The sequence below is a fragment of the Chlorocebus sabaeus genome, chromosome 17, assembly GCF_047675955.1.
Source record: "Chlorocebus sabaeus isolate Y175 chromosome 17, mChlSab1.0.hap1, whole genome shotgun sequence".
Classification (NCBI taxonomy): domain Eukaryota; kingdom Metazoa; phylum Chordata; class Mammalia; order Primates; family Cercopithecidae; genus Chlorocebus; species Chlorocebus sabaeus.
Genome location: NC_132920.1, coordinates 30662604 through 30734135, shown reverse-complemented (window position 1 = coordinate 30734135; position 71532 = coordinate 30662604). Strand labels below are relative to the sequence as shown.

At 45.3% G+C, this 71532-nt stretch overlaps 1 protein-coding gene and 1 pseudogene across 1 annotated transcript; both read right to left on the bottom strand.

Annotated features, from left to right (window-relative positions):
• Nucleotides 1–21468: 21468 nt before the first annotated feature.
• Nucleotides 21469–24887, bottom strand: LOC103221808 (uncharacterized; annotated as a pseudogene).
• A 23119-nt stretch (nucleotides 24888–48006) lies between these two features.
• Nucleotides 48007–66199, bottom strand: MUC22 (mucin 22). Its single transcript, XM_073006202.1, has 5 exons — nucleotides 66130–66199; nucleotides 55007–57099; nucleotides 52969–54925; nucleotides 50481–50866; nucleotides 48007–48270 (listed from the first exon to the last, which is right to left on the bottom strand). The coding sequence occupies exons 1-5, from the start codon at nucleotides 66197–66199 to the stop codon at nucleotides 48007–48009; spliced, it is 4770 nt and encodes a 1589-aa protein (XP_072862303.1).
• Nucleotides 66200–71532: the final 5333 nt, after the last annotated feature.

Genomic DNA, 71532 nt, shown 5'->3' with positions numbered 1-71532 from the left:
CCGGACTCAAGTGATCCTCCTATCTCAGCCTCCTGAGCAGCGGAGACTACAGGTGCACACCACCGTGCCCGGCTAATTTTTGTATTTATTTGTAGATGCAGAATCTCGCCATGTTGCTCAGGCTCTTCTTGAACTCTCGGGCTCCAGCGATCCGCCCAGCTTGGCTTCTGAAGGCATTGAGATTACAGGCGTGAGCCACCGCACCTGGCTTTATATTCCTTAATTCTTGTGTTTTCAATACATGTCTTTCATGTCAGTGGTTTTCATCCCCTAATGACTAGGTTCTTATCAATGTATTGCCTCTCAACCGTAAATGCATCCTCTTAACTGCTCTGTATTAATGAATTAGGCGGTTCTCCTTCGCAGCCAGCGCAATATCAAGCTTTCTCAGTAGAGGGCGCCGGAGGGACACTGCCGGATGAAAGCATTTCTTCTATCTCTGGTTCCGGGAGCTACGGTTTGTGATTCTTGTTGCTCCTGCGGCAGGGCCCATCAATGGCCAGGTAGCAACATCCGGTGGCCTCTGTCACAGCTGCGTGCTGACAGCATGCGTTCCCCCAGCGAGCTCGCCCTGACGTGGACGCTGCCTGCCCCAGGCCTTGCATGCAGTGAGTGGGCTCCCGGGGCGGCAACCCTCCAGTTTCCCGCTTGCTCACGACTGTGCATAGGCTTTGGCCTGGGCATCGCAGGGAAATAATCTGGCACCCGGTGGGCACATGCACACTTTCTGCCGCGAGTTCTGAATCCTGCTTTGGGGTCGGTATGCTTCCACGTGTGTCCTTCTTTGGGTACTCTCCCTCGGCCCTATAGCATTCTTTGGAGTTCTCTGTACGTCTTTTTAGCTACTCCCCGTTACAGTCAATAATTCTTTCTAATAATACACTTTCTCTGCTCAGATTGGGGCTTGGGCTTTGTGAATGATACAGTAATCCTTGGCTTACTTACATCTTAAGCTGTTTGGAAACTCCAGGTGTGTGTGCTGGGGGTGGGGAGAGGTTTCAGTGGGCTTCGCCATAGTGCAACTGGGCTGAACTGTTTGTCCGGAAGACCCTTTAGTTAGGGTTCAGTCAGGTGAAAGAAAAAAAATCCAAATATTTAAACAGAGGTAATTTTGTTTTGTTTTGTTTTGTTTTATTTTATTTTATTTTATTTGAAAAGGAGTTTCACTCTGTTGCCCAGGCTGGAGTGCAGTGGGGCGATCTCGGCTCACTGCAATCTCGGTTTCCCAGGTTCAAATGATTCTCCTGCCTCAACCTCCCAAGTAGCTGGGATTACAGGCACCTGCCACCACACCCAGCTAAGTTTTGTATTTTTAGTAGAGTCAGGGTTTCACCATGTTGGCCAGGCTGGTCTCAAACTCCTGACCTCAGGTGATCCACCTGCCTCGGCCTCCCAAAGTGCTGGCATTACAGGTGTGAGCCTCCGTGCCCAGGCAGAGGTAATTTTGTATAAAGGATTGTTAACCACATATTGAGATCTAAAAAGACAAAAAGGGCACTGAGATACCGCAGAGGTAGAATGCGTGGGAATCAGGAATGGGACAACTGCCTCTCCCTCAGGCTTGGGGAACTGAAGGAAGAGGTCAGGATTATTCAATGGGAGAGTCTGGGAGGATGGCCCCACGGAGTTAGAACTCAGTTCCCTAACGAGGAGCCTGGCCAGTGAGCCGGTATCACTGAGGCGGTGGGAAGAGGCCCTTGCCGGCAGTAGGGAAGAACCGCAGTTTGGGACCTGCTACTGCTGCTGGACCAGTTGTTGCTGCAGGGCTGAAGATCCTTGGCTGTGGTGATGCCCGCAGGATTGGGAAGCCAACAAGGGAAGGGGGTCCCTTCTTCCTCCAGTGCTGAAACCTCCCTCTACATCTAAGAGGGAACCAGCTGGAAAGGAGAGAGTGGAAGAGGGTTTCGAAGTCCAGTGACAGTAGCTTAGTATCTGTCAGAACCTCTTACCCCTGTGGTCCTAGGTGTTTTTCCTTGTCTGGTCAGTCTCCCCAGAGAAGGTTACTCTATTTGTCGGCCTGGGGCAAGTATGGCTGCTGGAGTTCTCAGAACCAGCTTTGTGGAGGGGACCAGGAAGCCTTACTGTTCCATATGCAGGCTTTTACATAATCTTAAATGACTTTTTCTTTCCTTTATTGCTTCTTTTATTTTGTTATTTCTTTTATTATTACTTATTTTCTATTATTATTTCTTCATTATTTTATTTCGTTTTCTTTTCTTCTGGCCACATAAAGCCAGAAGACCATAGGCCATATATATGTGTGTAATTTTTTTTTTTTTTTTTTTTTTTTTTTTTTTCTGGTAGAGCTGGCATCTTGCTATGTTGCCTAGGCTGGTCTTGAATTCCTGGACTCAAGTGATCCTCCTGCCTTGGCCTCCCAAAGCGCTGGGATTATAAGCATGAGCTATCGTGCACAGCCTTAAATGATTTTCGTTGTGGTTCCCAGGACGTGGCATGGTTCAACGCCTCCAGTGAGCGAACCATTCATTAGGGTGGAATATAGGGGCTCACTCTGCCATGCGCGTTAAATTAGGAGATCTAGGGTTCTAATGGTTTCTTACATAGACCATCAACCTCTGGTTCCAGGCCCTCTTGCACACTTAGTTTTGGGATACTTGGTCTCTCCATTCCTTCCTGGGGTTCTGCTATGTGAAATCAGCCTGCTTCTGAGATTCTCCCACAGACATTTTACCTTTAAATTTCTCTTACTTGCTAAGACATTTGTCTATTTGTTACCTATATCTTGATTTATTCTCTATTTATTTAGATCATGTAGTCAGTTTCTCCCTCTCCCCCTCTCTGTCTCTCTCCCTCTCTCTCTCCCTCTCTTTTGTTCTTGTCAGTTCTTGCCTTTTAAAACCCCTTTATCACATTTTGGTGGGATTTCTGCTGGAAGCAGAGATGGTTGTGTCCAATCAGCCATATAAAGCCTGAAGGCCCGGCCAGGCGTGGTGGCTCACGCCTGTAATCCCAGCACTTTGGGAGGCCAAAGTGGGTGGATCACCTGAGGTCGGGAGTTCGAGACCAGCCTGACCAACATGGAGAAACCCTGTCTCTACTAAAACAAAACAAAACAAAAACAAAAAGTTAGCCAGGCGTGGTGGTACATGCCTGTAATCCCAGCTACTCAGGAAGGTTGAGGCAGGAGAATCACTTGAACCCGGGAGGCGGAGGTTGTGGTGAGCCGAGATTGTGCCACTGCACTCCAGCCTGGGCAACAAGAGCAAAACTCGGATTTAAAAAAAAGAAAAAAAAAAAAAGCCTGAAGGCCCAGTTGAATTTGTAGTGTAGATGTGGTGGGCTCTAGGTGCCCAGCGCAGCTGAGCTGGCAGTGTGTAGAAGCGAATACCAGGAAGTCTTTCTTTTCATTTCCGTCTGTTTTCTCTGGCTTGCCTCTGCCCAGGTGGCACTGGGGCCTCTGCTTCAGTGTATGCCTCAATGTATTTCCAACAAGATCCTTTCTTATGGAGATGTAGATGAGACAGCCCAGAAATCTGACTGATGTGCCATGCTATGGAGAGATCGTCTGGGAACAACAAAAGGGAGTTTGCAGTTCTCATTCTATTTTTGCTGGCCTCTAATGATCAGAAGCAAAGCAGAGCCAAAAAAAATAGGCTAATTTACATTCCCTGCTATTGATGCTCATAAAATGCTGCATTTTTATATTGCTGCTCAAAGCACAGACTGCAGAAAGAGTATTGAGGTGGTTCTGACAACAATCTTAAGAACTGTAGAGAGACTCTCTTGCTCAATAATTTTCTCCTTATGTTAAAAATAAAGCTGAACATGGTGGCTCACATCTGTAATACCATCACTTTGGGAGGCCAAGGTGGGAGGATAACTTGAGTCCAGGAGTTCAAGACCAGGCTGAGCAACACAGTAAGACTCCCATCTCTACAAAAAATACAAAAATTGTCCAGGTGTGGTGGCTCACACCTGTAGTCCCAGCTGCTTGGGAGGCTAAGGTAGGAGGATTACCTCAACCCAGGGAAGTTGACGCTGCAGTAAGCCGTGATTGCACAACTGCACTCTAGTCGGCAACAGAATGAGACCCTGTCTCAAAAATAAATAAATAAATAAATAAATAAATAAATAAATAAATAACATTGGCTGGACATGGTGGCTCAAGCCTGTAATCCCAGCATTTTGGGAGGTTGAGGTGGGAGGACTTGAGTCCAGGAGTTTGCAACCAGCCTGGACAACATAGTGAGACCCCCATCTCTACAAAAAGTGAACAGAATTAGCCAGGCATGGTGGTGTGTTCTTGTACCCCAGCTACTCAGGGAGCTGAGGTGGGAGGATCACTTGAACCTGGGAGGTTGAGGCTGTAATGAGCCGAGATTGCACCACTGCCCTCCAGCTTGGGCAACAGGGTGAGATCCTGTCTCAAAAAGGAAAAAAAAAAAATTTATGTGGTCTGGAATAAAATATACATAATATAAGAAAACAAAAGTAATTTCTAACCCCAATAAAGATAGAGACATTGCTAACATTTTGGTATATTTTCTTCTTTTTTGTTGTTGTTGTTTTTGTCTTATTTTATTTAGAGATGGTCTCCCTCTGTTGCACAGGCTGGGGTGCGGTGGTGCCATCAGCTGACTGTGACCTTGAACCCCTGGGCTCAAGTGACCCTCTGACTGAGCCCCCCAAGTAGCTGGGACTACAGGCATGTGCCATCACATCTAGCTTTTTTTTTGTTTTCTGAAATAAAAATGAGTTATATTTTGCTGTAACATGAGTTTAGGGACCAGGCCTGCGTAGTTGTAGTCATGCTTTATGATATGGCTGGAGACTCAGTTAACTGCTGGTTCATGAGCTGGAGCAATCCCAAAATGGTTTTCTAAAGGATGCCTGGCTCTGGTGTTTTCACACTGGCTTCTGTGGAGCATCTCTAAGCAGAGGCTGTGTGGTGTTCTGTCCAGGTGGGAGCACAGGCTGAGTGACTCAGTTTTCATGAGACAATGTATACCTGTTGCCCGCTGAAATGAGTTCTTAAAAAATGGTAATGAGACTGGGCGCAGTGGTTCACAACTGTAATCCCAGCACTTTGGGAGGCTGAGGCTGGCGGATCACTTGAGGTCAGGAGTTAGAGATCAACCTGGCTGACATGGTGAAACCCCTCTCTACTAAAAATACAAAAAATTAGCTGGGCGTGGCAGGTGCCTGTAGTCCCAGATACTTCAGAATCTGAGGCAGGAGAATCACTTGAACCTGGGAGCCAGAGGTTGCAGTGAGCCGAGATTGTGCCACTGCACTGGGCAACAGAATGAGACTCCGTTTCAAAAAAAAGGAAAAAAGAAATAAAGCAGATATACAGTAGTCCCTTGGTATACGTAGGGGATTGGTTCCAAGACTCCTGTGTATACCAAAACCCACACATATTCAAGTCCAGCAGTCAGCCCTTTGGATCCCAAATACATGTAAAGTTGGGCCTTTGTATGCATGGGTTTCACGTGTCACCATTACTGTGTTTTTGATCTGCATTTGATTGAAAATAACCCATGTGTAAGTGGACCTACGCAGTTCAAATTCATGTTGTTCAAGGGTCAACCACATGGACATTAAATTAAGCAAGACATAAACTGGGATGTTAAAGCATGTGCAATAAATGAAAACTCCAAGAAATGACAAAAGCGATTAGAGAAAATCAAATGAAGTACTGCTAAAAAGTTTTAGGCAATGTTAACAAAACAGGAAAAACTTTATCAAGTGGATTTTTGCAAAGAAACTGGAACAGGAGCTCCCTCTGCTCATGTGTCTGTGCCCCTTAGGAGGGCAGTCCTGAGGAGCCAGCGTATAGCCCAGAACTGACGTTAATGCCCTCAGACAGGCTCCCACTGCCTCTGCGCCTTCCTTCTGTCACTTTCTAAAATCCCAGTCCTAAAACTCTGTTTGATGTTTAGCAGAGGAAGACACATTCAGACATGCATAATAATGGTAGCAGGCAGAGGTGAGGAGAGCTATGAAAGATGTTGAAGGAGCCATGGGGACTCTGGGGCTACCCCAAGGAGGCTGTGTTTTAAAATGTGTTTACACAGGCCTTTTCCATCATAAGTACATCTTTATTATTATATGTATTTTGGAAAACACAGGAAAGTATTTCAAAAGCAAATCCTAAAGTAGTAAGCCTTAGATCATTGTGAAAGTTAATTTTTAAAAATATTTATTAAATTTAATTAATTAATTTTTTGAGTCATGGTCTTGCTCTGTCACTCGGGCTGGAGTGCAGTGGCACAATCACGGCTCTCTGCAGCCTCAACTTCTCAGGCTCAAGCGATCCTCCCACCTCAGCCTCCCAAGTAGCAGGGACCACAGGCACTCGCCATCATGCCTGGCTAATTTTTTCTCATTGTTTTTTGTAAGGACAGAGTCTCACTGGGTTCTCCAGGCTGGTCTTGAACTCCTGGGCTAAGCAATCCACCCATGTAAACCTCCCAAAGTGCTGAGATTACAGGGATGAGCTACTGTGCCCAGCCAAAGGTTAATTTTATGTGTCAGTATGGTTAAGCTGTGGTACCCAAATATTTGGTCAAACATTATTCTAGATATTTCTACTAAGGTATTTTGTAGATGAGATCAACATTTAAATGGATGGAGTTTGAATAAAGCAGATTACCCTCCCATATGTGAGTGGGCCTGACGTCCTCCAAAGAAGAGGGAATTCTGCCTCCAGGTTGCCTTTAGGCCTGAACTGTGACATTAACTCTCGTCTCCAAACCTGCCAGTTTTCCCTGCAAATTTTGGACTTGCCAATCTCCACAATCGTGTGAGCCAATTCCTTTAAATCTCTCTCTCTCACCTATACGAGCTCCTTTGAGCATGCCTTCTCATCTATGTGAGAGAAAGACAGAGAGAGAGATGTTAGTTCTGTTTCTCTGGAGAACCCTAATTCAGTTATGGTTTCATTTTAAAACACTTTTTTTTCTAGTCTTTTCTTTATACCTAGGTGGTGGTTGTTGTTTAGGGGTTTTTTTTGTTTGTTTTTTGAGGAGTTGTATTTTATTGTCACCAATTGCATGTATAATTGTGTGTTCCTTAATGTCTTATATTTATTTATTTATTTATTTGTGAGACACTCTTGTTCTGTCACCCAAGATGGAGTAAAGTGGCATGATCTCTGTTCACCGTAACCTCTGCCTCCCGGGTTCAAGAGATTCTCCTGCCCCAGCCTGCCAAGGAGCTGGAATTACAGGCGCCCGCCACCACGCCTGGCTAATTTTTGTATTCTTAGTAGAGACAGAGTTTTGCCATGACCTCAAGTGATCCGCCAGCCTTGGCCACCCAAAGTGCTGGGATTACAGCATGAGCCACTGTGCCTGGCCTTTAATTCTTTTTAAATAAATTATTATGACACGATTGTCTTCTTTGTTAATATAAGTTTTAATAAAAGTCACTTAAGTGGCTCCCCAATGATGCACAAAGTACATAGTCTATAATTTATAGTTTTTCCTGTTAAATGTTTCTGCTGCTTCCAATATTTTGTTAAGATAGTAAATTGTAATGGACTTTTTTTGTTTATAAAGCCTTTTACACAATTGAGAATTGGATAGATTCCCAGAAATGAGATGACTGCTTCGAAGTCACAGTCTAAGAGACACAAAGAGAACAGCAGCGACCTGCAGCAAGCTGGGCCAGAGACTCCAGAGGCTGCTGTCGAGGCCTGCTGGGGAGGAAGCCATGGTCAGTGGGGTGGCCAAGAGTGGGCACAGAATCCACCCTCAGCTCCCCACAGCTGCCCTCAGCCTCATGTTTAATCAGGCTCCACTAAAGACCTAGGGATAACAGACGAGAATTCCAGATACACTGAAAACTGGAAATGAGACATGGCACTGTCAGATTTCAGAGGCCCACGCCCCTCCCTGTATGCACCTCCTATGGAAGGCCTCTCTGCCTCACATTTAACATGCTCTGAGTTTTGGGGGCCAGCATAACTCCCCAAGATGGGTGGCTCCCTTGAGTGTGCCTTCACTGTGCAAAATCCAAGCTCCCAACTCTGTCCTTGTTCTGGTTCAAAGACAGGAAGAAGTTTCCCCACTCAATCCAGCTTTTGGCCCATCTACTTACCAGGATCTGTCTTCTTCAGGATGATATAAAATGAGAATGAGCTACTCTCTGAAGGAGAAACGTCCCAACCTATGGCCTGTGACCTCAGTGCCTTATGACCTGTGAGGGAGACTACATGTCCAGCAGAAATATAAAGTGAGCTCAGTGTAATTTACAATGTTCTAGTAGTCACATCGAAAAGGTAAACAACGACAGGTGAAATTAATTCTAATAGTAAATTTTGTTTAACCCAGCATATCCAAAATATTATGATTTTGACAAGTAATATAAACATTATTAGTGAGATATTTTACTGTTTTTGTACTAAGTCTTTGAAATCTCATGTGTGTCTTGCACTTAGGAGCACATTTGTATTTGGACTAGCCACATTTCACGTGCTCGGTTGCTACATGTGGCTAATGGCTACCACATAGGACAGCACAGACTTACTGCACAGTTTAACTGAGCTGATCCTAGCAACAAATACTCATCTTGCATCACACGTGTCTCAAGAATAAGTTATTATTGTTATTATTATTTTTTCTTGAGATGGAGTCTTGCTCTTATAACCCAGGCTGGAGTGCAGCAGCATGATCTTGGCTCGCTGTAACCTCTGTCTCCTGGGTTCAAGTGATTCTCTTGCCTCAGCCTCCCGAGTAGCTGAGATTATAGGTGCACACCACCACGCCTGGCTAATTTTTGTTTTTTTAATAGAGATGGGGTTTCACCATTTTGGCCAGGCTGGTCTCAAACTCCTGCCCTCAAGTAATCTGCCCGCCTTGGCCTCCCAAAGTGCTGGGATTATAGGCTTGAGTCACCGCGCCCAGCCAATAAGTTATTTAGTCTTGAATTGCAGATTTCACGGAACATCTACAGATCAGTCTATGATGTCTTTAACTTGCTCAGTGGGGCCAGTTTTCCCCATTCCAAGATGAAAATATGGACAGTACTAAGACTGTTCTGATCTCTCTTAGGTCCTATAGTTATTTTATGTTACCAAACACAATGTCAATTCAGAAACTCAACGTCTAGTTCCAAAGGTAAGTCTCCTTTCCTCCAGCAAGGACTTTGCAAGGATGGGAAGATGAGAAATGGGGAAACAGGTCCTCAGCCTTATGCATCTGTCCCTCTTCTCCTGTCTTGTAATGGTTTCTAACCCTGCAAGGTTGAGTAGAATGGGGAAGGGTTGGGGGAAGGAGTGGTCTGGAGTGTGGAGCAGGCACAGTTTGCAAGAGGGCTTTGGGACTGGCAGGTGCTTACAGGCGATTCCTCCTCCTTGGGTGCTTCTTCGGAGACTCCTCACCCCAATGCCATGCAGTTGCAAATGCGGCTTTCCTTCCACGATTTATTCCTCCCACAGCCCCTAGGAATGCAGTAATCACTTCAGCTTCTCTCTGCTGAGGCCTGTTGATGCCTGTAGGTGGCCACGTCAGACAGGATTAGCTCGCTCCACATTAGCTTGCTTCCTAGCAAGCCTCACACCTAGTCTTTTGGAAACACTTACACAGCCTTGCCCTGAAAACCCGGGATGCAGGTCTCCAGTGCATCCTCCTTTCTTATACTCCCACCCCCAGGGCAGAAAACCAGCCTGTCTCCTACCATTAGGTTTGCAGACAAATGTCAGATGTCAGCCCATTGCCGTCTGTCCACTGGGGAGGGGGAAGCTTCATGCTGGACAATAGGAAAAAAGAGTTGAAACTATTCTGAATTAGATGATTATATACATAAAATGATATTGCTTGACACCTGAAGGGAACAAGAAAAACTCTGGAGCTTTCTTGATCTAGTGACATGAAAGAAAGATGGGGTCCATGTGCTGTGGCTCGTGCCTGTAATCCCAGCACTTTTGGGCGGCTGAGGCTGGAAGATACCTTGAGTCCAGGAGTTCAAGGCCAGCCTGGGCAATATGGCGAAATCTAATCTGTATTGAAAAAATAAAAATAAAACATAGCAGGGCATGGTGGTGCATGCCTGTGATCCCAGCTATTCGGGAGGCTGAGGCGGGAAGATTACTTGAGCCAGGGAGATTGAAGCTACTGTGAGCCATGATCATGTCACTGCATTCCAGCAAATTAAAACAGCTTAAAAATTTTTTTAGCCTTGACTTGAAACTCAGAGACCTTGAGAAAAAAGAAAGAAGGAAAGAAAGAAAGGAAGAAGGAAGGAAGGAAGGAAAGAAAGAAAGAAAGAAGGAAGAAAAGATGGGACCATTGGTTGCCATGGACACTGTTTCCACAGCTACTTGGCTGTTTTGATTGCCATCACACATTGTTTGAAGGACTCTGCTATGAGAAAAATGTAACTATTTCTCAATTTAACCATGATAGACAATAAATAGATAAAATAAGGTTGAGACAGATTAAATAAACTATTAAGGGGAAGAACAAGACTAGAACCCAGGTTTTCTGGCTTCTTATCTGGTGTCTGTTTTCACTCTGAAACTCACTTAGGGTCACAGAATCACTGACTCACAGATGCAGTGTGACAAAGATAATCAGAAACCAAGTCACCGTAACAAAAGCCCCCTAAAGGCAGGACACCAGCTCACTGCTGTATCCTCAGTGTTGACGTCAGTGTGCTTGTCCAATAATCTGCACTTAATAAATGTGAGTAGAATGAGTGAATTAATTAATTAATGGTATAGTTGTTTATAAGTGAGGGAACAAGCATCTGGAAATGTTAAGTGAATCACTGAAAGTCATTTGTGTGTGTGTGTGTATGTATAAATACAGACAGGGTCTCGCTATGTTACCCAGGCTGGTATCCAACTCCTGAGCTCAAACAATCCACTTGCCTCGGCCTCCCAAAGTGCTGGGATTACTGGCATGAGCCACCTCACCCAGTAGAAAGTCATTTATATTTTATAGATTATAAGACATATATTTATTTTCACATTTATCATCTCTCAAACAGGGATGCATCTTACAATCAATGGCATGTCATAGTTTAATTCGCTGTGTTTTTCTCTTAGTGATGCATGAAATAATGGTATGTTTTCCATGAAATAATGGTATGTTTTCCAGCAACGGAGCCTTCGATGCAATGAGGAACGGCAGTTGTTTGTGGATATATGTTGTGTCTCATGCCAGTGAGTGCAAGGAAAGGGGAGGAGGGGGTGACCCCATGGGATGCAACACAAGTCAACTTCTCCAGGCCCTCGGAAGTGACACTCAATCTCCTGAGAGGTGCCCATCTCACAGAGGGCCACTACCCAGTCATTGCCACTAGGGGGCTTACCAGACATTTCATCAGGAAGACACAGGCAGTCCTGGGGCCTCTCTTCCGACCAGGCCATTTGTTGCCATGGATATTGTTTCCATAGTTGCTTTGACTGTCACTGCATTTCCCCTCATTATCTGTTTTTGCATGCTGAATATATATTATAATCCAATCTTCATACTCATCAATTTAACAATTTTATCATATCTAGATTTTTCTAATGGCCAGTTTTCATCAATTGTGACGTTCATGGCATTTGACTTTATTAGTGACTTCTGTTTTTTAAAAACATTTGCAGTCCCTGTGTTCCAGTATACAATACTGCATTATACCTCAGCTCACTTCACAAATTGGATATCCACTGCAAGCAACTAAGCACAAGTAGTGAATACTAATCCAAATGAAAGAATGGGTCTGTTGTGGTGTCAGCGCAAGAGAAAATTCCTCTGCTCCATGGTGCATTAATAGTAGCTCATTTTGCTTGCTGCCCCATTGGATTACATTGTTGGTGGTAAATATCACTGCTGAAAGCTCCATGAATTTCTTAAAGGTCTCCAAAGAAGGTGTGGAACATTGAAGCATTTCACGACGGTTGCATGTACATGACAGCAATATTCATTTGCTTCTGCCAGGCACCTTGAAGGCAAAAGCTATTTACATGGCTCTCCACTGTGTCCTCAGAGCCATGCACAGGCTTATATGTTCTCGGCAAAGATGTGATGGATGATCAAAGGAATCATCCATGCCACCTCCTTTCATGGGTAGAAGGTAGAAGCTGAAGAAGTCTTCTGGGTATAGAAACTCACGAATACCTCGAAGCCAACTTGGTTCAGAGCTGCTGCCTAAAAAACTCTGGGTGAGGTCCTGGGTTGAAAATAAAACATCTCTGCTTGTGTTCAATTTTCAAATTCTTTCGAGGGTGAGGCCTGAGAAGTTGCAAACATTTTAAAAAGCAGAACTCACTAGTAAAGGCAAATAAATGCCATAAATGTCAAAACTGATGACACGTTCCCTACCATCCATCGCACACACAAGAATGTATTTTCTGTATATCTGCGACTTGTTTTCGGACTGGGGGCTCCTCAAGAATAGGGACTGGGTCTGGTTTTTCTTGCTTGGTTCAAAACCCAATACAGATTGAAGGAAAGATCCGAGAGCCTGCCATTGCAAGCCTAAAGAAGAGAAGACTGAAGGATAAAAGTGTTCACACCTATGAATGATTTTTATAACGACAGTGCAGAGCAGTTCATCACTTGAGATTCAGCCCAAATGAGATAAAAAGTGAGTGATCCTGGAGTCAAGAAACCTGAGTTTACTTCCCTCAGCGCCCCCACCCCTCCCTGCCACTTACCGTTAAGGAGGTTTGGGGACAATTTATTTGACTTCTCTGAACTTCAGTCTTTGCATTTCTAAGACAGGATGGTTTTCCTACCTCACAGACGTGATGTGAAGATCAAAAGAAACCACATATATGACAGCAGCGCAAAGTGCCCCACAAATATGTCATAAGTCTCAGGTCGGTTACCCCATCCCTTGGGAAGCCTTCCAGGATCTGCACAGGCTGAACGAGATCCCTTCTCTGGGCTCTTCCCCAAAGCATTCCTTTATTATAGCACTTAGCATGTTGCACTGTAATTGCTAGTTTTCTTGTCCTTGAGGGCAAGAACTACATCATTCACTTCTGTTAGTCTGCTGTCTCTGTTCCCAAAAGAATTCCCAGCACATACTAGACAGTTACTAAAGGAATCCTAGGCCAGGTGTGGTGACTCATGCCTGTAATCCCAGCACTCTGGGAGGCCGAGGTGGGTGGATCACAAGGTCAGGAGTTCAAGACCAGCCTGGCCAACATAGTGAAACCCCGTCTCTACTAAAAATACAAAAATTAGCCAGGTGTGGTGGCACACGTATGTAGTCCCAGCTACTCAGGAGGCTGAGGCAGGAGAATTGCTTGAGCCCGGGAGGTGGAGGTTGCGGTGAGCTGAGACCACACCATTGCACTCCAGCCTGGGTGACAGAGTGAAACTCTGTCTCAAAAAAAAAAAAAAGAATCCTGATTTCTTTGTGCTTACCAAGAAGATCAAAACAGAATAAATAGCACCAAAAGAAAGCATACATTTATTCATTTATTCCAAAATGTGTATTTCATCCATCTAAGATGACATTGAATGCAAGATGCACCATTACTTATGCCCCACTAAGGAAGAAAGCGTGCTACCGACTAGTTCATGATGTGCTATCAAGTGTAAGACACATTTCCATTTTTAAACGTTTCTTGTTTTTTTGTTTTTTGTTTTTTGTTTTCTGTTTTTAGACAGTGTCTCATGATGTTGCCCAGGCAGGTCTCTAACTCCTAGCTCTGGGCAATCTTCCTACCTTGTCCTCCAAAAGTGCTGGGATTACAGGCCTGAACCACTGCATCCAGTGGACATCTCCATTTTATTTTTATTTTTTTGAGACAGCGTCTCACTCTGTCACCTAGGCTGGGGTGCAGTGGCATGATCTTGGCTCATTGCAACCACTGCCTCCCAGGTTCAAGTGATTCTCCTGCCTCAGCCTCCCAAGTAGCTGGGATTGCAGGTGTGTGCCAAGACACCTGGCTAATTTTTAATAGAGACAAGGGGTTTCACTATGTTGGCCAGACTGGTCTCAAACTCCTGACCTCAAGTGATCCACCCGCCTCAGCCTCCCAAAGTGCTGGGATTACAGGCGTGAGCCACCGTGCCTGGCTGACATCTCCATTTTAGATTATGATCCAATGGGGGAGATGCGCATTGTAGAATCAATGAAGCACATGATTATTAAATACCTACTCTATCTCATATATCGTCCTCAAAACCCCTATTCTCAAGGAACTGACATTCTAGTGGAAGGAGGCAGACATAAAACAAATAAGTTAACATGTAAATAAGCATAAGTTCAGCTTGTCATCAGCTCCATAAAGAAAATAAATATGGTAATCTGTAGAGACCGAAGAGAGGGGTTTGTTTTAGATAAATCACAAGAAAGGTCCTGAATAGACCTGAAAAATGGCTACGTGTTTTCTAAGGTATCAAACAATACCTCGCTAAGGGAGAGTGCTGAATCACTGTTGCTTCACCAAACATTCTTGTTTAGAAAGACAGGGGACTGGACCAGAATGTGCATTCACAGACATTTTCAATGAGAAGTGACACTCCCCAAAAGGCATAAATCCTGTTCAGGCACACTCTAGAGGGGTGTGCTTGCTTGCCTGGTGTCCTCAATCAGAACATATGCAAGTTGGGTTCAGCTGGACCTGGTATGACTCCTTGATGACACTGAAGAGGTCCTTTAAACACTAGACTCTAGAAAGAGAAAAGGAGGATTAGCTGAGTGGGGCTGATGAACTGTATGCATTTACCAAAGGCGTGGAATGCACAGACACGTGTGACAACATACAAGTGTCATCTGAGTATGAGCGTATTATGATTTGGGAGTCAACTACCAAATCTTGTAGTTCAGGGTCCCAGGAATGGTTAGAAACGTATTTCCCTTGTTCGTTCAGGCTTCTTTTTTTTTTTTTTTTTTTTCTTCTGGGTGTTTCTGCAGCATCTTCTCCTTGTCTTTTCTATCTTCAATACTCTCCAGAGACCAGATCCTCATGTATATCTCTCTGGGCCCTCAAATGCCAAAACCATACTCTCCTTCCCGGTAGCACCCCGAGGGGGTGGCCTCATTCTGGAGAAAGCTACACGGCAAGTTGAAGGAGACTGACTGGGTAAAGCCCGCGTGCCGCTGGCAGAACTGCTGCCACAAAGGGACATGTGTGTCTTGGGAATAATTAGTAGAGGCCAGTTGCTGTTGACTTTAAGGATGTTCCTTATACCTTGATCCTATGTACAACTCTGGAATCTTTGGAGAGCAGCAAAAAAGACTGAGATTGAATTTCCCTCTAATCTGACAGGAGCAGAAATTAACATTTTCTTTCTTTTATTTTTCTTTTTGAGGCAGGGTCTCTCTCTGTTGCCCAAGCTGGAAGGCAGTGACACGATCACAGCTCACTGCTGCCTCAACCTCCTGGGCTCAAGCGATCCTCTCACCTCAGCCTCTCAAGTAGCTGGGACTACAGACATACACTACCATGGCTGGCTAATTTTTTATTTTTTTGTAGAGATGAGGTCTCACTATGTTGCCCAGGCTGGTCTTGAACTCCAGGCCTCACGCAATCATCCTGCCTCAGCCTCCCAAAGTGTTGGGATTACAGGCGTGAACCACTGTGCCCAGACTTTTATTCTTTTTTTTTTTTTTTCCTTTTCTTTTCTTTCTTTTTTTTTGAGACAAGACCTTGCTCTGCCACCCAGACTGGAGTACAGTGGCACAGTCATGGCTCACTGCAGCCTCTACCTCCTGGGCTCAGGCGAGCCTCTTGCCTTAGCCTCCCAAGTATCTGAGCCTACAGGCATGCACTGCCACACTCGGCTAATTTTTTTGATTTTTAATAGAGACAAGGTCTACCATGTTGCCCAGGCTGGTATAGATCTTCTGAGCTCAAGTGATCTTCCCATCTCGGTCTGCCAAAGTGCTGGGATTACAGGTGTGTCATCCTGCCTGGCCAGAAATTAACTTCATTGAAAGAAAAGAAAAGCTTTTGATATGCTAGGATTTTTGCATGCGTGCTTTTGCATGCTAAAGTTTCTATGACATTTACAGAGATTTCATGGTCTCTTCAGTTGCTCTAAGTTGTCTCTGAGGTGCAGAAACTCAAGTACACAGACTTCTGAGCTAGAATTTGTAACTCTAGCAGTTCCTTTGTTTATTGCACAAACCTAGCATGTACTGAGACCAAAAATTCTGCCCCCTTGAAGACCAAGGCAGACTCTGGAATTCCTTGTGCTTGCCAATGCCCTTTGACGGATGCCCAGCCCCAAACCCCAGCCTGAACTGCAGGAGGAGGATTTTATGGAGACACATTGGACTTTTCCTGCCTGTATATTAACTAAGAGACTCTTCTGTCACTCTTTTTTTCCTGCAATAAACTAATACTCATGCCGGTATCTCTAATCACAAAATTCTCCCTTGGCCACTTGCTGCCTCCATGGGGGCAGAAACGGGGGATCATTTTATTATTCTTCCACTCACCACTATGTGTAGCTCCCACATCCTTAAAACGCTGAGCACTGTGTCTTCCCAGATGTGTCTATGGAGGTATTCTCAGAAGTCTGCATGTTCCAGACAGTGTTTATGTGTCATATCAGTTAGGATCCCACTCAGCTGGAATCACAAGCAGCTCACCTCACTGAGCTCCGGCACACTGCTCATCTCATATACGAAATGTCCGGGAGAAGCAGCCCGGGGCTCAGTAGTGCCATCGGGCACCCAAGTGATTTCTTCTCTCTGCTCCACTCTCGGCTCGAAGCCTTCACCCTGCTGTGGGTCTCCCCCCAGCCTCAGCATGGCTTGCTGCGCCCCAGGTCTCATATCTGCATTCCAGGCAGAAAGAGGAATGAAGGGGGAAGGGGCAAAGGGATTTCTCCTTGTGAGCTTCTGCCTTTTCATCTGGAAGGGACACCATCCCCAGGAACTTATGCCTATATCGCACTGGCCAGAGCTGTATGTCCTCAGCGCACCGGCTGCAAGGGGGACCGAGAAACTGGGTATTTGGGAAATTGGTTTTTTTCAGCTAAGCATATTACCATCACCCCCAAAACTCAGGTTCTCCAAGTATCGGGGAAGGGGAGACTGGAGCTGTTTCTGTCACGTTTGCTTTCAGGTGATAATCTTGAAAATCCCCATCATATAAGCATTTCCTGGACTCTATTGATGACCAATATAAAACCAACATAAAGCTAATAGAAATGATTAGTCTTTACAATTGTCACAGCCTAACGAGTAGAACAAGAACTGTCTTAAAATGCAAATGGTGCATTAAGTAAGGGCCCAATAATCCCACAGCTAACTGAGAGACTGAAAGTCTTGAGAGAGCTTGTACAGGGAAGATCCATGAAAGAAGGAAAACATCACGTGGCAAATGAGATTTGAGAAACTAGGCTGTAGCAATCGGTACCATATTAATGTTGGAGAGAAGAATTCTTCAGTAAAGAAATATTATGCATTACTTTAAACTACTGCTGTTATTTCTAACATTATTGGAACCGTAGAGCTATAAGCTCTACAAGAGTTTATACTTCATTTTCTGTTTCATATATATTTACTTTTAAGCCAACATGGCGAGTTCTCAAAAAATCTCTTTTCCAGCTGGGCATGGAGGCCCACGCCTGTAATCCCAGCTCTTTGGGAGGCCAAGGCGGGTGGATCATCTGAGGTCAGGAGTTCAAGACCAGCCGGGCAATATGGTGAAACTCCGTCTCTGCTAAAAATACAAAAATTAGCCGGGCGTGGTGGTGCATGCCTGTAATCCCAGCTACTCAGAGGCTGAGGAAGGAGAATCACTTGAACCCAGGAGGTGGAGGTTGCAGGGAGCCAAGATTGCACCACTGGACTCCAGCCTGGGTGACAGAGTGAGACTCTGTCTCAAAAATATATATATGTCTTTTCCTTTAAAGGGGTTTATCACATAATTCTGAGAAACATCAGTTTAATATTTATTTAATCAATCCAATTTTTTCACTTTAATATTTTAATTTATTGTTCTATGTTTCTGACTCTGTATCGTAACAGCACAATTCCATTATTTAACACTGGCTGTGATGCTGCTCATAGTTATCAGTAGTGAGCAAACAATAATCAGCTGTCTTCAAATATCTTTGATTCTTTGGGTTTTGTGCTGAACTCCTCACAGAGCTGTTATATCCAATGCCCCGGCCTTGTCTGTGGTCTTAGCCATCATTCATAGGTGCGTGAATATGGTGCATCTGCATTAAGTAAGGACGAATCTCTTCTATCAGGCAGGACTTTTCTCTTAATCAGAGGTTAGGTCTGGACTTCGTGTCCTCATTTCACACCGCGATTGATTAAGAAGAGACTCGTTTATTTGCTACGGTGGCCAGTCCCAGACAGGTGCTCATAGATATTTTTTGAATGACCAGTTGACTACAACCTGTAAATGTGACCCTTTGGCCTGCGTGGTAGGAGAATGCAGGTATAGTCCTCTTAAGAGATAAGTTGTATCCTTCAGCTTACAGGTAGACTGAAATAGACAGACTGGGAGACACAGAGTGTTGAGCTCATGCTAGGCACTTAATAAATATTGTTAAGGCCGAGCACAGTGGCTCACGCTTGTAATCCTAGCACTTTGGGAGGCCAAGGCGGGTGGATCACCTGAGGTCAAGAGTTCGAGACCAGTCTGGCCAACGTGGTGAAACCCCGTCTCTACTATAAATACAAAAATTAGCCAGGCGTGGTGGCGTGCGCCTGTAATCCCAGCTACTCCCGAGTTTTTGTTGTTGTTGTTGTTAAATGAATGAATGTAGAGATATGACCCAGACAAAAGTAGATAAAATTTGCTTTATTGATTTGATCAGACTTAATGAATATCTCTTATATCTGAGCTGTGTGTAATTCCTCGAAACCTGGCAGATAGGTAAAGGCGATTGTCCGGAGGAAGTAAACAAGGCCAGGCGGAATTAGGAGACACTCAGAGCAGATGGGCATCCTTCTGTGTGTCCTCCACATGCTTATTCCAGGGGCCAGCTGCCTTCCTCATGTGGTGGTCCCAGGGCTCCAGACTGGGATGGAGAAGGGAAGGCCTGAGGACACATCACGCTGCATGGTCCTGCAGAGGTGGACAAGGGGTCTGCTTTTTCTAGAACCAACTGTAGTCACTGCTGGGGTCCTCTTTATGGTGTACTCTAGTCCCTGACATGGGGATGATAAATAACCCTGGTGGATGGATTTAATGGAGGCAGGAAACATTCTTTCTAGGGAGGAAGAAAATGGTTTGCTTTTAAGACTCTGTTCTTCTCTTAACCCTGGTGGTTGGTAATTTATCACTGCTGCCCAGCCTGTTTCCCCGGCTCTGGGAGTCTGCTAGATATCACTGTTTTCTTCAGATTCTGACACTGATGATTAGAGATTAATACTTTCTTTTTTGTTGTTGTTGTTTTTTGTTTTTGTTTTTGTTTTTTTGAGACGGAGCCTCGCTCTGTCTCCCAGGCTGGAGTGCAGTGGCCGGATCTCAGCTCACTGCAAGCTCTGCCTCCCAGGTTTACGCCATTCTCCTGGCTCAGCCTCCCGAGTAGCTGGGACTACAGGCGCCCGCCACCTCGCCCGGCTAGTTTTTTTTGTATTTTTTAGTAGAGACGGGGTTTCACCGGGTTAGCCAGGATGGTCTCGATCTCCTGACTTCGTGATCTGCCCGTCTCGGCCTCCCAAAGTGCTGGGATGACAGGCTTGAGCCACTGCACCCGGCTGAGATTAATACTTCCCAAAAATGTGGACATCATTTAGAGGGGAAGAAAAGCCTTTTTTTTTTTTTTTTTAGGTGGAGTCTCGCTCTTTTGCCCAGGCTGGAGTGCAATGGCACCATCTCAGCTCACTGCAACCTCTGCCTCCTGGGTTCAAGCAATTCTCTGCCTCAGCCTCCCAAGTAGCTGGGATTACAGGCGCCCACCACCACGGCTGGCTAATTTTTTTGCAGTTTTAGTAGAGATGGAGTTTCACCATCTTGGCCAGGCTGGTCTTGAAGTCCCGACCTCATGATGCACCCACCTCAGCCTCCCAAAGTGCTGGGATTACAGGCATGAGCCACCGCACCCTGCCAAAAACAGCCTTAAAAAAAAAAAAAAAACAAAAAAAAAAACCATTGAAGTTTAAACAAAAACGCATTTTGATAAATGGAACTTGGGAGGAATAGTAATATAGTTCTTATTTTTAAAACTTTTCGAGTTAAAGGTTTAAAAGTCAAAAATTTAGCAAGTTTGGGAGCACAGACTTTCCTCTTACTTCCCACACCCTGAGCCTTTTGAGCCATCTCTTGTTTTAAGTCTCTACACGAAATTAAGAAGGTGTTAACACTAGTGACCTCTCTGGGCCAATGCCTGGTTTGAAGGAAGGAAAGCGTCTTTCGTTCTAGAGCAAGAGTGACTGACTTTTCATGGTGATCCACATGATCAGAAATCCAATTTTTTATGACAACAGCGAAGTCCAGAAGGTCCTCCCTCTACTGGTGAATATGAACATGACTCATGCCTGAGTCAGGTACATGTGGACACTTTCATTCCATTTTCCTCTTGTCAGCATCCTTCAGAATGCTCTAGTTTCATGGTGTCATTTTAGCAGAATTAAATGTGAACACCTCAGCTGTATCACGCATTACTTTCGGCTTTACTCACACTTACAAACTGACCCAAAGCTGTGGATTTGCATCTTGGACCAGGGGTCAGCGCACAATGGCGTCAATGACCGGCAAGAATTAACGAGGCTTTAATGACCTGCCCAAGCTGACTAATCCTGCAAGCCGCCACTTGTTAAAATTTCAATATGCACTTAATCCTTAGGTCAGGATGGCCAAAAAGGACCAGCCCTTCCCCCTCAAGCAGCAGGTCAGAAGCAGAAAGCTTGGGTTTTAGATCAGATGTCAGCGAGAAGAAGCCACAATGTGGGGTCCCCCAGATGACCTCCTTTTCTTTCTGATCAGACTGACCAAAAATCACAGATTGCCTTGACCATTCTGTGAGCCAGCCAGCTGCAGGTTTTCCCCAGCAGCCTTGAACTCAAACCAGGGCCCTGAACACTCCCAGGCACTAACAAAGGTATCTAGGTTGTTGCCCCAAACATTGAAAGAAACTGGCTCCAGCCCTGAGTCAAATTCCCTAAACCTTCATATAACCTCCATCCCCTGACCCCCTTGCTACAGACATGCCGAGGCAGAACAGCCCTTTTCCCTCCCTGTCAGCAGGGAGGACTGCTGCAGCCCTCTGTAAGTTCCCCTAACAAATGCTTTGAATTGATCACCCTGACATCTGAGCTTCTTTCTTTGGAATCCCAATTGGCCCCATCTCTGGAGGGTCTGGGCCTCTCCCTGGGGGAATTCCCCTGCTGCTGCTTTTGTGATGATTCCAGCTGCGAGCTTGGTGAGATGAAACGCGCAGGGCTGGTGTGGAATTCTTTTGTCTCCTCTCGTAGAAACAACAGGGACCCTCAGAGACAGAAAAATACCCAGAGCTCCTCTTTGAGAGCTGGTACAAACTGTCTCTTTGGTATAGAGTAGTGGCGGCTCATAAAAACCCACTCGATTTTGGTTTTAAAAAAATCTGCAGAACTTCAGAGTGGGTAGAATTAACACAAGAATGTGTAATTTCCGATATAAGTGGACCACCCAGAAGGTTTCGAATTCATCCACTCCTGTGGTCCCCAGTTCCTTGTTTTCTTAGGAAAATTTCCTCTTTTACATCCATCTGTACCTAACGGTTCATGCTTTGCTCTGACTCCCACTGTGTCTTACCATGTTTGTGTTCTTATGTTTCTCACTCTCAGCCTCTCTTCCCTTTCTCTCCTTCCCGTCTCTCACAGCGTCCTCTGTCCCCAAAGCTTTCTGCATCTTTTGTGCCAGGTGCTCTTTTCCTTTCTCTCCACTTCTGTCTTTCCAGGAGCCTTTGCAGAGCTCTCTCTGTGTTGGCTTCCTCATGCCTGACGATTTCTTGGGCCTCTGTGCCTCAGCTCTCCATACCCGCCCTTCATCCTCAGATGGCTTCGTTCCCGTGATGCCCTGAATATTCCCAGAACAAATACTCACCACAATGAAGCCCAATCCAACAAAGAGTGCAACAGTAACCGTGGTTGCAGTCAGGAATATGAGGATAATTCCCATGGTGTCAGGAGCCTGGTAGGTTTCACTGCTGTGACTGAAGTAGTTCGTAGAAGGTGAATGTCACCATGTTTAGTGATTTCATCTTCTGTGGTCCAAGAGCCTGCAGTGATGGAGTCCTCGGTGGTCCCTGGGTCTGCAGGGACGGAGTCCTCGGTGGTCCCTGGGTCTGCAGTGACGGAGTCCTCGGTGGTCCCTGGGTCTGCAGTGACGGAGTCCTCGGTGGTCCCTGGGTCTGCAGTGACGGAGTCCTCGGTGGTCCCTGGGTCTGCAGGGACGGAGTCCTCGGTGGTCCCTGGGTCTGCAGTGATGTGGTCCTCAGTGGTCCTTCCATCTGCAGTTACATCCATTTTCTCTTATTCTTGAGTCTTTAGGGCTGGTCTCTGGGCGCTTAGTGGAAATGCTTTGACTTAGTCCTACTAAAAAGTAATTCCATTGAATGTGAATTGTTGATGGCCTATCCTCATCTGCTCTGCTCAGTATTTTCATAACTATCCTCACATCCAAATGACACATCTCCTCAGGTAATGTGGTGAGATTTATTCGAGTTAGGGATCATTTGGCACTTTTGGTTCAATTCCGGTAAAACATATTCCACAAAGAATCCTCCTGCACTACAATATGGATTATCTTTGCTGAGTCACGCCCCTCGAAGGCCTGCTCACCCAGCTTTGACTCTGTCTTTTCCAGGTCTGGTCTCTTTCCATGGGACACTAAACCTGACTCTTTCTCGAGCTCACTCCTCTCTGAGTTGGTGTTTCAGCAACTGGGGTATTCTGACTCCATGTTCATAGGTGTCTCCTCTCATCCAGTTGTGCCTGGGGTTCCGGCAAACCAATGAGGCAGAAGTGGTGATTCATGTTAGAGATTATACTCCGGTCATGCTTGGTGTGTGATTAAAAATGAGACAGCTGGCCGGGCGCTCCATCTCAAAAAAGAAAAAAAAAAAAAGAATGAGACAGCTTCTGGGTCAGATCTGGGGCTAACGTGGTAGGCTTGGAGGCAGGGAAGATTCAAGGTGGTATGGGGGCAGGTTTAGGGGAGGAGTCATGAGGGGTGTGGGTGTGATCTAGTTGGACTGAGAGCAACACTGAGTCGGGTACAAGTACAAAGAAGAGATGAGTCGTCTTCGTCTCCAGCCCTCACTGCCACAGGCAGTCTTCAGGACTTGGGAGTATTTATTCTTAGGATACATGTAGCCTACGTGGCATAAATTTTGAAATTTTGGGACTCTGCCCAAATCTAGTCATCTCTCCCTACTGCTGATGCTCCACATTTTTCTAATAGGGTTCAAGTCTTCCTTCCTTTCTTCCTTCCTTTGTTCCTTCCTTCCTTTCCCTCTCTCTCTCTCTTTCTTTTTTTCTCTTTTTTTTTTTTCTTGAGAAGGAGTCTCCCTCTGTCTTGCAGGCTGGAGTGCAATAGCGTGATCTCCGCTCACTGCAACCTCCGCCTCCCGGGTTCAAGCGATTCTCCTGCCTCAGTTTCTCAAGTAGCTGGGATTACAGGCGTGCGCCACCAGACCTGACTACGTTTTGTATTTTTAGTAGAAACTGGGTTTCATCATGCTGGCCAGGATGGCTTCAAACACCTGACCTCAGATGATCCACCCGCCTCAGCCTCCCAAAGTGCTGAGATTACAGGCATGAGACACTGCACCTGTTACTTTTTTATTTTCTTTTCTTCTCTTTTTTTTTTTTTTTTTTGAGACGGAGTCTCGCTCTGTGGCCCAGGCTGGAGTGCAGAGGCGTGATCTCACTCACTGCAAGCTCCGCCTCCCGGGTTCACGCCATTCTCCTGCCTCCGTCTCCCGAGTAGCTGGGACTACAGGCGCCCACAACCACGCCCGGCTAATTTTTTTGTATTTTTAGTAGAGACAGGGTTTCACCGTGTTAGCCAGGATGGTCTTGATCTCCTGACCTTGTGATCCATCTGCCTCTGCCTTCCAAAGTGCTGGGATTACAGGCGTGAGTAACCGCACCTTTTTTTTTTTTTTTTTTTTTTTGGACACAGGGTCTTGTTCTGGTTCAGGCTAGAGTTCAGGTTCAGTAGTGCAAACATGGCTCAATGCATCCTTGACCTCCTGGCCTCAAGTGATCCTCCCACCTCAGCCTCCCGAGTAGATAAGACTATAGGCATGGACTACCATGCCTGGCTGATTTGTTTGGTTTTTGTAGAGATAGTGTCTCACCATGTTACCCAGGCTTGTCTCAAACTCCTGGACTCAAGGGATCCTACTCCTTCCCAGCCTCCCAAAGTGCTAAGTGCTGGCATTACAGGAGTGCCAAATCTTTCATTTCTCAAGGAAAGTTGAAACAAAGAAACTGAAATAAAATGCACAAGATCAAAAGCAGAACATTTCCTTAAAAGGGGATATGAGAAAGACGCTGGGGTCCCTGCTTCCCTGTGGCAGGTGATTGAAGGCAGATAGCAGGGTCCAGAGCTTCCCGAGGTTCACTCACCTATTCCGTACCTTAGCTCAGGACTGGCCCTGTCTGAGTCCCAAGAGGTTCCTTCTCCAGGCACCCTGACTCCATCTCTCCAGGCCCTGGAAACTTTTGCATCCTTCTCACCAAAATTAATTCCCCCACCCCGTTCTGAACACCTCAGGAGAAGCTGGAGCAGCAGAAGGGGGGATGTAGCCGGGCATTTTCTTCTCATCTCAAGAGAATCCACACAGTGCTAGCCAGGACAACTTTTCCTCCCTCCCTCTCTCAACCTTTTTCCACCCTGCCCTTCTCCTTCCGCCCACAGTGGCTGTGAGTTTATATGTGCTTTGCCGAGGGAAGCCAGGGCTCCAGGTCTTACTTCTTGGAGGGAGGAGCAGCTTCTCGATGACCCCCTGTCACTCAAAGAAGTGGTCGGCCGGGCAGAAGAGGCTGTCACGAGGGGGACAGGGGCTCTCAGCTTTGGACCAGAGCCCGAAGTCGAGCAGTCACAGGGGCTCAAGCCTGTCAGTGTGAGTGCGCTGCTTTCTGATGTGGAGCCTAGTTGAAAACAGTCCTCCACCTGGTGTTTCAGTGCTTAGGGAGGGCCTCGGCCTTCCTTCCCACAGGTGGCCACAGTAAAGTCAGGATGACCAAGGAGGGCATAGGGCAGGCCTGCCTGGGGGATGATGCTTGGCAAGAGGAGAGCTGGGTGTCAGAAGGTAGAGGACATTTGGTAAGGACCAAGAGGAGGTCCCCCAACAGAAGGAGAGGAACACTCATAAGGGGGGTATAAACACCCAGTCTCACTCTCCCTTAAAGCCTCCCTCTTTGCTCAATCATCCACCCAAATCCTCTCCCTTGGCTTCTCTCCAGCCCACAGATCTCTCTCGTTGCTCCCCCTACTCGAGTGCCCTCACCCCAGGGAGCTTTCTCAATTACTGCATGTATTAGTCTGTTTTGACGCTACTAATAAAGACATACCCAAGACTGGGAAGAAAAGAGGTTTAATTGGACTTACAGTTCCACATGGCTGGGGAGGCCTCAGAATCATGGAGGGAGGCAAAAGGCACTTCTTACCTGGTGGTGGCAACAGAAAATGAGAAAGAAGCAAAAGCGGAAACCCCTGATAAACCTATCAGATCTCATGAGACTTATTCACTATCACGAGAACAGCAAGGGAAAGACTGGCCCCCATGATTCAACTACCTCCCCCTGGGTCCCTCCCACAACACTAGGGGAATTCTGGGAGCTACAATTCAAGTTGAGATTTGGATGTGACACAGCCAAGCCGTTTCACTGCACAAAATTAATCCGCTTGTGGTGAGGTCAGGCCTGAATGAGAATACCCACATCTTTTCCTTCTTCTCTGACCCTCATCCCTGCCTCGCCCGCCCACTCTTTAGAAGATCATTGTTGGTTCCCATCTTCATTCAGAGGTGTCTCTCACCATTTGTGGGGCCTCTCTCTTTCCCAGTGTCCTTCTAACTAAAAGAGGAGTGTGAAATTGCAGGTGGGCCAGGAACTGTCCCCCTCTTAGAAGGCAGCTGATTTCCTGAAAATCAATTTAATGAATGGCTAATTTACCAAATTTAATTGATTATGTTAACTACTAGTATTATTTGAATGTATTAAATATTTCCTTCCTTCCTTCCTTCCTTCCTTCCTTCCTTCCTTCCTTCCTTCCTTCGTTTCTCTCTCTCTCTCTTTCTTTCTTTTTGACAGAGTCTTACTGTATTGCCCATGTTGGAGTGCAATGGTGCTATCATGGCTCACTGCAGCCTTGATCTCCCAGACTCAAGTGATCCTTCCACCTCAGCCTCCTGAGTAGATGGGACTATACGTGTGCACCACCACACCCAGCTGATTGTTTTTTCATTTTTAGTAAAGACAGAGTCACTATGTTGCCCAGGCTGGTCTCAAACTCCTGAGCTGAAGAGATCCTCCCTCATCAGCCTCCCAAAGTGCTGGGATTACAGGTGTGAGCCACTTCGCCCAGCAACATTTTCAAACATAATATTTAAACACATTCAAAAGTATTTGTATATATTTAGTATAACTCATGAATAGATTTCAAGAGTATAGTAAGGAAAAGATATGATTTTCTAAGTCAAGAGGTATAATTTGCATATGATAAAATTCACCCTTTTTCATGTAAAAGTCAATAGAATTATTTTGGTTTGGTTTGGTTTTAGAATTTTTAAAACTTCATTTTGAGATAATTTTAGACTTACAGAGAATTACAAAAGTAGTTACAGAGTTCCCATATATTTTTCCCCTAGCTTTTCCTCATGTCAATATCTTATATAGTACAATTATATTTATAGAAACTGAGAAATTATATATACAATTATAGAAGCTAAGAAGTTATTGTTGGCACAATACTTTGTTGTTGTTGTTGTTGTTGCTGCTGCTGCTGCCCAGGCTGGAGTGCAATGGCATGACCTCAGCTCACAGCAACCTCCACCCCCCAGGTTCAAGTAATTCTACTGCCTCAGCCTCCTGAGTAGCTGGGATTGCAGGTGTGTAATCCTAATGGTGATAGATTAGATTCCTTCTACATTTATTAATTGAAATTCTTCTGTAAGAAAAAGTTGTGCCCTTTCCCCATTTTATTTATTCAACTATTTGTTTATATCAGTAGGGACTCATAAATGTTTATTTTGTTCTGTGAGTTATGATCCAATACTATCGCTATTTATTTTGTTGCTCAAACTTTGGCCACTGGGAGCTCTTTCAGATGGGCTCCAGTGCCGTTTTAATATCCTCCATCCTTTTTTTGTTTTGTTTTATTTTTGAGACAAGACTTCACTGTGCTTCCTAGGCTGAATGACGGTGGCCCCATCATACAGCCTCAGACTCCTGGGTTCAAGGGATCCTCCTGCCTCAGCCTCCTACAAGTAGCGAGGACCAGAGAGGCGTGCACCAGCCCACCCAGCTGATATCTCCATTGCTATTTTGTTTTGTTTTTTGAGACAGAGTCTCATTCTGTTGCCCATGCTATAGTTCAGTGGTACAATATTGGCTCACTGTAATCTGTATCCTGAACTCAACTAATCCTCCCATCACAGCCTTCCAAGTAGCTGAGACAACAGGTGTGTGTCACCATACCCAGCTAATTTTTTTTTTTTTTTTGTAGAGACAAAGTTTTGTTATATTGCTCAGGCTGGTCTTAAACTTCTGGGCTCAAGCAATCCACTTGCCTTGGCCTCCCGGAGTGCTGGGATTACAGGCTCAAGCCATTGTGCCCAGCCTTTCCATCCGTGGGTTTGTGTGTGTGTGTGTACGTGTGTGATGGAGTTTCGCTCTTGTTGCCTAGGCTGGAGCGCAATGGTGCGATCTCAGCTCACTGCAATCTCTGCTTCCAGGGTTTAAGCCTCAGCCTCCCAAGTAGCTGGGATTACAGGCACGCACTACCATGCCCAACTAATTTTGTATTATTTTAGTAGAGATAGGTTTCTCCATGTTGGTCAGGCTGGTCTCCAACTCACGAACCTCAGGTGATCCCCCTGCCTGGGCCTCCCAAAGTGCTGGGATTACAGGCGTGAGCCACTGTGCCCAGCCCTCTCCATCCCTTTTAAAAACACTTTCTTGCGTTCTGGTATTACAAGATGCTTCATGCTCATTTTGCATTTCCTCCATCCAGGCCTTGGAATCAACTATTTCTCCACAGAGCTCTGGCTCTTTGTATTAGAGAATAATATTTAGAAACCAAGATTTGGGTACTAGGTGTGCCCATTCATAATGGGTGTCACTGCTTCTTGCCCCCACGGAAGTTAGTGCTAGGAAATGTATGTATGTATGTATACTAACTCATGGATAAAGACATGTCTGTATTTATTTCTGTAATTATTTGTCTGCGTATATAGGTTGAATCCCTTATCTGAAATGCTTGAGACCATAAGTGTTTTGGATTTTCAATTTCTTGGATTTCAAAATATTTGTATATACACAATGAGATATCTTGGGGATGAGACCCAAGTCTAAACATGAAATTTATTTATGTTTTATGTATACCTTATACATGTAGCTTGAAGGTAGCTTTATGCAATATTTTAGATAATTTTGTGCATGAAACAAAGTTCGTGTATGTTGACTTGTGGTGTCATGTTGGTGCTCAGCAAGGTTTGGACTTTGAAGCATTTTGGATCAGATGAGCGTTGCTCAACCTGTGTGTTAAACACAAGTGTGGGTGCATTTTGACACCTCCAGTTTTAATCCAGCAATGTGGGGTTCATTCTAGTCTTTCCCTTTTCTTTATTTGTAACTCCTTTCTCTGACATGGCTATGAATACCTATAAAAATATTTTTTACTTATTTTTTCAACCTTAATAAACAAATAGTGGTTTCAGAACTGCTAATTCATACCCTTGCCAGAAACACATTTACCAACTACAGTACAGTACAGTTTTTCTGTATTCTTCTTCTTATTATTCTTTTTGTCTTTAGCTTTATGGTCAAAACACAGTTTTTCTTTTTTAAATTTGAGACAGGGTCTTGCTCTCTTACCCACTCTGGAGTGCAGTGGCACTGCAGCCTTGATCTCCTGGACTCAAGCTATCCTCCCATCTCAGCCTCCTAAGCAGCTAGGACTACAGGCACACCATCATGCCCAGCTAATTTTTAAATTTTTTGTAGAGGCAGAGGTCTTGCTGTGTTGCCCAGGCTGATCTCAAACTCCTGTACTCAAACAAGCCTCCTGCCTTGGCCTCCCAAAGTGCTAGGATTATAGGCATGAGCCACCATGCCTGACTCAAAACACAGTTTTTCAAAGTTACTTAGGCCAGCTCCTTCTTCTCCATCCCCTTCACTATGTTTACATGAGTCATTTGTCAGAGTCTGCATTCCATCTTTCCCTCCACATCCTGGTTGATTTGCTGAATTTCCATACCTTAAAAATCACTTTTTGTAGTGTACAGTTCTATGGATTTTGATAAATGATAGAGTCACATATTCGGCATACTGAATCCCTTCATCCTCCTCAATCTCCCACAATGCTGTTCCTTTAGAAACAACCCTTTTCTCAACTCCCAAACCCTGGCAACGTGGATCTTGTTTCTTTCCCTATAATTTTGTCATTTTCAGAATGTCATATTAAGGGAATCATATAGTCTGTAGCCTTATAGTTTTAGATATAATTTATATATTATTCGTAAGAATATTATTTGCAATTATTCATCAGAGTCAAGAAAAAATAATATTTTCTTGCACATATTTTTTAATAAAGTCTTTCATGTGAAAATTATTATAAATAAATATGTTTATCTTGAGTATTTTCTCAACTAGAAAACATGCTATAAATCAAGAAGACATTCCCCAGTCTCCCTCTGTCTCCCAGCCTCCAGCAGGAGGGAATCACATTGAATATGATTTAAAGAAAATAAAAAAATTCAAAGAATTAGTCATTTGATGAATTAGTTTTAAGAAAATTGCCTAGATAGAGCTTGTTAGATGAAGACCTCCCTGAAACAGGACTTTTAACAAAAGTCACCATACATTCTGGCGTTGGGGATTTTTAAAAAAGTGCTAGGCAGAAATCTCTTGAAATCCACATTTCTTCTCCTTTTTTTTTTTTAAAGACAGGGTCTCACTCTGTTACCTAAGCTGGAGGGCAGTGGCACAATCACAACTCACTGAAGCCTTGACCCCATGGGTTCAAGCTATCCTCTCACCTCAGCTGGGACTACAGGTGTGCACCACCTCACCTGGCTAATCTTTTTAACTTTTTGTAGAGACAGGACCTCACTCTGTTGCCCAGGCTGGTCTCAAGCTCCTGGGCTCCAGCAATTTTCCCACCTTGGCCTCCCAAAGTGTTAGGATTACAGGCATGGGCTACAGTGCCCAGCCTCCACTTCTTTTCTTCATTCCCATTTTCATGTTTTGTGGTCTTAGATTTGTCTATTTGCTTCTTTCTTTGCTGGGACATTACAACAGCCTTTTTGGTTTCCAGCCTCTATTTTCTACTCACTCAGCTGATTGAAGTGTTCTTATTTGGGAAAAAATTGTGTCCCACTACACCTTAAAGTGATCTGTTGGCTTTGTGCTGTCAAAGGATGAAATCTGGCCTCCCTGGGGCGGCATTCAAAGGCACGCATTAGCCCTCAGCCCCAGCTCCCTCTGCTGTGCTCTCCAGCCCCACGGCTCTTCTGACCTTCGCTGGCCGTGCCACGCCTGGTCTTGTACAAACTGTTCGTTTGCCTGGCATTTCCTCTTCTGCTCCTCGTAGATGCCTGCTAACTCCTCAAAATCTAAATGTCACCTTCTATGTGAGTCAGCCTCTCCTCCCCTCATCAAGTTAGGTGTTTCCTCCTGTGGTGCTTCCATTTGTACTACTTGACACGTTGGCCTGTAATTTATGTGTCTCCCTCACCCAACTGTGACCTACAGGGTCATCCTTGTTGCTCTAGCTCCTTGAGACCTCATGCCAAGCAGGTGTCCAGTAAATATGGTGAATAAATGAATGAAAAAATGAGTGCAAAAATGATAATTATTTTACGAAAAAGGTCTGGGGGCTCTTAAAGCTGAAGAGGAAAAAATGGATACACTGATAAATATCTTCAAGATATTATTTTAAAACCCTAATATAAAAATAAAAATTAAAAAACCCTAATGTATATTTTTTATTCCTATTGAGGTAAAATTTACAAAAAGTGAAATGCACAGATCTTAAGAATTCAGTTAGTGGAGTTTCCTCGTTTTGTTTTGTTTTTTTGAGACAGGGTCTCACTCTGTTGCCCAGGTTGGAGTGTGGTGGCACCATCACGGCTCACTACAGCCTCAACCTCCTGGGCTCAAGCTATCCTCCCGCCCCAACCTCCCAAGTAGCTAGAACTACAGGTGCACACTACCACACCCGACTAATATTTGTATTTTTTGTAGAGATGAGGTCTTGCCAAGTTGCCCAGGCTGGCCTCAAACTCTTGGGCTGAAGCAATCGTTTCACCTCAGCCTCCCAAAGTGCTGGAATTACAAGCGTCAGCCACCACACCCAGCTGTCAGCTGAGTTTTGACAAATGTATTTACCTGTGTAACCAACAGACCAGTTGTGACAGAAAACATTCCTATCACCCAGAAAGTGCCCCTTCCTAAAAATCCTCACCCTCATAGGAGATCTGATCTCCGCCACCATAGACTAGTTTTGCCTATTCTTGAATTTCATGCAAATAAATTGTACAGAAAATACTCTCTTGCATCTGTTAAAAACAGATTTTGTTGTTGTTGTTGTGCTTTTTGTTTGTTTTATTTTGGAGACGGAGTCTTTCTCTGTCGCCCAGGCTGGAGTGCAGTAGCGCAGTCTCTGCTCACTGCAACCTCTGCTTCCCAGGTTCAAGCAATTATCCCACCTCAGCCTCCCAAGTAGCTGAAACTACAGGCATGTGCCACCACACCTGGCTAATTTTTGTATTTTTAATAGAGATGGGGTTTTGCCATGTTGGCAGGGCTGATCTTGAACTCCTGACCTCAGGTGATCCACCCACCTCAGCCTCCCAAAATGCTAAGATTACAGGCATCATGAGCCACCGCACCCAGCCCAAAAACAGTTTTGTTCATCATATTGTAAAATGTTCTTAGAGAAACGGCTTGGTCCTGTTAAGGCTCTCCCAAAGACCCAGGAGAATCCCAGAAGCTGAAGAGACTTAGCACAGGGTGAAGTTGATAAAGCAGAGGCGAGTGATTCACAAGGAGGAACAATCAGTGGGGTGTGTGTGTGAGCAAGTTGCACCAGAAGCCTGGGCGGGACCAGGCCTAAGCATGGTGCTGACACTCGCATGTGTGCCATCTAAGGCCTGGTTTTGCGGGGGCTGCTGAGGATCTAGACTGTAGCAGGGCAAGCCAGTCCTGCCCTTGCAGAAACTGGGAGTACATTCTCCCTGCCCAGGACAGCTGCTGGGCTGGGAGCCCACAGGAGAGAAATGAAGGGGTTGCCTGCCCTTCCACACCTCTGGGCGTTTCTCGTTAGGTGGAACGAGAGACTTGAGGAAAGAAATGAGACACAGAGACAAAGTATAGAGAAAGAAAAGGTGGGCCCGGGGGACCGGCGCTCAGCATACAGAGGACCCGCGCCGGCACCGGTCTCTGAGTTCCCTCAGGATTTATTGGTCATTATCTTTACCATCTTAGAAAAAGGGAAGTGGCAGGATAATAGGATCATCACTGGGAGAAGGTCAGCAGTAAGACATATGAATAAAGATCTCTGTGACATAAGTTTAAGGAAAAGTGCTGTGCCTTGATATGCATATGCAAACATCTCCATAAACCTTTTTAGTGCATAAAGAGCAACATTGCGCTAGCAAGTCCCACCTTCAGCCCTAAGGCGGTTTTCTCCTTTCTCAGTAAACAGAACATACAATCGGGTTTTACACTGAGATGTTCCACTGCCCAGGGACGGGCAGGAGATAGATGCTTTTCTCTATCTCAACTGCCAACAACTGCCAAGTGGCCTTCTTTCCTCTTGTACTAGTCCTCCTCAGCACAGACCCTTCACAGGTGTCAGGCTGGGGGACGATCAGGTCTTTCCCTTCCCACGAGGCCGTATTTCAGACTATCATATGGGGAGAAACCTTGGACAATACCTAGCTTTCCTAGGCAGAGGTCCCTGCGACCTTTGGCAGTGTACTTGTCCCTGGGTACTTGAGATTAAGAGAAGGGTGATGACTTTTAACCAGCAAGCTGCCTTCAGGCACTTGTTTAACAAAGCACACCCTGCACAGCCCAAAATCCTTTAAACCTTGAGTCACCGCAGCACATGTCTCTTGCAAGGACAAGGTTGGGGGTAGGGTCACAGATTAACAGCATCTAAAACACCGAACAAAATGGAGTCCCTTATGTCTACTTCTTTCTATATAGACACAGTAACAGTCTGATCTCTCTTTTCCCCACAAGAAAGGTAGCAACTCACACCTAAAGCCCAGAGCAGATATGAGTGGCCAGGAAAAGTGGTCACGTCTAGGGTGGCCCCAATAGCAAGCTCTTTCCTACCTCACAACATGAAAACAGGATCACTTTCCTCCAGTTCATGTTCTAGGCTCACACAGAGGCTGTTTTCCCGCCATGCAACACGCATCTGTAAAGACCAGCACCTGCCTTCCCCCATGTCTCCTGACTCCATTCTTCCATCTGCCCAGAGGCCTCAGGGAGTAGGGAAGGAATGGGGAAGAAAATGGGACAGATGTGAAGTCTCTGGATTTCATGCTAGGGATTTGACAACTGGGAGTAGAAATGAAAGTGTCTTCATGATAAAGGAAACCTGTCTTCACAGCAATATACAAGCACACACCCACAGTCTGGCTGTCACATAGAGCAGGTGCACTCATTTAAACATTCAGGCCCAGCGATAGCCTCCTGTTTCAGGTCTGGGAGAACTTAGCAGAAGGGAGAAGTGTCAGGGGCTGGAGCAGAGCTGGGAGGAGCAGCCCTGGGGGCAAGCGAGGAAAACGGAGAACCCTGGTCCTCCCCACCCTGAGGACGGTGAAGTGCCTGCCTTTAGGGACAGTGTCTCCTCATCAGCTCCATGCCTGAGGGAGAACACTGGTCTCTAAAATCCATTTCAGTCTCACTTGACCCATCTTGGACTCCATGATATCCTTGAGGGCATGGACCAAGGTTTGGGATGTGAAGATCTTTGGTGAAGAGGTTTCTTAGGCACAGAGAGTTTCTCTAGAAAACAAAAGGATGGATCGTTCAGAGTTACGCCCCTTGTCCAATGCTCTCCCATCCCATGTGTTCCCCACTCCCTACCCGGCCTCTGTACTTCCTTTGGCCCCTTCTCTCCTCATCAGTTTCCTCTGAACTTGTACCAGCTTTTCTAGCCCTGTCTCTTGCTGCTTCTCACCTGCTGTCTGTCTTGCTTTGTCCCTCTCCTGATTTCTCATTCCCTATTAGCCACACAATGACCCTACTCTCTCTACCCTGCTTCCCTCCTCAGTTCCCTGCACTCCCTCCCTCAGAAAAAGGATTTCCTACACATCAGGCACTCACGAAATAAAAGAGACCTGTGAAGAGAATCACAGCCATTGCAACCAAGGCCAGAGTGACTAGGACAACTTCCCACAGCCTCAGCTGTCCATGAGACCTTCCCTCATTCCCTGGAGGGGCTGCACTTGTGCTGGTGACACTGGAGGTTGCGGTTGTTGTGTTAGTTCCACTGGAAGGTATAGTGGACCTGGGGCAGGGGGGTTGTAGTGATTTCACTGGGAGGTGTGGTTGGTCCAGGAGGCATAGTCACAGTAATTCCACTGGCAGGAGTGGTTGGTCCAGGGGGCATGGTCATGGTGATTCTGCTGGATAATGTGGTTGATCCTGGAGGGGTGGTCACGGTGATTCCACTGGAAGGTGAGGTTGATCTAGGGGAGATGGCCATGGTGATTTCACTGGAAGTTACAGCTGATTAAGAAAGGGTGGCTGGTTGGCTCCATTGGAAATTTGGTTTTGTTCGCCACTACAGCTACTATGAGTAACACTAATGATAATAATAATGGCTGTCATTTAAGAATGCTCACTATATTCCAGGGACTGTGCTAAGTGCCACATACAAATTAGTACTCAAATCCTTACAATACCTCCTTGAGATAGAAACTAATATTGCCCTCATTTTATAGATAGCTAAATTGAGGGGTTTTTTTTTGTTTTGTTTTTTGTTTTTTTTGAGATGGAGTCTCACTCTGTCGCCCAGACTGGAGTGCAGTGGCTCCATCTCGGCTCACTGCAAGCTCCACCTCCCGGGTTCACGCCATTCTCCTGCCTCAGCCTCCCGAGTAGCTGGGACTACAGGTGCCTGCCACCTCGCCCGGCTATTTTTTTTGTATTTTTTAGTAGAGACGGGGTTTCACCGTGTTAGCCGGCACGGTCTCGATCTCCTGACCTCGTGATCCGCCTGTCTCGGCCTCCCAAAGTGCTGGGATTACAGGCTGGAGCCACCGCGCCTGGCCAAATTGAGGTTTAGAGAAGTTAAGCAGCTAATTCCAGGTCAGACAGTTAGTAGGTAGTGGAACAAGGATTTAAATCAAGGCAGTCTGACCCCAGAGCCAGCCCCTAAAGCCCTTAACCCATGCACTATTCCACATCCCAGGTACGGGGAGTTACAAGGCCAGGGTTTACAGGGGATGCTGTTATTCCTTCAACTATTCATGATACTCTCCGACTAAAGAATGTAAGAGAAAAGTTGAAGGCCCATCAAGCTCCTCTCCCAACAGTGTTGTGCCCTTCCTCTAGGGGGCAGATAATCAAGGGGAATCAGTTTGGGAGTGGACCATGATGTGCATTTTTACTACATCAGGTAATTCTTCTGAACACAGAAGCTTAGGGCCGGGTGCAGTGGCTCACACCTGTAATCCCAGCATTTTGAGAGGTCAAGGCAGGAGGATCACTTGAGTCCAGGAGTTCGAGACCAGCCTGGCCAACATGGTGAAACCCCGTCTCTACTACAAATACAAAAACATTAGCCAAGCATGGTGTTGCACGCCTGTAATCCCAGCTACTCACGAGGTTGAGGCATGAGAATTGCTTGAGCCGGGGAGGTGGAGGTTGCAATGAGCTGAGAGCATGCCACTGCACTCCGGCCTGGACGACAAAGCAAGACTCTGTCTAAAAAAAAAAAGTTTGGGAGCCACTGGTTTAAAGGACCCCAGATGGCCTTGACACGTGGACTAGTAAAGAACCAGTCACGTGTAGCTTGAAGATATAAGATCTTCTGGGATTCGGGGAAGGGGCTCAGCTTCCTTGTTGGATCAGTTAGAGTTAAGCTGAGACTGGGCTTCTTTCCCTGTCATGCCTATTTTCTACCCTGTCTGATTTTCCATCCCATTAACAACCAAGCGCTTGGCCTCCCAGATCCCTATAGACCCTCTCCTCATCAATGGTCTTATTCTCTCCCTGGATGTAGGTGCTGCCCTTTACCCTCCACATGTGTTCTTGCCTTGGCATTGTCTGGACCAACATAAGGATTGCCAATTTAGATTTGAGGGAAGAATTCCAAAACCGTGTGTCGATGCCTTAGGTTAGGGTCAGAGCCAAGAGAGAAACAAGTGAGAAGTTGAGATGAAAAGCTAGCCTGTGGAGAGGGAATAGACTGGTTTTGTGTTGTTCAGGGGCATAAAACACAGGAGTCAAAGTCATGCTGGGGCAGATTCTAGAGAGAAGTAAATCTGTGTGAGTGTGGAACAGCAATGTCTCATGAAGTGTTTAATTAGAGGCTAGATGACTGCTGTCAGAGACGCTGGAAATAGATTCCTGCCTACTATGGGTGGTCAGACACTAATTCAAGTTCCCTTCCAACGCTAATGCGCCTATATCTGGGAATGATATATTATAGAGGAAATAGGTCCATCTTCTGGGCAGAAGAGTTGCCACTGAGAACAGAACGGAGGACAGATGCTAGGTTGCATTGGAGAGAAAAAAGCAAAATAATCATCCCTCCTCCCTTGATGAGAATGGGAGCAATGAGGACAGAGTGTGCATCCCAGAAGTTGTCAACACTTTTCCCAAACTCTACTCAAACTCCAAGATTATTCTCTTTTAAAGAAAATCACTCACCATTTCCTAAAAGTAGAAGGAAGTGAAACAGCCAGCATGCAAGGGAAAATGATTTTCTCTTCCTTTTGAGATAGTTGGCCTGTGTGAGGCTGGAAGGGAGGGCCCCTCCTTTAGTCCCGATGGGATTAAGCCTTAGAAGGGAAAGGCAGGAGATGAGAATCTTGAGGGTGGAGTCTCAAGGTGGAGATCTGAGGGCTGGTCTACTAGGAATTCGAATCTCCAAAGAATAGGTCCTCAATCTGAAGAGAAGCACCGATAAGGGGTCCTGGGCTGCAGGGGAGGCTGGATGTCTGGTCTTTGAGGTTCCCCACAGAATGCCACCTCTTCTTTTTCTCTTTCATAGACGGCCTGTAGGCTGGGTACAGTGGCTCATGCCTGTAATCCAAGAACTTTGGGAGGCCAAGATAGGCAGATCACGAGTTCAGGAGTTCGAGACCAGCCTGGCCAACATAGTGAAACCCCGTCACTACTAAAAATACAAAAATTATCTGAGTGTGGTGGCACTTGCCTGTAGTCCCAATTGCTTGGGAGGCTGAGGCGGGAGAATCGCTTGAACCTGGGAGGCAGAGGTTGCAGTGAGCTGAGACCACGCCATTGCACTCCAGCCTGGGCAACAGAGTGAGACTCCATCTAAAAAAAAAAAAGAAGAAGAAGAAGGCCTTTAAAGTATCATCTGGGTGGGCAAGGTCTGGACATGTAGCCTGTTGTTCTTCCAGCTGTGAGCAGTGGCAGAATCCACCAGCTTTGAGAGGAGGGTATAGCAGCCAGAAGGTAGGTGAGGATGGAGGATGACTTAGTCCCATTAGGAAGGGCCTGGGGAGGGGGAAGTGGAATAGTTCAAGGGGATCAAGGCTGTCAAAGTGGAGGGGATCCACCCTCTGAGGCAGGGATGGGGCAGAAAACCTGCTCTAGCTGAAGGCCTCCTTTCCTGGACAAGAAGTCCTGAGAACCCAGGATAGCTGGGCACGAGCAGGGGTGTGAGAAGGAAGCCCCTGCAAACAGAGCTTAGCAGGTAGGACACCGGAAGTGAGATCCCTGTGAATGGGCACTGGAGACTGGACCTCTGGGCATTGCTGAGTGAGTAGTAAGCCTGCAAAGCATACCTTGAATGAGGTGGGGAAGAGAGACCTGGGGGAGGGAAATAGACTCTGGGGTCTCTGCAGCATGGCAGCTCGGGGTGGGAGAGTTGCGAGGGCAGTGGATGCTGTTGAGGAGATGGAACCATAGATCAGTGCCTACCTGTGAGCTAGAGCTCATTGCTGAATTTTCAGGATTTTTGGCAACACAGCCATCATTAAAAATTAACTTGTATTAACAGTGAACTAAATTATATTTAAAACAAAGGTAAACATGCTCCAAACTCATTACTTTCTAATTGCTTTACTACATTTTATTATTATCTCTGCGCACGAAGTTACATACACCTATCACATCTGCCTGGTATGGTGGGAATGGTATGGAACGGTGTGCCACCCATCACTTGCCACTCCACACACAGTGATTCATGCTGGTCACATGCGGTCAGCCCTGGTGGGTGCATTTGCACCACAAGAAGTGGGTTGTGAAACATTTACCAGCACACACGCTGCAGGGGACCTAAGGAGAGCGATGGCACTGGAGAGGAATGCGCTTGCCTCTAACCCTCCTTGATAGAGGCGCTCCCCTTTTGTTTTTGAGGAATTTATAGAAGCTTTTCCAACTGGGAGCCTCAGCTAGGTCTTCTCATCAGTGTTGTGTGCCAGACAAGCTGGATGATCAAGGAAGTGCCTACCCTTTGGACATTGTCAGTTTGCCTGAAGACTGAGAGCTTACAGTCCAAGCTTGCTTCAACTCTGGATGAGGCCAACAGAGAGAGCCCAAAGACAACTGAAGGAGCGGCAGAAAACAAAGATGGGAATGGGGTACTTGGCTTCCAGTTCTTTCATTCGCAGGTCATGAAAAAAACCTGGGGCTAGACTCCATGAGAGTTTTTTTTGTTTTCTGGTGTTTTTTTTTTATTTTTTTTATTTTTTGAGACGGATTCTCGGGGTCTCACTGTGTCACCCAGGCTGGAGTGCAGTGATGCAATCTCGGCTCACCGCAAGCTCCACTTCCCAGGTTCACGCCATTCTCCTGCCTCAGCCCCTGAGTAGCTGGGACTACAGGTGCCCACCACCACACCTGGCTAATGTTTTGCATTTTCAGTAGAGACGGGGTTTCACTGTGTTAGCCAGGATGGTGTCGATCCCCTGACCTCGTGATCCATCCGCCTCAGCCTCCCAAAGTGCTGGGATTACAGGCATGAGCCACCGTGCCCAGCCTGTTTTCTGTTTTTTTTTTAAGACAGGGTCTTGCTCTGTTGCACAGACTGGAGTGCAGTGGCACAATCTTGACTCACTGCAACCTCCCAGGCTTAAGCGATCCTCCTACCTCAGCCTCCTAAGTAGCTGGGACATAGGCATGTGTCACCACGCCTGGCTAATTTTTGTATTTTTTTGTAGAGCTGGGTTTTCACTATGTTGTTCACGTCTGTCTTGAACTCCTGGGCTCAAGTAATCCTCCTGCCTCAGCCTCCCAAAGTGCTGGGATTACAGGTGTGAGCCGCCGCACCTGGCCAGCAGGGGACTTCTTAAGCATCAAATCATTTCCCTCCAGCTTTTGGCTAAGTTTGACACTGGAAAAGTTGCAGAGGAAAAACGTCAAATTACCTAGAGGGGAGAATATATTGGGGTATGTTCTAACTATATGATCCTAATTACTTATATCTACAAAAATGTTTAAATGGCCCTGATACAACATCTTTGGGAAGGGACAGCAGCACTTGGAGGGGCTAAAAAGGGATTTGTCCTACCTCCTCCAATCTCTATCTGCCCCCTTGAAAGCCACCTGAATATATATAAAACCTAATTTGAAACAATATGGTTGCTATAAAAATACAGCTTTTACAAAAGACGCCTAAAAAGTATTTCCTTCCCTCCTTTGTAAGATATCCACAAATGAACAATCTAATGATAGCTAATAATAGTTAGCTTTTATTGAGTATTCCATGTGCTATACATTATTCAAAGTGTTTTACAGATATTAGTTTATTTAGTATTTATATTACTCTATGCCTAGGTACCACAATCCCCGTTTTACAAATTTGGAAACTGAGGCATAAAGATGCCTCAGTTCATCTTGCCAGGACTTGTAAAGCTAACAAGTGGCAGAATCAGGATTCATACCCAGGCAGTCTGACTCCTGTGCCATGTTCTTTTTTTTTTTTGAGACAGAGTCTCGCTCTGTCACCCAGGCTGGAGTGCAGTGGCACGATCTCGGCTCACTGCAACTTCTGCCGCCCAGGTTCAAGCTATTCTCCTGCCTTAGCCTCTCAAGTAGCTGTGATTACAGATGCACGCCACCACAGTCAGCTAATTTTTGCATTTTTAGTAGAGATGGGGTTTCACTTTGTTGGTCAAGTTGGTCTCAAACTCCTGACCTCAGGTGATCCACCCACCTTGGCCTCCCAAAGTGCTGGGATTACAGGCGTGAGCCACCATGCCCCGTCCGCCATGTTCTTAATCACTACAAAAAGAAAGCATCAATTACAAACATTGGTCCCAGCTGCCCCCTTGAAACTATTGCATGTTCCTAAACCCCTCCCCCAGAGGAATTCTGGAGCTTCCACAGAAGCAGCAAAGGTTCAGCCAGGTTAAGTTTAAAATAAAACAGATGCAATATTTATCAGAAGGGACATTCCATTAGAATGAGTAAGTTAGAAGCAGGTTCCCAGGCAAAGCTGACTGGAAAGAGATCGTATTTTGATACATGTTTGGAGGGTCAGTTCTGACAAATGTGAAGGGACAGGATGCAGCGGCTAAGAACTTAGAATTTCTGTCTTGTTTACAAAATGAGAGATTAATTTACCTCAGTATTAGAAATGTTAGGATGCAAACCGTTGCATGCATACAAACAGAAAAATCACAGAGACACAGAGTAATTTTGGAATTGTATTAGTCTAACCTGGGGGGGGGGGGGGGGAAAGAAAGGAGGAGTCCTATTTAGGAACTGCCTGAACTCCAGATTCTCTCTACCCTGTCCTTTAATTTTAGCACGTCCTAATTCAGATCGCTTTCAGACGTCTAGACAAGTCGTCTGCTTTCTCTTTCTAGTTTTCATCTCCGATCTCCAGTTCCACTGCAGCTCTCCCCACTGCCAAACTTATTGGCACTTAGCACATTTAACGTCTTTCCACACACTCCCCTGGATGGCGGGACCTCGATCCTGGGAACTACCTTTTCCAGGCTCCCTTGCCAGGAGGCTCCAGACATATTTTACCTTCCTCCAGTGAGATGAACTCTCATGAGACTCAGTTCTGTGGCAGCAATGGCTGCAAGTGTGCACGGCTTCCTGGGGGAGGATTTTGTGGTGGTCTCCGCATTTCCCTGCCTCTGGCACATTGTGGGACTGTGGAGGAGTGGAGGAGCCTCAGCAGTTGCCTGCACGTCCCTGCCTCCAGTGACAGCAGATCTCTCCTCTAGGTGGCAGTGAACCTGAACCTGAAAGCTATTGGCTGTCATCCTGACTTTCACTCCTCCAACTTTTCGAGTGGTTTTATAAGCACCTACTTCTTGTACTAAATCCTTTTATGCTTGAAATATCCAAAGTGGTTTCTGTTTTCGTAAGTGAACTCTGACTGTTACAGTATTTGGTATAACAAGAGGTTTCAGAAAATTGACCTTCAAAGGTGGGAATCTGGGATTGGTTCCCTGACCCATTAGGCTTGAGGGCAGGGGTGACCTCACACTAGTATAAAATGAAGTCTTGGTATTCTACAGCAAAAGATAGAAAAAGTGACTGAAGTTATCACCTGTGGTGGTGCCTGGAATAAAGCAATTGTTGAAGAGGAGGGCCGGGAGCCCAGGTGGTCGCTGTGACAGATCGTGAAGCTGGGAGTGTTGACTACAGGGACTGTGGGTGGCTGTACTGGGAGATTACAGGAAAAAAATGACCCCTGTGCTGCATCCTCAGTCAAGGCATTGCCAGGGAACACAGAGCTTTCTCTGAATATTCTAAAAGGCATGCTTATCTCTCAAAGCCGTAGAGACTACGTATGAAAAAACCAGACCCACAGTTTGATTCTACAGATTAGAGAATTATATTCAATTTGCATTTATATCTTTGGCAGTCTCATGTGTGACATTTGGAATATTTGTTAAACGGAAGCCCAGAATTGGGGTGGAGACACCTGGGTAGATTTTGATGAGTCTGAAAAACTTTGAACCTCCAAATCACATGGAGCTTTCCTTGCCAGCAGAAGTAGCCCCTCCTCCCCTCTGTGAGGAAGTCACTTTCTCTGGCCTGAAGACCCTGTGGTGACGCCCTCACAGCACTCCCTTGGCAAGGGGATGCAGATTTTCCTCAGACCCTGTATTAGTTTCCTATTGCTGTGTGACAAATTACCACAAATTCAGGCTGAAGACAGCACAAGTATATTCTCTTGCAGTTCTGGAGATCGGAAGTTTAAAATAGGTTTTACTGGGCTAAAGTCAAGGTGTCAGCTGGGCTATGATCCTTCTGGAGGCTCTGGAGGAGAATTTGTTTACTCACCTTTTCCACTGCTAGAGGCTTCTAGCACTCCTTGGCTTGTGGCCCCTTCTCTATCTTCGAAGCTTGCCTTGCAGCGTCTTCAAATCTCTGACTCTGACTCCCATCTCCCTCTTTTTTTTTTTGAGACAGAGTCTCGCTCTGTCGCCTAGGCTGGAGTGCAGTGGCACGATCTTGGCTCACTGCAACTTCCATCTCCTGGGTTCAAGCCATTCTCCTGCCTCAGTCTTCTGAGTAGCTGGGATTATAGGCGCCCACCACTATACCCGGCTAAATTTTGTATTTTTATTAGAGATGGGGTTTCACTATGTTGGCCAGGCTGGTCTCAAACTCCTGACCTCGTGATCTATCCACCTTGGCCTCCCAAAGTGCTGGGATTACGGGTATGAGCCACTGTACCTGGCCTCTCATCTCCCTCTTATAAGGACCTTTGTGATCACACTGGGGCCACACAGATAATCCAGGATAATCTCCCCATTACAAGATCCTTAATGCAATCATGCATGCACAGTCCCTTTTACCATATAAAGTAACATATTTCCAGGTTCTGGGAATTAAAACATGGATGTTTTTGAGAGGCTGTTATTCTGCCTACCATAGGCACTATTACAATGCCCCTTGTGGCCTCCAGCTCCATGCATCGAGTCAGATCTAGGGGCTGAGAGCAACCGCAGCTGATAGTGAGCAAGGAAACAGGGGCCTCAACTCTAAACACAAGAAACTGGACTCTGCCACAACCACGTGAGCTTGAAAGAGATGCTGGCCTCCAGATGAGGATGCAGCTCAACTAACATCTTTATTTTAACCTGTGAGACTGAGCAAAGGAGCCAGTCATGCTGGTCCCAGACCTGCCTCATAGAACTGTGGTCTGATAAATGGGTGTTGGTTTAAGCTGGTACATTTGTAGTAAGTTATCACTGATAGAAAACAAACACATGGGTGAACTTAATGCATGTTCTAGATTCAATTATTAGCTCAAGTAGGTGTGAGTTGCCCTAACAGTTCTTTTGGTTGCTTGAAATGTGGACTTACTGGTGGCCTACACTAAATGAAGTTGAGATGCCAGTATTTCATTAGTATAATTGGAAGAAAAAAATCAAAAGACTTAGGAAGAGAGTTATGTTGGAATGGATTTAATATGTGCAACTTGCTCACCCACTCCTTCATTATGTCCTCCCAGAAGGTTCCATTGAAACTGTCTTCATCAGGGCATTAGAAAGGACCAGCATCATTGAAAAGCTCTGTAGCAGCACTTCGCTAAATGCGATGGTGGATGATATGACCAGTGAAATGAGTTTCCTGATTTCAGTGGGCATGGTGGAATCTTTAGGAAATAGTAGGTGGGTGCTAGGGCTTTCCCTCTAGAGAAAAGACAGGCATGATTATTGATGTGGGCATCACGACCAGAGCTATAATCAGGGATCTTTGGCCATGGCTAATTAATCATGGTGTTACTAGGAATGAAATGTATATTCAGCCCACTAAAATCTTACTTGATCCGCATAAGTGAAAACGTCTAGGTGGTTGAACAGAGAGCTGACTTGAGTTGCCACAGTGGAGAGTCTCAGATTCTCACCTAATTCCCAGACCCGAACCTGTTCACAGACCTAGAAATGAAGGCAAGGCAGCAAGATCCACCACCAACACAAGGATGTGCCACGAATCTTCCTCCTAGCTTTCAAAAGGAATCTCAGCCATTTATCATCGTGACAGTGCAATGGGGAAAATGAAAACACCCAAACTTTTAGGGTAATATATAAGATATCATTGTGATCTACAAGTCAGGGTGGAGCTTATGGGGGTTAGAACACAAATGACGTGGCAGGGTGCGGTGGCTCACGCCTATAATCCTAGCACTTTGAGGGGCCAAGGCAGGTGGATCACCTGAGGTCAGGAGTTTGAGACTAGCCTGACCAACAAGATGAAACCTTGTTTCTATCTTTCTACTAAAGATATGAAAATTAGCCAGGCATGGTGGTAGGTGTCTGTAGTCCCACCTACTCTAGAGGCTGAGACAGGAGAATCGCTTGAACCTGGGAGGCAGGAGGCGGAGGTTGCAGTGAGCCAAGATCACGCCACTGTATTCCAGCCTGGGCGATGGAGCAAGACTCCGTCTCAAAAAAAAAAGAAAGAAAAAGAACATAAATGACATCTTACTCCAAGTTCATCTCTAGGCTCCATCCACGCATATTTCCCCACTTTCAAGTGGGAACCAAAGCAAGGCCATAAGGCCGCTTGAGACATCGCTGAATAGATCCAATGTTGCCTAAAATGTCTGTGGTACGTCAGAAAGCTGTGTGGAGACACTGGGTAGCTAGTAGAAGAACCACAGCACAGGTGCCCAGAGCTTTGGAGCAAAAGCATGCCCTCTTCCACATCCTGGCATCTGACTTGATCTTGGGTTCTCAGCATGCAAGAGTTCATGAAACATGAGCTGCCCTTTATGAACTGGGTGTTGTCTGCACCACCACACTAGACTGGGCATACTTAGCAGCGCTCACCTCCTTGAATGGAAGCGGAGCCTGTGAATTTGGCCAAGTTAGGTCCTCAAGGCACAAGTAAGAGGCATGAGTAGGCCGCTGTAACTCCAATGGCATCTCTAGCTACATTCCTAACCTCTTCCTCCATAATCATAGTCACATGAAGGGTTTCCTATATCTAGTTGACTGAGAAAGGAAAGATTTGGTTTCCTCTGGTGTGTGGGTGGTTCTGCCTGCTATTCTAACACCACAGAGAGTAGGCTGCTGCAGCATTACTGCCCTACTCAGGGCAGCCCTGCAGGACAGTGGGGAAGGAAAATCCTCCCAGTGATTTGAATTGTAAAGAATGCATCTGCTTTGTTTACTTTGCCTGGACAAAGAGATGACCAGAGTTACGTTAACCCTGATCAATAGACAGTGACTAACAGTTTGGCTAGATAACTCGGGGTGTGGAAAGATATAGTGAGTTGATGACAAGGAAGAGGAAGGTGGATGAGTCTCTTGGGAAGGGCACAGATGGTGAGAGTATGTGTGTCCCATGTGACTGTTCACCAATGGGCATTCACTGCAGAGGAAATCTTCCATGATCAGGTTGACCAGGTGATCCATTCTACAGACGTCAGTCAATCTCTTTTCCCAGCTGCTCTAATGCTCGCTCAGTAGGGACGTGGACAAAGCAGACATGGTGGCAGGGATGAAGGGTATGCAAGGCTCAGTGAGTTTGCCTTCCCCTCACCAAGGCCAAGCTGGACAGATACTCTGTGGCTGAGTGCCTCGACTGCTAACAGTGGAGATCAATGTTGGCCTCATTATGTGGCACCATTCTCCAGAGAGAATGGCAGATTAATTACATCAGACCTCATTCAACCTAAAGGGAGAGGTGATTTGTCCTCACTGAAGATAGTTACTTGCCTCCCTTGCACACAATGCTTCCTGCAGCACCACTGTCTTTGGGCTTACCGAATGCCTCATTTACCATCATGTGTCTCCAACCAAGGATATCATAATATGCTGAGAAAATAGCTTCAGAATATCTTTTTCATTTTTCAAACTGAGGCATAACTTACATACCATAAAGTGCACAGATCTCATGTGCACATTTTAATGAAGTTTTACATATCTATACACCCTTGTAATCACCACCCAGATCATGTATAGAACATTCTCAGCTTCCCCTGTCTATCCCTGCAAGCAGGCTTTCTCATGCCTTCTCTCGGTCAGCCTTTTCCCCCAAAGGCATCCTGAACTCTGACTTTTATTACAACAGGTTTATGTCACATGTTCTTGAACTGTATGTGAATGTAATTATACAGTAAGTACACTTTTGTTTTGACTTCTTTTACTCAACATTGACTATGAGATTCATTAATGTTACTGCATGATTTCATAGGGGTTTTTCACTACTGGGTAGCATTCTGCTGTATGAATATGTCACAATTTACTTACCCATTCTAATGTTAGTGGACTTTGGGGGTCAATTTCCACCCTGCAGTGGTGTGAATGAAGCTGGCATGGTACATGTCTTTTGGTGGACACAGGCATTCATTTCTGCTGGATATTTACTCTCAGGAGTGGAAGTACCGAGTCACAGGGTATGTGTGTTTAATTTTAGCATTGCCAAACATTTTCCCAAGATAATTGTATCAATTTACAGTCCCACTAACAACGTGTGAGAGTTCCAGTTGTTCAATGTCCTTTCCAATACTTGGTATTTTAAATGCTAGTCATCATGGTGTGTGTATGTTGTGATATCTTATTGCGGTTTTACATTCCACTTCTCTGATAAGTAGTGATATGGGGTACCTTTTCAAACATTCACCGGCTGTTTTGATATCCTCTTTTGTTAACTATTTATCAAATATTTTGCCCATTTTAAAATTGCATCATCTTTTTCTTATTGTAGTTCTTTCTGCATTCTAGGTATGAGTCCTTTGTTAGTTATATGTGTTGCAATATCTTCTCCCATCTTTGACTTTCCTTTTATAGTTAAGAATATACCTCTTAAAGGTATATGCTGATACTAGGCTTTAATGAAGTCCACATCCTCACACTTCCCTTTAATAGCTAGTGCTTTTTGTGTCTTGCTTAAGTATCTAAGTATCTTTGCTTACCTCAGGATCACCAAGATATTTGCTGAGGATTAAATGATGATCTTTTTTTTTTTTTTTTTTTTGAGACAGTCTTCCTCTGTTGCCCAGGCTGGAGTGCAGTGGCACAATCTTGGCTCACTGCAACCTCCACCTCCCAGATTCAACTGATTCTCCTGCCTCAGCATCCCAAGTAGCTGGGATTACAGGCACTCGCCACCACGCCCGGCTAATTTCTGTATTTTTTTAGTAGAGGTGGAGTTTCACCATGTTGGCCAGGCTGGTCTCGAACTCCTGACCTCAAGTGATTCCCCCCACATTGGCCTCTCAAAGTGCTGGGATTACAGGCATAAGCCACCGTACCCAGCCAAATGATGACATATTTAAAGGCTCCCGGGATAGTGATTGGTACATAATGAGCACTTGAAAAAAAAAAACAAACTGAAAGAACAAACAGGTAAACGAATAAGTGTGTGGCCCCTGATAATACATTCATTACATGCTTTTGTTTCTTAGACATGCCCTGGTAATATTTATAGCATCATGAGGAAACAGGGATGAGAAACGTTGACCCTGATGTGGCGGGAAATGGGAGAGAAGATGTCCCGAGGGTGGTCGTCGTGACTCCCCACAACAGAAGCGGAGACTCAGGAAAAACTCACAGAAGCTTTGACTCGAAGTCACCTCCAAGCCGGTCAAAGTCTCCGTGTCCTTTTGCTGTTTCTTTTCTTAACCTAGTCCATGTCCGTCTCCACAGATCACATCCTGGGAACCTTCCGATGCTCCATTTTAATTATTTCATTATCATTATTTTTTTCTCCTCAGTGACCCCCTCCCACCCATAATATATTTTGATACCCAATCTATGGCCACAGCCATCTTGTCCTGCCATGGCCTTCTTGGTGGCTTCCTCTGTGATCCACTCCATGGTCTCCTCAGTGGCCTCCTCCATGTCCATGATGCCCGCCATGATTCACTCCGTAGCCATCTCCATGGATGTGGCTCAGTCCATGGCCCACTCCATGTCCAAAGCCACATGTTCCTCCATGTCCCATTTCAAGTTCTCCTCCATGAACTGGTACATTTCCCAGGCTGTGGAATGTCCCAGAGCCCAGGCCCAAGTCCAGGTCCAGACCAAGGCCATGGCTGTGGCCATGGGGGTAATAAACACAATTCCTCAGGGGAAAGAAAAGGTCTCTCTGAAAGAAAAAAATATGTATATTGATCGATGAAAATTAAGTCTCCTCTCCCTAATCACCATACATGCCTGTTTCACCGATGTCAGATTTTCACTTTTCCAAACCGCCTATTTTCTCTTCTCTTTACCACCACCCTTACTATGATCTCTGTCTCTGTCTCTCTTTCTCCTTGTTCTTTTACTCTTTCTCTCTCTGAGAAAATAAGCTTCCCTGTTACCTTATTAACGTATTCTCTTTATGTGACTACTCAGGCCCTTGTTCTGCAGATCCTAAGGTGATGTGTTTTTGGAATTTCAAGACAAAGGTAAATCCATACCCCTACGTGAAAGGCACAGAGACTCACTTGACAGACAGTCTTTCTCTTTGTAAGTCAACTAAGGAAGCTGAGGACAGGTAAGTGGAATTGAGAGCCCTCGAAAGCTGTCTACACAGAGCCTTGAGATTATAGGCATGAACTCCAGAATCTAACCAACCTGGGTTAGAGTCTTAGATCTGTCACTCACTACATGTGCTGGGGCAAATAGCTAAGATCATGGAGCTCCAGATCCCTCACTTACAAGATGAATATAATATGGCCATGGGATTGTAGACCAGATTAAATGACATCATGCATTTTAAACATTCAGCCTTGAGCCTAGCACGTAGTAAAAACTCAGTGTCCACTTTCGTTATTCTCTCTTGATCTTGCAAATGAAACAATATAGTAATTTAGGGAGTAATTCTTAGATGCTGGTATTTATTATGTAGCCCACATATGGAGAGAGGCTGAGAATTCTAAAATAAAGAACCTCAGCAAATTGACTATATTATCCAAACCTTTTGTGCCTTCCGTAAGTATTTTTTATTTGTTCATTTTTACCAGTGGTATGTTGTCCAACACTTAAAAACAGGCTCTCCAAAGGAAAAGTGCTGATTTGCAGTGTTTGACAATTGCTGTGGTGTAAATATTTCTAGTACAGCATATTTTAAGCTACCAGTGTCACTCCACTCAGCTCAGAATTGGGAAGAACTGCACAATCTCTTGTGGGCCAGGATGAGCCAGCTCCAGCACACCACTGATTTACACTCTGCATCACTCCTCAAATGGGAACTTACCCACAGGATCACAAGAAAACAGGAAGAACATAAATAAATGTGAAATCAAGGTAAGAAAAATATGTATTCAAAGAACAATCAAGACCAGAGAGCAGAGATGGAGTGGGAGGCCAGAGCGTAACATTCACAGGCTGCACAAGGAATTGCAGAGTGCTGTGAGGACCAGAAATTTGTTATACATGAGACAATCAGAAGCCTGCATTTTGGATGGCTGAACATTTTTATGTTTCTTTCTTTCCTTTCTCTATTTCTCTCTTTCTTTCCTTCTTTCTTTGGTCTGTCTTTCTTTCTCTTTCTTTCTTTCTTTCTTTCTTTCTTTCTTTCTTTCTTTCTTTCTTTCTTTCTTTCTTTCTTTCTTTCTTTCTTTCTTTTCTTTCCTTCCTTCCTTCTCTTTCTTTTCTCCCTCTCTCCCTGTTTCTTCCTCTCTTTCTTCCTTTCTTTCTCTTTCTCTCTCCTTCCTTCCTTCCTTCCTTCCTTCCTTCCTTCCTTCCTTCCTTCCTTCCTTCCTTCCTTCTCTTTCTCTCAAGACAGGGTCTTGCTCTGTCACCCAGGCTGGAGTGCAGTGGCGTGATCTCTGCTCACTGCAACCTCCGTCTCCCAGGTTCAAGCAATTCTCGTGCCTCAGCCTCCCAAGTAGCTGGGACTACAGGTACATGCCACCACTCTTGGCTAATTTCTGTATTTTTAGTAGAGACAAGTTTCACCATGTTGGCCAGGCTGGTCCCAAATGCCTGGACTCAAGTGATTTGTCCACCTTGGACTTCCAAAGTGCGGGGATTACAGGCGTGAGCCACCGCACCCAGCTGCTTCTTGCTTTATGTTTATGTCCTCCTTGTTCGCTCTCAGTATTTCCTTTGTTCTCTCAATATTTCCCTTCACTTTGGCCCCAACTCTACCTTTTCCCTCCTCTTTTTCTACTTTGCTTCTCACTTTCTCTGACTTAAGGATTCTCTGTGATCCTTATATCAGGCTAGGTGATTCTTTCCTTCCGAGTGCACCAACTTACTCCCCTTTCTCATTCTGGATTTTTCCAAAGCACTGCTGACATGATTTCCCCCACCATTAAGACCTGTCTTCTCTCCAGGCTCCCCTATGAACCCACCCTGGGTACTCACCAGACAAAAACTCAGTCCTACTGACAATCCAACACCAGCCACGACTGCAGCCAGGGAAATGAGGATGATAGCCCAGGGCTGTAAATATCCACTTGGTTTGATCACGTTTGTGGGCATGTGGCTCATGCTAACTGTGTTCGTGCCCGTGGACACTGGGCCTGTTTCCTGGGAGGTGCTGCCAGTTGGCTCACGGGTGGATCCTGTGGTGGTCCTGACGCCAGGGGCTAAGGTGGTAGATGATGCTCCCCTAGTAGATGTATCCAGGCCAGAGGTGTTTGGGACTATTCCTGGCACAATATGGCTGGCAGCAGAGGCCGTGGAGTCCATTCCAGAGGTCATGGTGACAGAGCTGGAGCCGGTGGGTCTGGTTCCAGTGGTCTTGGTGCCTATGAAACAGGTCACACAAGATGATGCATTTGTAGCAGAGATGATTACAGAGGAATGGGGGTGCTTAGAGCAGAGGAGTGTGAATCTAACAAACCTATGGTGGAGGTGGCTCAGGAGAGGGGTGATGGGGGAGGAGAGATGGTAGAAAGCGATTCTGCTGTGGCCATGTCCCCAGAATGGAGGTGGGTGTCATACAGAGAAGGAAGTAGAATGTGTCACCTGGTGGGGTTGGTGACGGAGGAGGCAGAAGGTTGAGGAAATGTGATTGTGATGGGTTCAGAAGTGGAAGATCTATTTGACTTCGGAAGCTGCCACCCAAATAGAAGACAGCAGGCTGTTTAAAAGGAATGAATTAACAGCATTTGCAGTGTCCTGGATGAGACTGGAGACTATTATTCTAAGTGAAGTAACTCAGGAATGGAAAACCGAACATCGTATGTTCTCACTGATATGTGGGAGCTAAGCTTCGAAAATAGGAAGACATAAGAATGATGCAATGGACTTTGGGGACTTTGGAGGAAGAGTGGGAGGGCCGAGGGATAAAATATTTCAAATATGGTGCAGTGTCTACTGCTCGGGTGATGGGTGCACCACAATCTCACAAATCACCACTAAAGAACTTACTCATGTAACCAAATACCACCTGTATCCCAATAACTTATGGAAAAAAATTAAAAATAAATAAATAAAATAAAATAAAATAAGTGGACAGGCTGGTATACAAAGCGGCAGGCCCTGCTTCTCTTGTGACTGTGATCACTGGGCGTAAGGAGAGAGCTGGAGGAGGAGATGACAGAATTGGATTCACTCACGGGCATGCCAGTGGCCGTGGCTGGACAGAGGTAACATCATCTACCACACTGTGGTGGCCAGCAAAGGTGGGGTGAGTGTTCCTGGGCAGATGTGGGAGGACCTGACCCAAGTGGAGGAGCTGCTCACAGGGACTGGGGGGGGGAGCTCAGACAGGTGCGAGCGAGAATCAACACAGCAGAGGCGGTGGTGGCAGCTTAGGTAGTGATGGGTGTGCCTAGGTCAGAAGTGGTTAAAATAGGGTCACAAACAGCACCAGTGACCAGAATAGAGGTGAGTGTGCTTAGAACCAAGAGAATAGAATCAGATGCAACCAGCTTGCTAATGGCAAGTGCCAGAGAACGAACAAAGTTGTTTTGTCTCAGACTGGAGCAAAGGATGTCAAATACTTTCTGTAAAGGTTCAGACAGCAAATACTTTAGGCTTTTGGGCCAGGCAGTCTCTGTTGCAAATACACTGAAAAGCGGAAAAGCAGCTGGAGACAAACCGTAAATGAATGGGCATGACTATGTTCCAATAAAACTTTACAAAACCAGGTAACAGGTGAGACGTGACCCATGAAACGTGGTCTGCCAGCCTCTGGACTAGGGTCAATATATCGATAGGAGGTGGCGGTGTTGCAGATGATAGGTTGAATAGAGATAATCTACTTGGCACCGAAGTGGGAGCATTTCACAAAACTGTGATGGGCCAGAAGAGTTGAGGCAGGCTTGCTGGAGGAAGATGTGACAGATATAATGCACTTGTGGTTTATTATATTTTGTGGTTCTGATTGCAGTGGAAGTGGTGGGCAGTTAAAAAAAAAAAAAAGGGTGAGACCAGAGTAGAGGCAATTAGGATTCTAGAAGAGGAAATTTTTTTTTCTTTTTTTTTTTTTTGAGATGGAGTCTCACTCTTGTCGCCCAGGCTGGAGTGCAGTGGTGTGATCCCTGCTCATTGCAAGATCCGCCTCCCGGATTCACACCATTCTCCTGCCTCAGCCTCCTGAGTAGCTGGGACTACAGGCGCCCACCACCATACCCGGCTAATTTTTGTATTTTTAGTAGAGACACGGTTTCACCACGTTAGTCGGGATGGTCTCAATCTCCTGACCTCGTGATTTGCTCGCCTCAGCCCAATGTGCTCGGATTATAGGCATGAGCCCCTGTGCCCAGCCTAGAAGAAGAAATTATATCTAACTCTGTGGTGGCTTGATTTGAACCAGGGCAGAGGTGATAGAAACAGGTGAACAGCTGGTGGTTGCCACTGGAGTTAAAATGTGTGGGCTCAAAGAAGACCTGGGGGTTAGTACCTGACACAGCTGTGTTGGTGATGGGCTGAATAGAAATGTCAGTGGCCTTGGTGGATACAAAAGTGGTGGCAGAGACAGTGGTGGAGGCTGCAGTGGCCCCAGAAGCTGTGATAGAGACTGTGGTGGTCTCAGAGCCTGTGAGGGAAGTTGCAGTGGGCTCAAAGCTTGCAGTGGAAACTATGGTGGTCTCAGAGCCTATGATGAAGGCAGTGTTGGTCTCAGAGCCTGCACTGGAGGATGTGGAGGTCTCAGAACCTGTGGTACAGGCTGTGCTGATCTCAGAGCCTGCTTTGGAGGCCATGGTGGTCTCAGAGCCTTCAGTAGGGGTGATGGTGGCATCAGAGCCTGCAGTAGAGGATGTGGTGGTCTCAGAGCCTATGGTAGAGACCATGGTGGTCTCAGAGACTGTGGTAGATATTGTAGTCATCACAGAGCCTGTGGTAGAGGTCGTGGTGGTCTCAGAGCCTGTGGTAGAAACTGTAGTGGTCTCAGAGCCTTCAGTAGAGGTGGTGGTAGTCTCAGAGCCTGTGGTATAGACTGTTGTGGACTCAGAGCCTGCAGTAGTGACTGTAGTGGTCTCAGAACCCTCAGTAGGGGTGATGGTAGTCTCAGAGCCTGTGGTAGAGACCATGGTGGTCTCCGAGCCTGTGGTGGAGACTGTAGTGGTCTCAAAGCCTTCAGTAGAGGCTGTGGTGGTCTCAGAGCCTTCAGTAGAGGTGGCAGTTGTCTCAGAGCCTGCAGTAGAGACTGTGGTGGTCTCAGAACCTGTGTTATAGATTGTTGGGGTCTCAGAGCCTGTGGTAGAGACTGTAGTGGTCTCAGAGCCTTCAGTAGAGGCTGTGGTGGTCTCAGAGCCTGTGGTAGAGACTGTAGTGGCATCAGAGCCTTCAGTAGAGGTGATGGTGGTCTCAGAGCCTGCTGTAGAGGCTGGGATGGTCTCAAAGCCTGGAGTGGAGACTGTGGTGGTCTCAGAGCCTGTGGTAGAGGCTATGGTGGTCTCAGAGTTTTCGGTGAAGACTGTGGTCATTTTAGAGCTTGCAGTGGAGACCGTGGTGGTCTCAGAGCCTATGGTAGAGGCCATAATAGTCTCAGAGCCCATGGTGGATGCCATAGTGGTCTCAGAGCTTGTAGTAGAGGATGTGGTGGTCTCAGAGCCTGTAGTAGAGGTTGAGGTGGTCTTGGAGCCTTCAGTAGAGGCTGTGGTGGTCTCGGAGCCTGTGATGGAGACTGTAGTTATCTCAGAGCCTTCAGTAGAAGTGGTAGTGTTCTCTGAGCCAGTGATAGAAACTTTAGTGGTCTCAGAGCCTGTGGTGGAGAGTATAGTGGTCTCAGAGCCTTCAGTAGAGACTGTGGTGGTCTCAGAGCCTGTGGCAGTTACTGTAGTAGTCTCAGAGCCTTCAGTAGAGGTGATGGTAGTCTCAGAGCCTGTGGTAGAGACCATGGTGGTCTCAAAGCCTGTGGTGGAGACTGTAGTGGTCTCAGAGCCTTCAGTAGAGGCTGTGGTGGTTTCAGAGCTTGCAGTAGAGGCCATGGTGCTCTCAAAATCTGCAGTCGATGCCATGGTGTTCTTAGAATCTGCAGTAGAGACTGTGGTGGTCTCAAAGCCTGCAGTGGAGGCTGCAGTGGTCCCAGAACCTTCAGTAGAGGCTGTGGTGGTCTCAGCGCCTGTGGTGGAGACTATAGTCATCTCAGAGCCTTCAATGGTAGTGATGGTGGTCTCCAAGCCTGTGGTTGAAACTGTAGTGGTCTCAGAGCCTGTGGTAGAGACTGTGGTGGTCTCAGAACCTGTGGCAGAGACTGTAGTGGTCTCAGAGCCTTCAGTAGAGGCTGTGGTGGTCTCAGAGCCTGTGGTAGAATCTGTGGTGGTCTCAGAGCCTTCAGTAGAGGCTGTGGTGGTCTCAGAACCTGTGGTAGAATCTGTGGTGGTCTCAGAGCCCATGGTGGAGGCTGTGGTGGTCTCAGGGCTGGTATTAAAGTCTGTGGTGGTCCCAGAGCCTGTGGTAGAGCCTGTGGTGGTCTGAGAGCCTTCAGCAGAGACTGTGATCATCTCAGAGCTTGCAGTGGAAACCTTGGTGGTCTCAGGGCCTATGGTAGAGGCCATAGTGGTCTCAGAGCCCATGGTTGATGTCATAGTGGTCTCAGAGCCTGTAGTAGAGGCTGTGCTTGTCTCAAACCCTGTAGTAGAGGCTGAGGTACTCGCAGAATCTTCAGTAGATGCTATGTTGGTTTCAGAATCTTTAGTAGAGGCTGCAGTGGTCTCAGAGCCTGCAGTAGAGGCTGCAGTGGTCTCAGAGCCTGCAATGGAGACTGTGGTCTCAGAGCCTACAGCTGAGACTGTGGTTGTCTCAGAGCCCATGGTGGAGGCTGCAGTGGTCTCAGAATGTGCAGTAGAGGCTGTTGTGGTCTCAGAGCCTATGGTAGAGACTACAGTGGTCTCAAAGTTTATGGTGGATGCCATGGTTGTCTCAGAGCCCACGGTAGAGGCTGTGATGGTCTCTGAGCCTGCAGTGAAGACTGTGGTCATCTCAGAGCTTGCACTGGAGATCTTGGTGGTCTCAGAGCCTGTGGTAGAGGCTGCAGTGGTCTCAGAGCTCATGATGGATGCCATAGTGGTCTCAGAGCCTGTAGTAGAGGCTGCAGTGGTCTCAGAATCTGCAGTAGAGGCTGTGGTGGTCTCAGAGCCTGTGGTAGAAGCCATGGTGGTTCCAGAGCCTGAAGTTGAGACTGTGGTGGTCTCAGAGCCTGAAGTAGAGGTTATGGTGGTCTCAGAGCCCACAGTGGAGACTGTGGTAGTCTCAGAGCCTGCAGCAGAAGTTGTGGTGGTCTCAGAGCCCACAGTGGAGACTGTGGTGGTCTCAGAGCCTGCAGCAGAAGTTGTGGTGGTCTCAGAGCCCACGGTGGAGACTGTGGTGGTCTCAGAGCCTGCAGCAGAAGTTGTGGTGGTCTCAGAGCCCACGGTGGAGACTGTGGTGGTCTCAGAGCCTGCAGCAGAAGTTGTGGTGGTCTCAGAGCCCATGGTGGAGACTGTGGTGGTCTCAGAGCCTGCAGCAGAAGTTGTGGTGGTCTCAGAGCCCATGGTGGAGACTATGGTGGTCTCAGAGCCTGCAGCAGAAGTTGTGGTGGTCTCAGAGCCCACGGTGGAGACTGTGGTGGTCTCAGAGCTTGCAGTAGAGTTTGTGGTGATCTCTGAGCCCATGGTGGTCTCAGTGCCTGTGGTAGAGACTGTAGTGGTCTCAGAGCCTGCAGTGAAGATGGTGGTTGTCTCAGAGCCTGCACTAGAGACTGTGGTAGTCTCAGATCCTGCCGTGGAGGTGGTGGTGATCTCAGAACCTGAAATAGAGACTATGGTGGTCTGAGAGCCTGTGGGGGTGGAGGTGGTGGTCTCAGAACCTGCTGTAGAAGCTGTAGTGGTCTCAGAGGCTTTAATAGGGACTGTAGTGGTCTCAGAGCCTGTGGTGGTGTTAGAGCCTGCAGTGGGGGCCATAGTGGTCTCAGAGCTCATGCTGGATGCCGTGATCACCTTGGAGTCTGCAGTTGAGGTTGTGGTGGCCTCAGAGCCTGCTGTGGAGGTGGAGGAGGTGGTCTCAGAACCTGCAGTAGATGCTGTGGTGGTTTCAGAGTCTGTGGTAGAGACTTTAGTGGCCCCAGAGCCTGCAGTGGAGGTGGTGGTGGTCTCAGAGCCTGTGATAGAGATTGCGGCGGTCTCAGAACTTGTGGTGGAGGCCATGGTGGTTTCAGAAGTTATGGTGGAGGCCATCGTTGTCTCAGAGCCTGCAGTGGAGGTTGTGCTGGAGGCCATGGTAGTCTCAGGGACTGTAGTAGAGGCTATAGTAGAGGATGTTGTGGTCTCAGAGACTGCGGTGGAGGCCACGATAGTTTCAGAGCCTGCAGTGGAGGCTGTGGTTGTGTCAGAGCCTGTGGTGAAGGTCCTAGTGGAGGCTATAGTAGTCCCTGAGTCTGTGGTGGAGGCCGTGTTGGTTTCAGCGCCTGTGGTAGAGTCTGTGGTGATCTTAGAGCCTGCAGTTAAGGCCATAGTAGAGGCCATGGTGGAGGCCATGGTGGTCTCAGAGCCTGTGATGGAGGCTGTGGTGGTGTCAGAGCCTTTTGTGAAGTCTGTGGTATTCTCAGAGCCTGAGGTGGAGGACAAATAAGGTGGGGAATGGATTAAGGATGAATTTGCAGGTTTAGTATAGCATTACTTTAACATATACTCAGTACTGCTTGCTCATTTATTTATTCAGATATTGAGGGCTTAATATGTACCTGGAATTTTACTAAACTCTGGGCATACTCCTGTTAGCAAAAGACATATGGGCTTATAATTTAGTAAAGAAGAGAGACACAAAATAAAAAAATATAAATACACATTGGCTCAGGTGCTGTTAAAGAAAGCAGTGGTGCTGCTTTAGATACTAGAGTCAGAAAAGGTCTCTCTGAGGAACTGACATATGAACTGAGATCTGAAGGATAAGAAGGCAGCCATTTGGGCCAGGTGCGGTGGCTCGTGCCTGTAATCCCAGCATTTTGGGAGGCCGAGGTGGGCGGATCACCTGAGGTCGGGAATTCGATACCAGCCTCACCAACGTGGAAAAACCCCATCTCTACTAAAAATACAAAATTAGCCGGGCATGGTGGCGCATGCCTGTAATCCCAGCTACTCGGGAGGCTGAGGCAGGATAATCACTTGAACCCGGGAGGCGGAGGTTGCAGTGAGCCAAGATTGTGCCATTGCACTCCAGCCTGGGCAATAAGACCAAAACTCCGTATCAAAAACAAACAAACAAACAAAAAAAAGTCAGTCTCCGGGAGGTAAAGTCTTCCAGTTTTTGCTTGTCTAGAAAAGCCTTCATTTCATCTTCATATTGAAAATATTTTTACTCCGTGTAATTCTAGGTTGATAGAATATTTTTTGTTTCAGTATTTTAATGATGTTGCTTCTTGAGCTTCTGGTTGTCACAGTTTCTCACAGGAAGTCAGTTATCATGCTTGTCTTTGCTCCTCTCTACATAATGTGTCTTTTCTTTTCTAGCTGGTTTAGGATTTCCCATTTATCACTGATTTTTAGTTATTTGATTACATTGTACTTTGGTATGATTTTTTAAAGTTTATTTTGCTTGATATTTGTTGAGGTCTTGGGATCTGTGAGTTTATAGTTTTCATCAAATTTAATTTTTTTCAGCTACCATTTCTTTAAACATTTTTTCGGTTCCTTTTCTGGAACTTCAATTACACTTATTGTGGACAAAATATTGTCTCAGAAAATCACTGGTATTCTATTCATTTATTTTCAGCCCATACTCCCTCCACCCCATACTCCCTCTCACCCTCACAAGATTCTGACAACACATGGCAGGCTGCCACTCTGTGGAGAAGTCCACTTCACCCAATTTAGTTTGTTTCCTTTCTTTCTTTCTTTTTTCTTTTTTTTTTTTTTGAGATGAAGTCTTGCTCAGTCACCCAGGCTGGAGTGCAGTGGTGCGATCTCAGCTCACTGCAACTTCCACCTCCTGGGCTCAAGGGATTCTCCTGCCTCAGCCTCCTGAGTAGCTGGAAATACAGGCGTGCACCACCATGCCCAGCTAATTTTTGTATTTTTAGTAAAAACAGAGTTTCACCATGTTGGCCAGGCTGGCCTCTAACTCCTGATCTCAAGTGATCTGCCCACCTCAGCCTCCCAAAGTGCTGGGATTACAGGTGTGAGCCACTGCACCCGGCCCCAGTTTAGTTTCTTATATCCTTCTCTGGGCCACTGCTGTCTCCCCTCCTGTCCAACCCTGATATCTGCTTTCCTCTGCCTCACCTGATGATCTGGGGCTTAATTATTCAGAAAGGGAAGAGAAAGTAGAAAACAAAACTGATTTATGTTTTTAAAAAATCACACTCAGCATGCTGTGTGAAAACTGGCATGTAGGGGGGCAAGAGTGATAACAGAAAATTGGTTAAGAGTAGTAATTATTGCTTGGACTAGGATGGTAGCAGGGGAGATACATTTCAGTGGATGAATACAAGCTATGTTTTGAAATTAGAAAAGTAGAACCAATAGGAAGCATTGAAAGGCTGCCGGTGGTGGATGACAGGAAAGGAAGTCAAGAACAACTTCTGGCTTTGGGGCTGACACAGAGAGTTGGAAATTTGTTTTATTCATCTGAACGAATAGGGATGAAGTGGAGGTTGGAAATATTAGAGATTTTAAACTTTTTGTGCCCATTAGATATCCAGGAGACTGTTTGTTGACAGTTAGAAACCTGCACTTAGTTCTCAGAGGAGAAACCAAAACAAAAGATATAAAACTGGAAGTCATTTAAATATACATGGTGTTTAAAGCCTTGAGGCTGACTGAGATCATTTGTCTGGGAGGGTATAGTTGGAGAAGAGGGCGCTAGACCAAGCTCTGGCTGCTGCGTCATTCAGATAGAGGAGGAGAAGCGAATGAATGAGACTGAGAAGGAGCATCCAGTAAGATAGAAGGAAAACTCTAAAAAGTGAATCAGGGAAGTCAAGAGAATAGAGAGGCTCTAGAAAAATATGGTAGTTAGCTGAATTGATTTTTGCAGAGAGATCAAGTAAGATATGGCCTGGGCCACGTCCACTGGATTCAGAGACAATATGGAAGTGAGTGTTTAGTTTATTAAAAACAGATTTTCATGATGGGATAGCCCCCAGTTGGAATGAATAAAAGTATAAATAAGTATATATGGAGGCTTATGGATTTCACAGAAGAATAAAAAGTAGAGAAATAACAAAGACATACCTCCACAAGGACAAAGGATGGAGAGATGACAACAGCAGAGGAGATAAATTTTTTTTTTAAAGATAATAGCAGAAGGATGAGTGGTAACTCTCCAAAGAGAAAGCTTCAACATACAGGCCTCCACTGGGGGTGAGAGTAAGTCAACTCCTGGTAAATTATTAATTCTATGGAATCCTGGAAAGATTCAGGAGTTGCAGCCAGGTTCCTCTGAAGCTTTGAGTGTGGCATGTGACTAAATACAGGAAAGATGGTTGAAATACAGTGTAGCTAGGGACTGTCTCTCAGCTCCAGATCCCTCCTTCCACTCAAGGAGTTGGATGACTACACCTCTTTCCCTTACAACAGCTTAGGATTTTATCTCTGGAGATATTGAAACCAAAGAAATTCTAGACCAGTGATCTCAGGCACTGCTGAGGGCAGAAGTGAGAGGTTTTACTGAAACTATGCAATTAAGGAAATGCTCACACCCTGAACTGTAAAACCCTCATTACCTCTTCCCTTACTCAGCTTCCAGCACTTCAGCAGCTATGCTAGTATGCTCTAGACAGGATCTGGAGAATTCTTCTTGTGGAAAGAAATTAGACAACACTAGATACTGATATTTCAAGGATCTTCCCAATCAAAACTGCCATGTCTCTGCTAAGTCACCCTAAAGCTAAGTTCACCAGCTGACAGGCCCTACCCCTGCATGCAAAGCTTCCAGGCATCATATTGTCGCCTCACTTTCAAATGCAAAGGACATTCTGGGATTACCAGATATTTGAGGAAAATCTCTAGTTTGAAATATAGAGACCAAAACAAATATCCCTATGCAGTAAAGTCAGAGAGAACTGAGACAGTGCAAATAGCAAAACCAACTTCAAATGTCCTCAGCAATGTAAGAGAAAGTATAGCACCACAAGGTCAGTAATCTAAATGATATTCAGCTACCAACCACATTTTTCTAGAGCCTCTCTATTCTCTTGACTTCCTTGATTCACTTTTTAGAGTTTTCTTTCTACCTTACTGGATGCTCCTTCGTGGGAAGGAGTGAAAACAAACAAACAAACAACAACAACAACAAACAAATAAAAGATGCCATTTTAAAAATGATTGTAGACAAAAAAAGATCTCTTTGAAATTTTTAAAAAACCCTCAAAATTCGCTAGAAGGATTTAAAGACTTTAGAAGCTGAGGAAATCTCCCCAAAAGAAAAATAAAATGACAGAATTGGAAGACAGAAGAAGAAATATAAGAAAATTAGAGTGTCAGTCCAGGAGGTCAAACATCCAAATCATAAGATTTTTCAGAAAGACAGAACAGAGAAAATGGATGAGAGGCAATTATCAAAGAAAAAAAAAGCAAGAAAATTTTCCAGAACTGACTGACATAGCTTTATACTGTACAAGTTCCTAACACAATGAAAGAAGAATCCATACTATGGCACCGTATCATGAGATTTTAGAACAGTAATTTAAAAAATCTGAAATCATGCAGAAGAAAAAAACATGGGTCTCTTGCAAGAGGTCAGTAAACTAAATGATATCAGTCTTCACAATCTAGAATCTAGAAACAGTGGATCAATCCCTTCAAAATCCTGAGGAAAAATCGTATCCATCCTAGAATTCTATAACCAGGTAAACTATGAGTCAAATGTGAGGGTGGAATAAGACATTTTCAGACATATAAGGTCTATGGACAGCTAGGCCCATTTTTCTCTTCTTCCTGGGCACATGGCTAAGTTACATTTCTCAACCTCTCTTGTAGCTAGGTAGGGCTACATGTCTAAGCCCTAGTCAGAGGCCCCTAAAGGGAAGGAATACATATTAATTTCCATTTCATTTCTTTAAGAGTAAATACCTATTCCTTGATTTCTGCTTGTATATATATTTTTATTTTCTGTATGTTATCATGTTTTCACATCTTAACAAACTTTTCTAGCTAGGGAGAGATAGCACCTTCCAGGCTAGCCAATTCTTAGAAGCAGCAAAGGGCCCAGCCAGGAGTGTGAGCTGATATGCAAACTAACCATTCCAGAGCCATAGCTCCTCTATCTGGCCCATATACTCCAGGAAACAATATTTATCTGCCTTAGTCATTCCAAAGCCAAGTACCAGGCAACTAGGTAGTAATCAGCTATATAGCTCAAAGAAAACAGGAATTATTCAAACCAGCCAATCCTGAACTATTCGTCCTGCCTTTCCTTGCCTTTCCCACAGAAACCCCAATAAAAGGAAAGACCTAAATAAACCTTTCCTTCACTCCTGTCTTCTGTCTCCTGACTACCTTGGTGTCTTTCTCAGGAGGTCCAGCATGGCAGTGCCATGCCTCCTGTCTCTAAGGCCTGTGAGCCTCTCCTCTTGTGGCTGCACCTTGACTGTATCGTAAAATAATACAAAATACTGTTCTTCTGCCCTCTCCTTGGGCTGAAATGATGATGACACTGGAAACCATATGTTGAAGATGGAACAGTCATATTCACCCAGGATCCCCAAATGACTGCATGGAGCAGAGCTCCCACCATCCTATAATACTTATCTTAGGACTGGTACAAGGGAGAAAAATAAACTTGTTTATTTTTCAAAGTCACTTTCGGGATCTCCTTGTTACAGCAGCTTAGCATTACCCTAACATTGCATAAAGTTTTAAAATAATTTTCCACCATAAACTCTCTCTCAAGAAGCTTCTAGAGAAAGTGCTGCCCTAAGATGGAAAAATAAATCCAGAAAAAAGATAGGAATTTACAAGGGAAAAAAGAGAATTTCCAGAACGTTGCGAATACAAATTGCAGGACAAGAGACCTAGCAAGCAACCAGTACTGGTTGGACAGAGGCTTCCAAATGGGATTGCTCAAGGGAAAAAAGTGAAACTGATAGATTGCCTCATGTGTATTGAAAAGACAGGGATAATTCTGGTAGAGGTTTGGGGATGAATTAATGGTATATATGAAGAAAACTATGGAAATTTTTAAAATGAGGCTATTGTTAATATCTAGAAAAACAAAAATTACAAGAACGGATGGTCATCACAATGCAATTATATGATCCAGTTATAAATGTTACTAGAGGTAGCATTTATAGTTATTATAATGTCATCACAATGCAATTATATGACCCAGTTATAAATGTTACCAGAGGTGACATTTATAGTTATCATAATGTAAACACTAAATGCAAATTTAACACCAAAAATTTGGTACAATCATTTGGGGAGAATTGTGAGCAGGAACGTGAGACATAAGTGTAGAGGGAGTAGACTAACCTAAATCTTCCTTTTCATTAGAAGGAAGACAATAAATCATTCCTGAAGCAGAGGGGGGAAAAAAAACCCTCAACCAACAAAGAAGTAATGGTAGTAAGAGAATTTATGACTGGGTGCAATGGCTCAGGCCTGCAATCCCAGTGCTTTGGAAAGCTGAGGTGAGAGGATTCCTTGAGCCCAGGAGTACCAGGCTGCAGTGAGCTATGATGGTGTCACTGCACTCCAGCCTGGGTGACAGAGCGAGACCCTGTCTCTAAATAAATAGATAAATGCAGTATGAAGGTAAATGCCAACAGGAACCCTGGGAAGCAGGACTCAGAGTAAGAAGCAGTTGGGGAAAGGGAGTCAGAGGCTGAAGTTTTATGAGAAGCCTTGTAGGACTACAAGTTTTTCTTTTTCAGAACTACTTACATGCACTACCTAATATAATAAAATAAAATCAACAAGTGAATGGGAAGTGAGAAGTGACATAGCAAATGTGGGGAAGGCCTTCAAGAATGGGGGTGAGGGGCTGGGCATGGTGGCTCACACCTGTAATCCCAGCACTTTGGAAGGATGAGGCAGGTAGACTGCCTGACCTCAGGAGTTCAAGACCAGCCTGGGCAACACAGTGAAACCCCATCTCTACTAAAGTACAAAAAATTACCTAGGTGTGGCAGTGTGCGCCTGTAGTCCCAGCTACTCGGGAGGCTGAGGCAGGAGAATCGCTTGAACCCGGGAGGAGGAGGTTGCAGTGAGCCAAGATTGCGCCACTGCACTCTAGCCTAGGTGACAGAGTGAGGCTCCATCTCCAAAAAAAAAAAAAAAAAAAAAAGAATAGGGGTGAAGAAGGAGAGTGGAGGGAGAGGCGGTGGCTGAGGAGTGATGCGGGGATGTTAGGATGGACATCATTCAAACAGTGTTTGGTCCAGGGACCTCTGGGGTCACACTGTCTGAGGAACCCATGCCATCCCACCAAGCCTACTGAATCAAGATCTTGCTTGGTCAGGTGTCAGGACCTGGAAAGCCAAGTTTTTAATCATCTCCTTAGATGATACTTGTGCATACAGAACTGAGCTTGTTTGGATGCTGATGAAAAGGATTCAAGAAAGGTAAAGTGAGATGGGAGGAAAAGGAGAAATGCACTGAGCAAAGCCCCTGAGACGGCAGGAGGATGAGAAGGCACCCAGCGTTCAAATGAAGGAGTTGGTCCTTGCTAATCCAATGTAATGGGGCTACAGGAGAAACAGTGGGTCACTTTATAGACCTAGTGGTGGGAAAAGAGGAGGTGCCTGTCAGCACTTGCATGCTTGTTCCCTTTTGTAAGGGAATATTACTTAAGTCTATGTTTTACAGTAGACCAAGAGTTCCACGGAGGCCAAGACCATGGCATTTCCCACTCCATTCCACACCGTGGCCTAGCACGCAGCAGTGCCTGGCCCAGAGGAGGAGCTCTATACATGTTTGTTGAATGACTACGTGAATGACAGTTTCTTCTGAGGTAAGGGGACTCTTGCTTAAAATCAGACAGATAGGACTGGAGTTCGGGATTAGGACAGGCAACGGGTGGATCTGGAAGACATGGGTAGATAAAGAACAGCTGAAGCATTCAGGATGAAGGCAACAGGAAAGGGAAGAAAAAGAAGTGCTGAAGCGGCTGAGGGAGCGAATCCAGAGTAGGGTGCAGGAAACAGATGCATACTGAGGAAGAAGGGGGAAGCACCCCAAATCCTCCACATCATCCAACCTAGACCTTCTCTTTCAACCACACCTCCCATTTCTTGAAGTGCTATCCTACAGTAAAGGCAATGGAATGGATAAGCTGATTAACCTGGTATCTTATAATTGGGGAAGATACGTTGATGTAAGAAATCAAAGACAGGAGTGAACGGAACTTTCTCAGACAGTCCGTTGGAATCACACGGAGCCCAGTTCACTTCTCCCCTGGGTTATTTCCTTTCACAGTCACCTCTGATCCAATGCCAGAGCCATCCCCTCAGTGGCTGACCTCCAATTTGTTCCTACCAAGGAAATTCTCAGGGGATTAGACATGGATTTGGACTCAGGCAGCATCCAAAGGATTGAAGCAAAAAAAAAAAAAAAAGAAAAAAAAGTAGATGTTGGCATAGATGCGGTGATCAGGGAACACTTCTACACTGCTGGTGGGAATGTAAACTAGTACAGTCACTATGGAAAACAGTGTGGAGATTTCTTAAAGAACTAAAAGTAGAGCTACCATTTGATCCAGCAATCCCACTACTGGGTATCTACCCAGAGGAAAAGAAGTCATTATACGAAAAAGATACTTGCACACACATGTTTATAGCAGCACAATTCACAATTGCAAAGTCATGGAACCCAAATGCCCATCAATCAACAGGTGGATAAAGAAACTGGCATATATATATGAAGGAATACTACTCAGCCATAAAAAGGAATGAATTAACGGCATTTGCAGCGACCTGGATGACATTGGAGACTATTATTCTAAGTGAAGTAACTCAGGAAAGGAAAACCAAACATCGTATGTTCTCACTGATATGTGGGAGCTAAGCTATGAGGACTCAAAGGCATAAGAATGATACAATGGACTTTGGGCACTAGGGAGGAAGGACGGGGGAGGGACGAGAGATGAAACACTACCAATAGGGTGGGTGCAATGTATACTGCTCAGTGATAGGTGAACCAAAATCTCACAAATCACTACTAAAGAACTTACTCATGTAAGCAAATATCACCTGTACCCCGATAACCTATGGAAAACAAACAAAGAAGGATTAAAGGATTTTTACTTGACTTTAGACTGAGATCCTGGTTTTAATTTGGAATTAAGAATGCTATTGGAACTAGAATTTTCCAGTTAAAAACAAAACTTTTATCCAAGATACAAAGGAAAGTAAAAGTGTCACCCCCACCTCATTTCCCCAGCACCGCCCCTCACCGCCCCACAACTTGTGCTCACAGTCACAACTCGGGGAGACTAATACAGATTTGCTTCTAAGATAGCATCAGAGTCATGGTCAATGGAATTGGGATCAGTATTGGCTTTTGCAGAAATGGGCAAAAAAAAAAAAAAAAAATCATCATCATTTCTGGAAGAAGAGTCATGCCTAGACAGGGGATCCCCCATCTCCTTCAGACTTTATGTGACCTCCATACCCCTCTCCTTCCTTAACTGCTAAGTAACTTACTGGGTCCCAGAAGTCCAAAGAGAAGGAGCCACAGGAACCAGAAGGCAGGAGAAATGTTTCCTCTTCTCATCTCTAAATGATGCACATAGAAGTTGTCATTTAGATGCCTGGGTTCCAAAGGAAGAATAGGTCAAAGAGGCGGAGAGACAAGGGGCAAACCCCCTGGGCCTTGATAGAAAATAAAGTTGCACGAAAAGACCCAAAGGCCAGCCACTGCCAGGGTAAACCTTGTAGGCAGGTGGGATGGTTGCAGGGAGCCCCCAAATTGCTCCACAGTTTGGCTTCCTGTTTTTCTTCTTTTTTCCTCGCAAGCGTATCTGTGGCATTTATAGCTGATACTGAGTAGGAGAGACCAGAGCTTTGGGTCCTCCCTCCCCAGGGAGGGGCATCTCCGCACTGTGCTTTCTGCAGGGCCATTTGGAGAAATGTACCCTACAGGAATCAAGGCAGAGGAGAGAGCCGAGTCGGTAAGACCAGAGGGTGCACACATGAGGAGGGGCAGGGAGAGAGGCAGAATGAGGGGATCAAACTTGTCGGAGTGGAAGGGACCCACCCTTTGAACCAGAGCTGACCTGAAACCTGTTTTCCCTGGGTATGCCTCATTTTCAAAGCAGGAGGCCTTTGTAGAAGAAAGGAGGAGGAAAAGAAAAGGAAACAAATGGATGGTAAAGGTCAATAGCAGTCCATCTGGGGGATGCTGGGGATTTGGAGGGTGAGAAGAGCATCAGGACACACGCCCAGTTTTCTCCTTCCCAGCTGCAGAGCAGCACGTGGCTGTGTGAGTGACACACTGCATTCCCCATGAGCTCTCCAAGGGTGGGGAAACCCGACATTGAGTGAGTCTCACTTCTAGTATCAAGCGGAAGTGAGTAGGGAAGAGGATGGGGCACGGAACTGCCCATTTCCCTGAGTCGATCTTTGGCAATGGCTCTTAAGCATAGGGCAGGGACCCTAACTCACCTGGGTCCCTATTTCTAGGCTCACAACTAGCAGTTGATTGAAAGTGACCCCGTGTGACTCAGATATGCAAGGAAAAATGTAGTTTGACTTGCTATAACTCACCCAATTCAGTTTTCGAACTCTTTCCCACCAATGGCAGGGAAGGCTGAGGTTGGAAATGAGGATATGGGTTTAAGCTTGCCAAATATTGGTGATTAAATTTCATTTTCTTTTAAAAGTGTCTCTTTCGGAGGACATACTGTATGGTTCTGATTATATGAAAGTCAAGTACAGGGAAAAATCAACTGATGATGATTGAAGCCAAAATACTGGCTACCTCTGGGGTGGCACTGATGGGGAGGAGGCGGGGGAGGCTTCTGGGGTGAAGACTTGACACATCTTGATCTGGAAAGTGGGTAGGTGAGTGTATGCATGTATTAAGATTCAACAATTGGCCAGGCACGGTGGCTCATGCTTGTAATCCCAACACCTTGAGAGGCCGAAGTCGGAGGATTGTGTGAGCCCAGGAGTTCAAGACCAGCCTGGACAACATAACAAGACCCTGTCTCTATTTATTTAAAATAAATATGTTAAATAATTAAATAAAATTCAACGACTTGAGCACTTATGTGTCCACTCTACACATTTTACCGCATATATTTTAAGCCTCAATTTAAAGATTAAAAACAACAGTCAAGAGTACAAACTTTCAGTTATAAGATGAATGAGTTCCGGGACTTTAATCACATGGAGACTATAATTAACAATATTGTATTGTCTATCTGAAATTTGCTAACACACAGAAAAAAATGGTAAATATGTGTTGATGATGTGTTCATTAGTTCAACAGTGGTAATTATTTCGCAATGTATACTCATCAAATCAACACATTGTACACCCTGAAAACACAATTTTTATTTGTCAATTAGACCTCAATAAGCTTGGGGGGAGAATTAAAAACAATAAAAAAGAAAAAAAATTTGGTGGCTTATGCCTATAATCCCAGAGCTTTGGGAAGCCAAGGCGGGAAGGTTTAGAGTTCGAGACCAGCCTGATCAACATGGTGAAACCCCATCTCTACTAAAAATACAAAAAAAAAAAAAAAAATTAGCTGGGCGTAGTGGCGGGCGCCTGTAATCCCAGCTACTTGGGAGGCTGAGGCAGGAGAATTGCTTGAACGTGGGAGGCAGAGGTTGCAGTGAGTCAAGATCATGCCACTGCTCTCCAGCCTGGATGACAGAGCGAGACTCTGTCTCAAAAAAAAAAAAAAAAGAAAAGAAAACGAAAACAATGTTTCAGGTCTCTTTTGGGTAAACACTTGGCCATACGAAATTTAATGTCCCTTTCGGGACTGTTTTTCCCATTTCAAGGGCTCTCCTCTCCACCTCTTCTTTCCCGCACGTCCTCTGAGGGGGAATTTGTGCCTCCTACTAGCAGTGTGGGAACAGGACTTGGGCCCTCCAAGCTGGTATCTCCTGAGCTTCCTCTCATCCCATCTGGTCACCGGGATCCTGCACTGGCGTCCAACGACTCGGAGACACAGTAGTACCATTGTCTTCATTTTATAAATAAGGAAACTAAATCATGGAGAAGTCAAGTAATTTGGCCAAACTCACAAAGTTAATAAGTGATGGAGTCAGGAATTAAACTATCAGTCCAGCTGCAGAGCCTGTGCTCTTCGCCATAATAAAAGGAGGGTGTCATGTCCAAACAGGACTTTGAGTCTGGTCCCTGAATATCTTCCTCCAACCAGACTGCCTGTTCCCAACCTCGTCTGACATAGAAATTCTGGAGCTGTCACTGTTAGAAAATATGCAGAATGTAAAACCACAAAGCTACAGAGGCCCAGCTACCTGGAATTTGAAAAACAGATGGACAAGTCATCATAAGGGACATGTCGGGAAAATTAATGAGTTAGGAGCAGGTTGCTCGAGTGGAGCTGACTCGTCCAAGATCATTTTTTAAACGCCTCCTTGAAGAGGCTGAGTCATGAGGGTTCTGATGACTACGAAGGAAAGAGCACACAGGGGTTGAGGGCTTAGAACTTGGGTTTGTTTCAGAGAGTAAGAGATTAGTTTCGCACAGTGTAGGGAATTCCAGGCACCCGGCAATTAGGTAGAGTACACAATTTATAAACATGGCATAGATTTGAAATTCACCCTTGAATGACCTGTGCTGAAAGTTTGATTTAGGAAATGCCTGTGTTCCAGATTCTCGCTGCCGTCTCTCTCAACCTCACCCTGTCCCAGCTTAGATTTTCTTCAGCCTGGCTGGACAACATGTCTGCTTTCCCTTCTAATTTTAGTTTATCCCCAATTCAAGTAGAGTTCTTTTCATCACAAGGAGTCTCAATGGTACCTTCCATATAGCATATGGTTTATCAGAAAGTAACAAAAAGAAGCAAGATTTTCTGTGAAATACAGCCTGATATGGTCTATGTCTGTGACCCATTTTCCCACAAATGGACCACTCTGATGGTGGCCACCATCCCTGGATTTGGAGATCTCTCCTACAGCTGCTTAGGCTTCTTCAGCTATCTGGAGCCACCATTTGTGTAGAAATGTCCTATGTGCTTGAGTGCCTATCTTCAAATTTTTTGTCGTGTATACACTCAAAAACAATTTTGAAAAGCTGTTTTCCTTCCTCTGTTTACGTTTAATCTAAATTTTTATCATACATTTAATTATTGCACAGAATGTAATTTCTATCATGTTGTAAATATAGATATTGAAATAATAAGTTTTTACTACTCTTTAAAATGTTTCCAATAGACTCTAAACACTAGCAGCATCTCAATACTCATCATTATCCTTTTTAAATTTTATTTTACTTTAAAAGATGGGGGTCTCACTATATTGCTCAGGCTGGTCTTGAACTCTTGGGCTCAAGCGATCCTCCCACCTTAGCCTCCCAAAGTGCTGGGATTACAAACGTGAGCCACTGCACCTAGCCTCCATTATCCTTTTGAATAACATATAAGCAAGTTCCTCCTCAATAGTCTAGGTTTTTAAATGGTTCCTCCTGCTCTATGAACTTATAGTTCCATTTTACTTGCCCCATATTATTCTACTGGTCTCTCTCCATATATAATATTAAATACCAGTAATATAAATATTCTACTGCTATATATGTATATATATAATAGTATATCTAATTAATAAACTTTATCTCTTAGAGCAGTTTTAGGTTCACAGCAAAATTAAGTGGAAAGTACAGAGGTCCCATAGACTCCCTGCTCCTACGCAAGCACAACCTCCCCGCCTCGTTGACATCAGGGTTTACTCTTGTATATTCTATGGGTTTTGACAAATGTACAATGACATGCATTCACCATTGTAGTATCATATACAGTAGTTTCACACCCTAAGAATCCTCTATGCTCCACCTATTCATCACCCAACCCTCGTAACCCCTGGCAACTATTGACTCTTGACTGTCTTTTTAGTTTTGTCTTTTCCGGGATATCATATGATCTGTAATATTTCTTTGCTTGAAAGGCTTTTATTGATCACCCTATCATACTCCTCTGCATCAAAAGATATGTTTATACACTTCTTAAAAATTTCCTGTGCCTTGTAAGACTCTGTGTTCAATTTATAGCCCCCCAATAACGTTTTGGTGAATTAAACAAAAATGCTTCTCTTATGGTATGTTTTTCCATATTTTCAAGAAAATATGAATCATTAACTTGCCTAACTTTTTTCTTTTTTCTTTTTTTTTTTTTTTTTTTGAGATGGAGTCTCTCTCTGTCGACCAAGCTGGAGTGAAATGATGCGATCTTGGCTCACTGCAACCTCCACTTTCCAGGTTCAAGCTATTCTCTTGCCTCAGCTTCCCATGTAGCTGGGACTACAGGTACCTGCCACCACATCAGCTAGTTTTTGTATTTTTAGTAGAGATGAGGTTTCACCATGTTGGTCAGGCTGTTCTCAAATGCCTGACCTCAGGTGATCCACCTGCTTCGGCCTCCCAAAGTGCTGGAATTACAGGCATGAGCCACCTCGCCTGGCCAACTTACCTAACATTTAAAAAATAACACAACTTTCAGAGCGCTTACGAAATGCAGGACTATTCTAAACCTCCACAATAACCCAGTGAAGTGGGTACTATTTTCACTGTCATGTTTACAAATATGGAAACCGAGACCCAGAAGAGTTAAAGAATTTGTGCAAAGTCACAATGAAATTGGATTTGAAACCAGAAATTCAAGCTCCACAATCTGTGCTCTTAGCTGACATGCCGTATGGCCTCTCTATGTGTCTTTTATCTTAAGATGTAACATTAATCAGTTGGAACTTACAACATCTTTCTTCTTGAAATCATGCAAAATACACAATTGTTACCTAAACCAAGAAACCAGTGAACAGGAAGCTCTTTCCCCTTACAGAAAATGGTGTACAATTCAGGGAAGTATGCTTCATAGCACATTGCTGTGTCTCAGCAAGTTGTTGACAAATCTTGAAT

Bases quoted from the DNA above. Each gene is read 5' to 3' on its own strand.
- MUC22 (XM_073006202.1), bottom strand. From the start codon at position 66,199: ATGAGAAGAGGAAACATTTCTCCTGCCTTCTGGTTCCTGTGGCTCCTT. The intron at 50,867-52,968 runs GTACTAACCCCC...CCTGTTTCATAG, and splicing joins CACCAACACAGCTGTGTCAG to GCACCAAGACCACTGGAACC. The intron at 48,271-50,480 runs GTGAGTACCCAG...TTTTTCTTTCAG, and splicing joins TAGGACTGAGTTTTTGTCTG to AGAGACCTTTTCTTTCCCCT.